Source organism: Oryx dammah, unplaced genomic scaffold (assembly GCF_014754425.2).
Source record: "Oryx dammah isolate SB20612 unplaced genomic scaffold, SCBI_Odam_1.1 HiC_scaffold_8, whole genome shotgun sequence".
Classification (NCBI taxonomy): Eukaryota; Metazoa; Chordata; class Mammalia; order Artiodactyla; family Bovidae; genus Oryx; species Oryx dammah.
The window spans coordinates 28345312-28413180 of record NW_024070192.1 but is presented as its reverse complement, the minus strand read 5'-3'; the positions used below and the strand labels follow the sequence as shown (position 1 = coordinate 28413180).

Below are 67869 nucleotides of genomic sequence, written 5' to 3'. Positions count from 1 at the left end.
CTGCATCTGGAAGTTTATATGGCAGGTGCACAGCTGGATCTCAGTGGACTCTGATGCACTGGAAGGCCAGGGTCTTAACCACTGGACTGCCAGGGAAGTCCCACGCTTCAGCTTTTGATGTGGTCCACTTACCTTTTTTTTTTTTTTCTTTTGTCGCTTGTGCTTTTGGTCGTATATCTAAGAAACCATTGCCTAACATGAGGACATGAAGATTTACTCCTGTGTTTTCCTGTAATATGAAAGGCAAATATGACTTAGATGGTAAAGAATCTGCCTGCAATGTGGGAGACCCAGGTTGGCTCTCTGGGTCGGGAAGATCCCCTGGAGAAGGGAATGGCAATCTACTCCAGTATTCTTGCCTGGTAAATTCCATGGACAGAGGAGTCTGGTATGCTACAGCCCATGGGGTCCCAAAGAGTTGGACATGACTGAACAACTAACACTTTCTTGTAGCTTTAGCTCTTACATTTAGGTGGATGATACATTTTGAGTTAATTTTTGCATATGGTGTGGGGCAAGGGTCCAAGTTCATCCTTTTGCATGTAGATATTCCATTTTGCAGTGCTATTTGTTGGAAAGACCATTCTCTCCTCGCTGAATTGTCTTGGCAGCCTTGTCAAAAGTCAGTTGGCTATATGTGTAACAGTTTATCTCTGGACTCAGCTCTGTTCCATTGATCTATGCGTGCATGCTAACTTGCTTCAGTTCTTTCTGAATCTTTGTGGTCCCATGGACTGTAGCCCACCAGGCTCCTCTGTCCATGGGATTCTCCAGACAAGAATACTGGAGTGGGTGCCATTTCCTTCTCCAGGGGATCTTCCTGACCCAGAGACGGAACCCATGTCTCTTATGTCTCCTGCATTAGCAGGTGGATTCTTTACCACTAGTGCCACCGGGGAAGCCCCTCCACTGATCTGAATGTTTGTTTTATGTCAGCACCACAATCTTCTTTTTTTGGCTGCACCATGCAGCATGTTGGATCTGGTTCCCTGATCAGGAATCAAACCTGTGCCCCCTGCAATGGAAGCTCAGAGTCTTAACCACTGGACCCCCCAGGGAAGTCCCAGCAGCATCACCATCTTGCAGCTTTGTCATAGTTTTGAAATTGATTCTCTACCTTTGTTATTCTTTTTCAAGATTGTTCTGTCCCTTGCATTTACATAGAAACTTTAAAGTCAGTTTTTCTTATTCCTGCAAAAAAAAAAAAAAATCTGGGATTTTAACAGGAATTGTATTGACTCTGTAAATCAATTTGGAGAGTACTGTCACGTTAATGTTACATCTTCTGATCCATGACCTGTGATTTCATTTATTTAGATCTTTAATTTTTTTTTTAACAAAGTGTGGCAGTTTTCAGTGTATAACTCTTACACTTCTTTTGTTGAATTTACATTTACTTCTCCTCTTCAATGCTGCTGTACAGGGAACTGATCCTGCTGGTTGGCATCTTCCCAGCTGTTCCTCCCTGGCACCGTTCCTCTTTCTATCTAGTTACTTGGAACCAGATCCCCAGGTTGGTTGGAACCAGCTGTGTACTGAGAACCAGAACGTTCAGAAAGAGGGCAGGAGGGCTCCACCACGAGGAACAGGCACGGATATGTCACTTCCCATTGGGGTTGCTTTGGCTGCATATCTCTTCCAGGGAGACGGCTTGGACTGGGTAAGTCAACCTGGGCTTTGGTGGGTCCAAAGGCTGGTTCCACCACCTGTGAGTGATGAGAACTTGGACCAACGTTCTTCGAGCCTCCTTTCCCTCTTTATAAAATGGGGGGGAGGTGGTGACACCTTCCTGTAGAATTGTCATCAGAGGCCCCAGGTGTCCAGTCACAGCACAAAGTGACTGCTGCCTGAGTGGTGGCCGTGATGACCACAGGCAGCTCGAGTTTGTGATGTGTCCCTGGAATAATGCCTCACATCACGCCTGCCATTACCTAACAACTTCACGTTTGCCTCTAAAGACCTTGTGCTCATCCCTTAGAACAGTTTCTCAGGTTTTATGCCCTCAGCCTAGCTTCTGGACCACTTGAAACATGTGAACTGAATTCTGTGCCTCGGACCAATGTAAAATCTCTTTCTTATTCACATCATTACCATCAATCTTCCCAGGAGTTCCAAAATATAGTTACATACATACATACATAGTTTACAGAATATAGTTTTGTAAATGCATATATATGTCTGTAACATATAGCAGGTATTAAACAATAAATAATATGATTTCCTTATAGCAACTTCTTAAAAGAATAAACACAGAGATCAAAGGGAACTCTTCCCAGTCACTGGTGAGTCAGTGGTTCTCCACCTTTACCTGGATGCCTCAGAATCCCTTGGAGGCCTCAGAATCACTGGGAGGCCTTTTTTAGTTCAGTCACTCAGTCGTGTCCGACTCTTTGCAACCCCATGAACTGCAACCCACCAGACTTTCCTGTCCATCACCAATTCCCGGAGCTTGCTCAAACTCATGTCCATCGAGTCGGTGATGCCATCCAACCATCTCATCCTCTGTCCCTTCTCCTGCCTTCAGTCTTTCCCAGCATCAGGGTCTTTTCCAATGAGTCAGTTCTTCACATCAGATGGCCAAAGGATTGGAGTTTCAGCTTCAGCATTTGTCCTTCCAATGAATATTCAGGACTGATTTCCTTTAGGATTAACTGGATGGATCTCCTTGCAGTCTCAGGGACTCTCCAAAGTCTTCTCCAACGCCACAGTTCAAAAGCATCATTTCTTCAGTGCTCAGCTTTCTTCATGGTCCAATTCTCACATCCATACATGACTACTGGAAAAACCATAGCTTTGACTATATATACAGACCTTTGTTGGCAAAGTAATGTCTCTGCTTTTTAATATGCTGTCTAGGTTGGTCATAGCTTTCCTTCCAAGCAGCAAGTGTCTTTTAATTTCATGGCTGCAGTTACCATCTGCAGTGATTTTGGAGCCCAAGAAAATAATGTCTGTCATTGTTTCCATTGTTTCCCCATCTATTTCCCATGATGGGACCAGATGCCATGATCTTCATTTTTTGAATGTTGAGTTTTAAGCCAGCTTTTTCACTCTCCTCTTTTACTTTCATCAAGAGGCTCTTCAGTTCCTCTTTGCTTTCTGTCATAACGTTGGTGTCATCTGCCTATCTGAGGTTATTGATATTTCTCCCAGTAATCTTGATTCCACTTTTGCTTCATCCAGTCCAGCATTTCTCATGATGTACTCTGCATATAAGTTAAATAAGCAGGGTGACAATATACAGCCTTGATGTACTCCTTTCCCAGTTTGGAACCAGTCTGAGTTGTTCCATGTCCGGTTCTAACTGTTGCTTCTTGACCTGCATACAGATTTCTCAGGAGGCAGGTGGTGGTCTGGTATTCCCATCTTTTGAAGAATTTTCCACAGTTTGTGGTGATCCTCACAGTCAAAGGCTTTGGTGTAGTCAATAAAGCCAGGTCAGTCAGTCAGTTCAGTTGCTCAGTCATGTCCAACTCTTTGTGACCCCGTGGACTGCAGCACACCAGGCTTCCCTGTCTATTACCAACTCTTGGAGCTTGCTCAGACTCATGTCCATTGAGTCAGTGATGCTATCCAACCATCCCATCCTCTGTTGTTCCCTTCAATAAAGCAGAAGTAGATGTTTTTCTGGAATTCTCTTGCTTTTTCTATGATCCAATGAATGTTGGAAATTTGGGAGGCCTTGTAGCATCACCAGTGGCTGGGCCTCAGCCAGAGCTTCTGATCTTGTTGAGCAAGGGGGCCTGAGAATCTGCACCCCCGACAGTTTCAATTCTTTTGTTAATAGCACCTTATTAATAACTGCGATGACACATGACTTTGTTCATGCCTCTGTGTGCCTGCTTTTGCTGTTCCAAGCCTCCCTGCCGTTCCTTCCCTAAATACCCCCCATTCAGTTCAGACTCTGTTTCCCCACTCACCCACTGCGGGACCTTCATCAGAAGCCCTGCGGCATCTTATGCATCTTGCAGCCATTGCTGCTGCTGCTAAGTCACTTCCGTTGTGTCCAACTCTGTGCAACCACATCGCAGCCCACCAGGCTCCTCTGTCCCTGGGATCCTACAGGCAAGAATACTGGAGTGGGTTGCCATTTCCTTCTCCAATGCATGAAAATGAAAAGTGAAAGTGAAGTTGCTCAGTCATGTCCGACTCTTAGCGACCTCATGGACTGTAGCCTACCAGGCTCCTCCATCCACGGGATTCTCCAGGCAAGAATACTGGAGTGGTTTGCCATTTCCTTCTCCACTTGCAGCCACTACAGATTTCATATTACTTTGAAACACTCTCTGTTCACTTCATCACATCACTCACTTATTGAGCATTTACTCATGCCAGACAGTGTTCTAGGTGCTACGGACTCAGCAGTGAACAAAGCAAATTCTAGGTGGTGGCCAACAGATGGCAAACAGAATAAGTAGACAAATGGCCTGTCAGAGGCTGATATACCTTCTGGAGAAGTACAGCGTGGAGGAAGAGGACGAAGTGCGGTGACGAGGTTTGGTGGGCGGCGATACAGGGAGGGGGATTCCAGGTGGAGGGAGGGGGCAGGACGATCAATCCAGGAGGGAGGTAGGGACACCCAGACATGGCAAGGCTGGAGGGTGAGGGTGGCAGGCAGTGCCTGTGGGAGGCCCAGAGCCCGAGGTGTGTGCAGGGGAGGTGTGGGCAGTGTTCAGATGCATTTTCCACACCTGCCTCCAACCCCCACCCCACCTCTGAGCAGACACCCAGCAAACACCTGTAATTAGGAAAAGGGGCTTCCCGAGCTCTCCCTGCCCAAGCATCTCTGGCCCCCAGGTGACCACACTCGGGAGATTCCTGGCCATTGGTACCAGTTTGTGATCCTCTTCTCTGCTGTTCAACGGGAGGGCAGACCCACATACAGTGGGGCCTACTATAGACAGTCCTGGCCTGTGGGTCCCCAGGCTTGGCAATCTCGCATCCATGGGGCATCTTCAGGGAGATGCGTGCACAATCACCATGACTGTACCCTGTCCCCCGCCCCCTGCTCTTATGTAACCAGGGCGGTGGGGAGAACGGCAGCTGGCACCTGCACTTGGGAAATCTGGAAGCTGTCAGGTCAGGCTAAATCAACCCGCAGCCCCTGGGCAAACAGAGGCTCCTTTGGAAGGCTGGACCAGGCCCCACCCAAGCCTTGCGGACACATTCTTGCATTTCTGAACCGGACAAAATCAGACAGCCCAGTCCTAATCCCCCAAACTGGGAGCAGATTACAATGCCCCACGTTTGAAAGCTGTTTTGTTCTTGTTACGCAAACTTCCTGGGGAGGGACTCCCAGGACCAGGAGAAGGGTCCTTAAATGCACCACCTCTAAGCTGACACCCATTCCTGGAGCTCCATCCCTGGGAGAGCCTGTGTCGAAGGTAACCCTCTTCCCTTCCCTTCTCCTCCTAGAGACCTCTAGCTTCAGCTTAGCGGGGAGTGGTCCACCCCTGCAGCTGGTCCTCCCACCCCCAGGAGCATCTTCTGAATATCTAAGCTGTGTGCCGAAGGTCTGAAGCTCACGTCTGGCAGCTCCAGGGAGGTGGGGCGCCCTGGGGCCCTCGGAGCAGGGGGACCTGGGGACACTGGGTGAGGAGGCTTGATTCAGTCACCCGGAGGCAGAAGAGTCCCGTAGAGAGAGCATTTAATGTCTCTCAGCTTCACTTTCCTCATCGGTAATGTGGACTATAGGGGCTCCTTCTTCGTGGGCACTCCTTCAGAGTGAGGATATCTGAGAGGCTCAAAGGGGATGCTGACCCCTGCGGACACGGTGGCTCAGGCGAAGCCATGGTATATATATACCATGTATAATAATACATGCACATATACCATACATATTGTGTGTATGTGGTGCAGTGCTAAGTCGCTTTAGTCATGTCCGACTCTGTGACCCTATGGACTGTAGCCCACCAGGCTCCTCTGTCCATGGGATTCTCCAGGCAAGAATACTGGAGTGGGTTGCCATGTCCTTCTCCAGGGGATCTTTCCTACTTAGGGATCAAAACTGCATCTCTTATATCTCCTGCATTGGCAGGCGGGTTCTTTACCACGAGGGCCACCTGGGAAGCCCCATATAATGTCATTTTTTTTTAAGTGGAAATAGCCTTACTGTGTTTTTTCTGCTGTCAGAGATCACATTGTGTCTGCAAGTGGGTGGACACCTCTGGGAGGATAACAGGAACTACTGGGGAAGAGGAAGGAGGGACACTTAACTTTTCTCTGTGTCCTTTCTGTATCTTTTACATTTCCTACCACGAGCATGTATTACCTATTCAAAAAGTGAACAAACGTGCAGGATCTTAGGTCCCCAACCAGAGATCAAAACTGCACCCCCTGCAGTCCTGCAGTGGAAGCTCGGCACCCTAACCATTGGACAGCCAGGGAATTCCCCCCAAATTAACAAACGTTTTTTGAATATGCAAATTCGCTGCAGAAAAGTGAAGCCCTTCAGAAAAATGCAAGCAAAGATCACCTCTAATCCACCACCCCCTACCCCCCACCCCACCACCAGAAGATCACCACGCCAGGGCCTGCCCCACAGGCTCTTTCAAGTGCACACATGCCTGGCGTATCTGATGTCTGTAGCCTGTTCTGTTTCTTACTCCTCATGCCCGGGACAAGGCCGACAGTTTAAAGACCCAGCCAGCCTGGGTCTGTCTGGGGAGAAGCCACCAGTGTTTTTGAGAATGAGGCTCAGTCAGAAAGGTGGGGCGTGTGTCCTGATGCTGGGTTTCCTTTACTCAGTGTGGGTATGGAGTCACCACCAGGGTCCTTTAATCTGATCTGGAGACTGGGCTGGTTGGGTGTGCCTGGAGAGCACTTGGAGGGTTTGCCTGGGAGTGTCAAAAGCTCTGCACGTATATAAAGGTGGGTGTGGGGCTTGAGAGATGCCAAGAAGGGCCTGCCCCCAGCACACTGCCAAGACCCCACGGTGAGCAAGTGTAGACAACCTTAGGACTCCAGGTCACCACTGCCCGGTCCCCAGCGTGAGGGTCCGTCATCTGCTGGTGGGCAGGGGTAGCCTGCCAACCAGGACAGTCCGGACTGTGGGGTTAGGGAGCTGAAAAGGCAAAAGGATGCATTTCCCAGTGACCCCAGGGAGATCTTCATCCTATAAAATCAGCAGCAAGGGTGGGTGTTGCCCTGGGGATCCCAGGTCTCAGTGCCCAGCGGCAGGAGGGCACTCTCCTCCACGCTGCAAGGAGCTCTCCATTCCCAGGTACCATGAGCGCAATCAGCGAGGTGGTGCAGCGGGCCAGAGCCGCCTTCAACTCGGGTCGGACGCGCCCGCTCCAGTTTCGCGTCCAGCAGCTGGAGGGGCTGCGGCGCCTGATCCGCGAGCGAGAGAAGGACCTCGTGGGCGCGCTGGCTGCGGACCTCCACAAGGTGCGCCTTCCGGACCACCGGAGTCGCGGACTGCGTGCGCCCAGCACATCCGCTGCGCGCGAGGGCTGGGGCAGAGTGCTCCACTCCTTAACAGAAAAGCCACTTAGTGCCCCAAACACTCTGCGCGCCTCTGGGATGGGACGCGCCCTCTTCTCCCTGCGCCCCAGGTCCATGCGCCCTGTACAGGGCCAGAAGTTCTTTTCCACGATCTATTATCCCCACTCCTGGCTTCACTCCCTTCTCCACCCAGCCCAGCGCACGAGGCCACCACTTTAACCATCTCCTGCTAACACGACACCCTTTCTGGCCTCTCTTTCCTCCATCTCTCAGCCCACGCGGAGCCCCGGGTTCTCCACACCAAGACACAGCCCAGTCCGGCCGCTCTGCTGGGGTCTGCCCACCCTCCCTCCCCATCCTTTCCTCTTTCTGAGCAAATCAGACCCCTCCAGATTCTCAGCCCCTTCCCCTCACTGCCCCCAAGTCACCTGGACCTGCTTCCACCCTCCCGTCTTGCCTCGGAGGGGAGAAGAGAGGCTGGAGTCTACAAACCTCTGCTTCCTGGCCCTTTGCTACTGTATTATTATTATTTTTTTAATCTCTCAAGATTTCTAACCTTAAGACAAAAAGCAAAGGCAAGAAAATCCAAGTGGTTGACCTCACAACTTCCATCTTGCTCTGCAAAGTCAGTTCTAGAGAGAGCTGTTTATTACACCTTCTGTACCCCCTTTCTCCCCACCCTGCACACTGGCATCCTCCCCACCCCATGCCTTGCCATGGGCTGCCCAGTCCCTCCTCCCCTGGCTTGAGGGTCTCCTGGATTTCCTCCTGACTCTTTCGTCGCATCTTTCTTGTAGCCACTTTCTCAAGGTGGTCTTCTTAGGGCTCTGTCCTGGGTTCAAGTCTTGTTTTCATCTATAAGCCTTCCTGGACACCCTTCAGCTCTGTTCCCCTGGACTCACTTGTTGTTTAGTCGCTAAGTCATGTTAGACTCTTTGGGACCCACATGCACTGTAGTCCTCTAAACTCCCCTTCCATGAGATTTCCCAGAAAAGCATAGCAGAGTGGGTTGCCATTTCCTTCTCCAGGGGATCTTCCCGACCCAGGGATCGAGCCCGTGTCTCCTGCATTGGCAGGCAGAATCTTTACCATTGAGACACCAGGGAAGCACTCCCTGTCTCACTAGGGACCCTCAAATCAGGTCTGAGGTCCCCTTGGGCACCTTGAACTCAACATGTCCAACCTGCCTGAGCCCCCAGCACTTGCAGAAAGGGGTCCTCACAGCTCACCACCCAAAGGTTAATCCTCAGTCCCACCCCCTGTGCCTTCTTGGTGGGTGCTCTGGGCTGGGGATTCTGCAGTGAATGGCTCCCTTGCAGCTGAACAAGTCAAGTTCCAAATGGACCCACCTGGAGCATAAGGTCCTGTCTTGCTCCCATTTTGAAGATCTGGAGACTGAGTGTAGGAAGCTCACTTGGGGTCACAGAGCTGGGAAGCAGGACCACCACGGGCCCTGGGGCCTCTGCTCAGAGGCCCCACTGCACGGCCCTCACCCTGGAGTGAGACTCACTGAGCCCTCTCTCTAGAACGAATGGACCGCCTACTACGAGGAGATTGTGTATGTCCTGGAAGAGATCGACTACATGATCAGGAAACTCCCTGAGTGGGCTGCTGATGAGCCTGTGGAGAAGACCCCCCACACCCAGCAGGATGAGGCCTATATCCACTCGGAGCCCCTGGGGGTGGTCCTCATCATTGGCACCTGGAACTATCCCTTCAACCTGACCATCCAGCCCATGGTGGGCGCCATCGCTGCAGGTATTGTGGGCCCTGCTCCAGGTCGGGGAGCCAGGAGGGATCCCCATCCTCCACTGCAGAGGAAGGGGTCTGGGGTGCTGAGGACTGGGCAAAGATGGGGCCTGTGGTCAAGGAGAGGTTTGATGGAGCTAGTTCTCTTGGGAGGCTGCAAGGACCAGAGTATTCAGCCAGGCCTCTGAATGCCCAAGGCCCAGCCAGTTTCGGATGTCCATGCAGCCCTGCCTCCTGCCATGTGTCCTGGGTCCCTTGGAGGACAGAGTGCGGGGTGGCCCTGGTGCAGTCTCGACTCTCTGTGCTCTGCAGGGAATGCGGTGGTCCTGAAGCCATCAGAGCTGAGTGAGAACACGGCAAGCCTGCTGGCCGCCATCCTCCCCCAATACCTGGACCAGGTGATGGGCTCCCCCAACATACTGAGAACTGAGGCCCGGCCAGGTCTTTGGGGTGGGGAAATAGTGAATTCTTGCAGCCACGGGCCGAGCCACGGGTGGGGTGAGGACAGCTCGGTGAGGAGAATGGACCCCCAAGCCAGGAGAGGTTGTCTGCTCAGTGGTGGCTGCCCGGGCGGGTGGGGAGGAGGCTATGGCCATGTCTGAGCCTCGCCTCCATCCTCGCTCGGCAGGATCTATACCCTGTGATCAACGGGGGTGTTGCTGAGACCACGGAGGTGCTCAAGGAGAGATTTGACCACATCCTGTACACCGGGAGCACGGGGGTGGGCAGGGTCGTCATGATGGCTGCAGCCAAGCACCTGACCCCCGTCACACTGGAGCTGGGGGGCAAGAACCCCTGCTATGTGGACAAGGACTGCGACCTGGACATTGCCTGCAGGTGAGAGGCTGCCCCCAACCTAGGCAGACAGCAGGGCACCCCAAGTGACACCGACGTGGCCCTGTCCTTGGGCACCTGTGGTCCTGGCAGGAGCTGGGGTGGGGGTACCATGTTCACAGAGAGAGTTTGGGAAAGACTTCCTGCAGGGTTGGGGGTGTCGAGCCAGAGCCCTACCCCCCTTCACACCCTGCATGCCTGGCCTTCTGGGGCGTGGGGACACCTGGCTGTGCAGGTGACACCTGGCCGTGCAGGGCTCAACACTGTTGAAAGAGGGGTACAAAGGCCACCTACCCCAGACCCCCTGCCCCAGACATCCTCCTGCCAGTCAGTGATGAGGTCACTGCAGGCCCAGGGATCACGTCCAGGGTCATGAGTGTGCTCTGGCAGGAATCTGGAAGCCAGCAGGGCACCGAGGCGTGCCCCCCCCCAACCCATCCCCATGGACAGTTCACAGCTCAGCCCCTTACAGCCTGACCCTGGGCTAACCAGGCCAGAGGCTTGTTCCCAGGGAGCCCCCTCCCACCTCCCCATGGCTGGCAGAATGCCCTATAACCTGGGGTTCTCACAGACGCATCGCCTGGGGAAAGTTCATGAACAGTGGCCAGACCTGCGTGGCCCCCGACTACATCCTGTGTGACCCCTCTATCCAGAGCCAAATCGTGGAGAAGCTCAAAAAGTCCCTGAAAGTGAGTGCTGGCGCCAAGGGTGGGTGACGGGCTGCCAGGCAGTGAGATGGGCGTGGACTAAAGAAAAGACTGAATTTTTTTTCTGATCATGAAAGTAATCCACACTCACTGTAATTTGGAAAAGATTAAAAAGCACAGAGAAGGAAAAGCGCTCTACCTGGAATCCCGCCCTCTAGAGGCAGCCGCTGCTCATGTGGCGTGTCCCCTCCGTCCTCTGTGCTGTGGACGCATGTTTGAGCCCAATGTGATGTCCAGACGCCGTGCATGTATTTCTTTCAAACTACAGCACTTCATGCCCTGGGGAAGGCGGTGGGCAGCAGGGGTGTGGCAGCCCTGTAGTTTTTAGTGGCACCGCTCCGCCAGGCTGTGCCCACACACTCCCAATTTGGAGTTGCTGTGGCCTTGCAGCCTGTGGCCACGACGAGGGTCCAGTCCTCACCTGGAGCCTGCCTCCTCCTCACAGGAATTCTACGGGGAGGACGCCAAGAAGTCCAGGGACTACGGGAGAATCATCAACTGCCAGCACTTCCAGAGGGTGATGGGCCTGCTGGAGGGCCAGAAGGTCGCCTATGGAGGCACTGGGGATGCGGCCACCCGCTACATCGGTGCGTGTGCCAGCCCTCCGGAAGGGCTGGTGGAAATGGGCACAGACCCTCGAGGGGCAGGCGAAGCCCTGTGGTGCATAAAATATACCCGCTTTCACCCATGGCCGGGGTTGACTCCAGGCCTCTCCATGGGCAGGAGCTGGATGCCACCTGGGAAGCCCCTCCTCAGACCATAGCCCCCCACCCCCAAAGCCTAAAGGAGCCCCACCTCCACTCCATCCCAGTAGCTTCAGCAGAGGGTACTAGCAGCAGAGGCCATGGGAGCCCCAGGTGTGCCAAGCGGGAGGGGCCTCCTGCCTGGGCTCAGGGGTCAGCAGATGGGAGCCCACTCGGCCCCCAGTTTGCCGGGAGGCAGAGGAGCTCCAGCAGGTCTCATGTGGCCTGAAGTGGGGCCCCCAGGGACCCCCATACTGGTTATGCCATTGTCCTCCCCATGACCCTCCAGGGTGGAGCCCAGCTGGAGGGCCTCCTCCTGCCCCTTGCGGAGCCCCGGGACCTCGTCTGTAAAGGGCTGGGAGAGAAGGCCACATGCCTGGGCGGGTCTGGGCGCCAGCTGACGCTGGCCTCTCCCTGCCTAGCCCCCACCATCCTTACGGACGTGGACCCCCAGTCCCCGGTGATGCAGGAGGAGGTCTTTGGGCCCATCCTGCCCATCGTGTGTGTGCGCAATCTGGAGGAGGCCATCCAGTTCATCACCCAGCGCGAGAAGCCCCTGGCACTCTATGTCTTCTCACCGAATGACAAGGTGGGCCAAGCACCCTCCCCAGGGTCCTGGGAACCCAGCTCAGCACCCCTGCAAATGCAGACTCAGGGAACAGATTCCAGCCCCTACTCCCTGCTGTGCAATGTTGGGCAAGTCCCCTAACCTTCCTGAGCCCCTTTCCCCTCATCTCTGAAGTCTGGACAGAGCACTGACTGAGATGCTGACCCACTTGGTGCTATTCTCAGTGTTGTGGGAACTACTGCTCTTCCATCTTGGCACAAATCCCCACGGGGAGAGTGGGGGCCCCAGCCTGGGACTCTGGAGGCGAGGGGAGCGGCCCCAGGCTGGGGCTCAGCCTCCACTAGCTCGAATCCTTGCAGCTCCTGGACTCACACAGGTAGGGAGGGCTGGGGTTCCTGGGTGGAGACTGAGGCCAGGGGGCTATTGCAGGTGATTAAGAAGATGATCGCAGAGACCTCCAGCGGCGGGGTGACAGCCAACGACGTTGTTGTCCACATCACCGTGCACTCGCTGCCCTACGGGGGTGTGGGTGAGTCTGGGGGCTGAGCTTGCCACCTGCTGCCCCACCCCGGGTGTCCCCATCCCTGGGCTGAGTCTCAGCTTCCCCCGGCTCCTCCTTTGCCGGTGCACCCAAAAGCCACACTGAACCTCGAGACTCTCACCTGGGCCCTGAGAGAGGCCACAGAGTCACTTAGTGGCCGGTCGGGGTGAGACTCTTCAGGCCCAGGGGCTGCAGGCCCCGTGGCAGACACCCCAGGTCAGGGATTGGCCCAGGCGGGATAGGGGATCGGCCTGGGCGGGCGGATGGGAGAAGGGGCACAGGAAGGGCATCAGAGTCTCGGGCCACACTGAGCCGGCGCCCCTGCAGGGGACAGCGGCATGGGGTCCTACCACGGCAGGAAGAGCTTCGAGACCTTCTCGCACCGCCGCTCCTGCCTGGTGAGGCCTCTGCTGAACGAAGAGACCCTCAGAGCCAGGTACCCGCCGAGCCCGGCCAAGGTGAGAGGTGGGAGGTGGGGATGGGGGTGGGGTGGGGGAGCCACCGGCCAGATAAGGGCCTCACTGCCCTTCGTTTCCCCCACAGATGCCCCGTCACTGAAGCGGTGCCCTGGCCTCACTGTGCTGCACCCTCGGAGGGCTCCCCTGACGGCCCCCACTCCTCGCCCCCCACCCGGCTTCCAGTGCTCAGAGTCCTCCCCTGGCGCCCCCCTGCTCGAGTGCATCCTTCCCACCCAGCCCTTCCCCCGCGCTACATTAAACATAGAGCAATAAAGCTTCAGACCAGCCCCGGACTGCGTGTCTGCACCCCGCCCCTGCCCTCTCCAGTCCCACCCCACTGTCAGCTGAGGAGCAGCAAAGTTCTCCTCAGAGCTTCCCTTTAGCCCCAGGGCCCTGGAACTTGGGGATGTCTGCTCCATTTCAGGGAGAGGGGGCACCAAGGAGGCCGGGGCAGGGGTCCCTGGGTGAGACCTGTGGTGGATGGCCCACACGACCCCCTGGGTGACTCCAGTGTGCTGCCTCTGGGGTGGGAGGATGGGGAGCTGGGGCAGTACTGGGACCCCGCGCAGCAGTTTCTGGGCCGGGGTCTGGCCTGAAGGGCTTGAGGACCCGGGTCAGGTTCCAGTGAAGACCGTGGGAAGCAGGGCGTCGGTCAGTCCGGTGGGTGAGGGGACGGGGTGGGGTGGGGGGAGACTGGCCGACCCTGGCCACTGGCTGTCACCTCGTCCGCTCCAGGAGGGCAGGGGAGAGGACGAGGTCACTGGATCTTCTGTGTGTGCCTGTTACTTATTTTGCAAATATCCAAATAATTGACTGAAAACAAAAGCAAAGTCTTCCCCACACCACTTCCCTGAGTCACTGCCCTGTCCCCACTCTCCTCCCCTCCGCCCCCACCGGGCTGAGCCATCGCCTGCTCTCTACCCAAAAACACTTCGTCCCCATGGCAGCCCCCTGCCAGGACACCCCTCCTTCCAGCACTCTCCCCCTCACTCTGGGCTCCTAGGACACCACACTTCAGTGCCCCCACCTCCCCAGCTTCTCCTCCCAAATTAAAGTCTCCGGGCCCCTGGCCCTAAGCTCCAGACTCCCACATCCAGTAAGATTTAAGCCGAATTAACAAAGAGACAGCATCCTGCTCAAAAGAGGTCCCTTGACCTCCCAGAAGAGCCACCCCCAGGCCAGAGGAGGAGAAAGGAGGAAGGCTCGGCTGGACCCACCCCTCCCGGCCACCACCAGCAGCTCTGTGCACCCTCCACAGAGGAGGAAGCCCAGACTTGGAAGCGGTGTAGCCTGGTCTCCCGTTGCCATTCACAGGGTCTGCGTCTCCATGTCTCCTCCCTGACACCATGGAAGTGTCACTTGCAGGGATGTGTCCTCAAAACCCTTGCCTGAGACGGTGTTGAGAGAGCTGGAAACACGCAGCTTGGAGAGGAGATGGTTCAGGGTCTCCAAACAACTGATCTGCATCGTTCTCTGTGCTCTGGGAAAAGTCACTGTTGCCTCCTTCCTCCCTCCTCCTCCTCTTCCCACTCACCACCTCTGTTACAAGACTAACAGTCTAACCTGTTGTATTGTGATGTTCTAAACCTGACCAACAGGACTAACCTGGACTAACCCTATTTCCTAACTAGATTTAAACTCAATAGAAAACAATGAAAAAAACCGTAATCTCACTATCATGATCCCCTCTACTGTTTTTTTTTTCCTGGATTAAGGAATGCGCTGAAAAAATATTTGCACGATTGATTCAGCCTTTCCAAACAATTGCCATTGTGCAAAACGTAAATGACCAAGACCCATCCCAACTCACAGGTCACCAGTGAGAGGGGCTGACGTTCTGGGTGGCTCCTCACAACCCCATCACACTGGACAGAGGGCACGGAGGGCACCTTGACGTCCTGGTTCTTAGTTGGGCAGCTGAAACCTTCGCAAAGTACCCTTTGGCTCCACTGTTTGGTGCTTCTAGTATTTAGACTCTCAGACAGAAAACAAGCAAGCAGTCTGCTGTGGTCACAGTCTCTTCTTTTGCTGTTGTTATGAAACAGAGGGGAGATTTCCTCCACTCATTTTTTGCTTCAGCAAAATTTTTAAAATTATTTCTTACTTTTTTGGCCATGCCTCACTGCCTGTGGGATCTTAATTCTTGGACCAGGGATCAAACCCATGGCCCCTGCATTGGAAGGACAGAGTCTTAACCACAAGAGAGAGAGAAAGAAAAAAAAAAAAACAGCAGTTTTTTGAGTGGACAGTCCTGGGTGCTGGGGACATTGTGAAAAAAACACAGGGTCTGTGCTTCTCAGGAGGTTTGTTTGATTGGGGTGACTTAGGAAGGGGTTGATAGGGGTAACTTAGGTGATGCTGCAGGAACAGTCTGACCTCAGAGTGGCCGTGGTGAGTGCCACGGGAGGCTGGTGGGGCTCTGTTCCCGGAACATCCCCCCACCCCTGCTAACGGCGGTCTCCTGTTCAGAGCAGGCCTTGGGGGCTCACGGAGGCGGGGGGGCAGATGCAGAGGCCCACACCGAGTCTCCTCCACTCACATCCCGTCTCACAGCACCCCTGTCCCAGCAGAAGGAGGAGCATCCCTGTTGTTGTTCAGTCACGTCTGATCCTTTGTGACCCCAAGGACTGTAGCTCGCCAGGCTCCTCTGTCCATGGGGTTTCCCTGGCCAGAATACTGGAGTCAGTTGCCATTACCATCTCCAGGGGATCTTCTCCACCCAGGGACTGAACCAAAGTCTCCTGCATTGGCAGGCAGATTCCTTACCACTGAGCCATGGAGGAAGCCCAGGAGCATCGATACTGGGCAGCAAGTGTCTGCCACTTGTACGGACCAGACAATAAGCACAGGGATAAACAGACACCTGGAAAAACACCTGGAAGGTGGGTGGGGCCTCACAGATGATGGAGAATCTGCCCGCAGGCAGGGAGAACCATTCAGGAGCTGAGGGAAGGTAGGCCAGCATCCCTGGTCAGGGCCCCAAGAGCTCCCCTGCCCCCAGTGCCTCCTTGCCCAGCCCCCAGCCACCCCTCTCCCTGCACACATCGTTATCAAGGATCCAAAGCCTTTGATTCTGTGTTCTGGAGTGGAAACTGAGCTTTAATACGTTACATGTATGTATGTATTCATATATATATGTATATAGAAAGAACTTACAAAGTTATAAATATACACACAAAATTTTAAAGTATATATATATTTTAAAGTTCTCTAGAAGAGTCTCATATTCTGCCAGGGTTGAGCTCCCCCTGGCAGAAGCCAGTACTGAAATGTATTTTTCCAGCCAGTGACTGGGTAAGGATGGGCATGCCACCCAGTGTGGGCAGTGGGATGTGAAGGGAAGTCAACTGGAGTTAGATTCTGGGACAGAGTCCTCCCTGAGGAAAACAGAAGCACTAGAAGGGATGAGGGTCTGAGAAGGTGATGTGTCTGGATGGGACACCTGGAACAGTGCAGCCATCTCGTGACCATGAGGACAGCGGACAGCTCCCTGAGCTCAGTAGACCTGCTAAGAACAGGCAGTTGGAAGATGGAAGCAACTTGGCTCGAAGATGTTATTGAACTGCTGGCCCTGTTCTGTCTTTGGAGTCTTTGTTATCCATGATGATAAAATATCTCAAAAAAATTTTTTGAAGTGTGTTTTCTCAGCTATTTGTATTTTAAATCATCTTATCAGATGGGCAGACTCGCCCTGCCTCCCCCCATCCCATCCCTACCCATCCTCCGGCTGGTGTCCTTCTCTCCTCTTCCCCTTGGTCTCTCGGTATCCCAGCATCTTCCCAGCAGGACTGCTTGTTCTCTCTGGCAAGTCCTTCCTCCCTGGCTCCCTCCCTAATCCTGAAGCAGCTGCTGGCTGGCCTCTAGGTGCTAAACTCCCATGCACACCAGCTCTTTCTTCCAGCCACTGCTGCCCACATGCCCTGAGTTCTGAACCAATGGGAGAGGCCAAGGGGGCATCTGGAGGAGGACTCCTTGGTCTACTCCAGGACCATATCAGGCATGTCAGAACAGAAAACGGAATCCTCTGTAGGTATTTTCAATACTTGTTCAGTTGGTAAGTCGTGTCTGACTCTGCAACCCTGTGGACTGCAGCATACCAGGCTCCTCCGTCCTTCACTATCTCCCAGAGTTTGCTCAAACTCATGTTCATTTTAGTCAATGATGCCATCGAACCATCTCATCCTCTGTCATCCCCTTCTCCTTTTGTCTTAAATCTTAACCAGCCATAAGAGTATTTTCCAATGAATCAGCTCTTTGAATCAGGTGGCCAAAGTATTAGAGCTTCAGCTTCAGTCCTTCCAATGAATATTCAGGGATGATTTCCTTTAATTTTGACTGGTTTGATCTCACAAGCCTTGAGACACAGCCAAAAAGTAAATAAAAAAAAATAAATACATACTTACCTAAAGGGAATTAGGTCTCTACAGAAACACAGGAAAGTCTGGAGGAGCAGACACTGGGCAAGGCGTCCAGGAACAGCTCCCAGGACACATGAGAAGGGCTCACCGGGAGAGTTACCCTCTGCCTGGGGAATCAGAGCCTCCTCTGAATTCACTGCTGTGGGCACCATGGCCTTGCTCATCAAACCCAGGAGCCAATCTGTGTGTAAGGACAGAACTCAGTCCTCACCCAGAGCCCAGGCTGCAAGGGAGTCTGGGAAAGCTGGGGTTTAGCAACACTAAAAGCTTCCAGCAGGAAGGGTAGTCGATGCTGAGGGCCAGTTGAGCTATTGCAAATCCCCAGACCTGCTTCTTGATCTCCGTGAATACATGCTAAGTCACTTCCGTTGTGTCCAACTCTGCAACCCCATGGACTGCCAGGCTCCTCTGTCCATGGGATTCTCCAGACAAGAATAGTGGAGTAGGTTGCCATGCCCTCCTCCAGGGGATCTTCCCGACCAAGCGACTGAACCTGTGTCTCTTACATCTCCTGCACTGGCAGGCAGATTCTTTACCAGTAGCGCCACCTAGGAAGCTCTTCTAGATCTACTGCTGCTGCTGCTGCTAAGTTGCTTCAGTCGTGTCCGACTCTGTGCGACCCCAGAGACGGCAGCCCAGCAGGCTCCCCCGTCCCTGGGATGCTCCAGGCAAGAACACTGGAGTGGGTTGCCATTTCCTTCTCCAATGCGTGAGAGTGAAAAGTGAAAGTGAAGTAGCTCAGTCGTGTCCGACTCTTCGAGACCCCATGGACTGCAGCCTACCAGGTTCCTCCGTCCATGGGATTCTCCAGGCAAGAGTACTGGAGTGGGATGCCATAGTCTTGATCTACAGTGGGTACTAATTTCAGTGTTTACATCTGGCATTAGTGTGAGGATGGAATGGGAGAACTCGGGGGAAGCTCTTGGTTTGGAGCTGCACCAGGGCCTGGTTGGTGCTCATTACCACTGCTGAGACCTCTGCCTGTAGCAAACCTCACTCTGAAATGGGCTTTGAGTTCACTCCTCTGTGGAGAGTTCACTTTAGAAAGTTTAGAACAAAGGGTTTTGATAGGGTGGCCCAACAATGGGCTCCTTCCTCACCAGCCACTCGGGACACGCTGCCCTTGGGGCTCTGGTCGGCTGCTCAGCCATGCCAGCCATTGTTGACTTTCCAGCCAGGAATATTATATAAGCTGCATATTTATTTTGTTTATCAGAAATTCTGAAAATACCAACTGGGTGTGGGCTAAGCTGCTTAATTCCTAAAGGCAACAGAGATGGTTCCTGCAAGTGAGGTGGCCACATCCAAAGCCAGTGCCCAGGCTCAGAGCCAGGCCCAGCAGACAGAGAGCTGGCAGAGCTGCTCCTTCTGGGAAGATCCAGGAGGAGGCAGCAGGGGAAGCCACATGCTTTCGGGTGCAGGTCTGACCACTCTCACAGCAGGGCCAAGCCCGTAGCCTTAGGGTCCCCGCCTGGCACTCAAGTTCTCTACCAAGAGGACAGCCTCCACCAGCCAGATCCTCACTCCAGGCTGCTTTCAACTCCACTGCAGGCTTTTAGCAACGAGGATGGGGGTTGGTGGGAAGATGTTCTCAGCTCTCTGGTTTGACCCAAGTTTTTGAGTCAAAAACTTGCGTTTGTTGGGGAGAGAGAGAGACAGACAGACAGACAGACATATGCGGAGAAACCACACACCCTTTGTTCCCTCACACGACCACGAGGCCCTGGGGGCGCCGTGCTTCCCTAATGACTGCCGTGGCACCCTGGGAACACTGCCTAGCCCTGGTTCCAGAGCACCAGACTCACAGAACATCTTTCCTTTGAACCAGGGCCAGACATGAGCTCATGAGTCCTTGTGTGACCTTCTGGGAAATCAGTGTTCAGACTGGCAGCTGTTTTGCTGGAGAAAGATGACAGTGCTCTGTTCTCTGAAGCCCGTGTGCCTGGTAGGAATTTACAAGGTCGGTGGCTGGTAGAAATTTGAGTGACCCGTCCTCTCTCCCGGGAAGACAGAGGGCAGGAGCAGAGGGGCCTAAGCCCAGCCAGACACCCCGGCAGGAGGAGCATCTCCACCCCGAGGTCTTTTTCAGAGAGCAGGCCAGCAGTTGCCAGGCAGACAGATAAACATTTTCTTCCTCTTTTTCCCCCCAAACTGTGCTCACTGTGACACAGGTGGGAGAGGCAGCTGCAGAGCACAGGTGCAGTGTCTCCTCTACCCACGCCATGGCAGACATCCAGGGTTGATGCCAGCACAGGTCTGCTGGGCACTCTGCAAGATGACATCCACGTAGAGCTGGAGGGCTGGAGAAGAGCGCATTGCCACCCAGATTGATACAGACCAGCCCCACATTCTGGCCCCACCACTTCATTTGGGCAGTCTATTTCCCTGAGCTTCAGTTCTCTCATTTGTAAAGGGAGATAAGCATACACCTGAAAAGGTTGGGACTAGATGAAATATGACGTCATGGCTAAAGCTGCCGGTCCAGTCAACACCTCTACACTCACTCCTATGCTCAACACACATCTGCAGGAAATCTGCACAAAGGAAAATGCTGTGAGGCAAGCTCATTTTCTCTTGAATCTTTTTCTCCTCCTTTTCGTTCTTGTCCATCTTCAAACAGATCTGTTATGCAACAAAACTGTTATGCAGACTATCTAACCTACTTAAGGAAAGAAACCCAAGGGCTTTTGCAGTGTTCATTAGCCTCTTATAAGTTAGTCTCATCTGGTCCATTCTTTTAGACCATCAGGAATCAAGGACCAGAGTTAAGGAAGAAAAAGAAAACAGACTCTAACCCCTATTAAATGCCTATGTTGTTCCAGGCACTTCCATATTTGTTAGCTCATTTACTTGCATCAGTACTTTCTGTGAAGTTAAAAAAATTTTTTTTTCACTTTTAATTGTGGTAAAATATACATAACCTAAAATTAAACATCTTAAACATTTTAAAGTGCATATATAGGAATTCCTGGGTGGTCCACTGGTTAGGTGGAGAAGGCGATGGCACCCCACTCCAGTACTCTTGCCTGGAAAATCCCATGGACAGAGGAGCCTGGTAGGCTGCAGTCCATGGGGTCGCGAAGAGTCAGACACGACTGAGCGACTTCCCTTTCACTTTCCACTTTCATGCACTGGAGAAGGAAATGGCAACCCACTCCAGTGTTCTTGCCTAGAGAATCCCAGGGACAGGGGAGCCTGGTGGGCTACCGTCTATGGGGTCACACAGAGTCGGACACGACTGAAGCGACCTAGCAGCTAGCAGTAGCAGCCACTGGTTAGGACTCCATGCTTCCACTGCAGGGGCACAGGTTCAATCCCTGATTACAGAAATAAGGATGCACAGCATGGCCAAGAAAAACCTCCATGTGAAAAAAAAATGTAAAGTGTATCAGCTCAGTGCTGTTAAGCACATTCACATTGTCCTGCAACCAGTCCCCAGAAGTCTTTCCAACTTGCAAGACTAAAGCTCTACACTCACCAAACAGCTCCCCCTCTCCCTTCCCTGAGCCCTTGGCAAGCAACATTTTGCTGTCTATGAACTTGATGGTTCCAGGGACCTCGTATAAGCACGAGGGTATTGCATCAGTGTTTGTCTTTTGGTGACTGGCTTATTTCACCTAAAATGATGCCCTCTGTGTTGGTATTGTTGATGTGTGGCATCCGTCAGCACTTCCTTACTTTTTAAGGATGAATAATAATAGTCCATTGACTGAACAGATAACAGTCTGTTTTTCTATTTCCTCAATGGACACGGGTTGCTTCCACCTTTTAGTTACTTGTTTTTGACTGGTTGTCCTTAGGCTTTTGTTTTTGTAAGTTATTTCTTGTTTAGCTTTTGACCACATTGGTTCTTCATTCCTGTGGGAGGACTTTCTCTAGCTAGGGGCTCAGGCTTCTCATTGCAGTGGTATCTCTTTTTGCAGAACACAAGCTCTAGGGCGCACAGGGCTCAGTAGTTGTGGCTCACGAGTTTAGTTGCTCCACAGCATGTGGGATCTTCTCAGACCAGGGATCAAACCACTGTCCCTTGCACTGGCAGGCGGATTCTTATGCCACTGGACCACCAGGGCATTCCCTGTGCTTAGGTTTTGACCTCCTCACCTAGAAGCATTTACAGACTTAGGTGTCAGTTTGCTTGTAGACCTCCTTGTTTAATTAATTTGACGCTCCCCTTGAGCAAACAGTTGGGCTCAGCAAACCACCTCATGTGCAGGTGTGACAGAAAGTGTCGAGAGGGGGTGTCCTCTTTGCTCCCTGGCTGGGTATGATATGATGGGTCTGGGAGCATCCTTGGCCCTTCACACCAGCACGTCTGCCTCTCTAACAAGACCCACATGAAGGACGGGAAGGCCAGGGTTTGCTCAGTGGGGGTCACTACAAAGAGGATGCTGGGGTTGGGGAGAGAACTGCAGGTTCAGAGGTCATGGGGTTGCAAGGGACTGACCTCCATTCATCATCTCAAGTTGACCGTGAGGATGGGAGGCAGGGGCATCATCTGGTAGTGGGAAGGAACGGCCAGGCCATAAAATGACCAGAGGTGGGAAAGACACTGAAAAAGCCAAACCAGTGAAAAGAAATGAATGATACTCTGGCCCTTTCCCTCAGGGCACACAGGGTCTCCCATCTCTGCCCCTCTGCCCACCACTGCCCGTCTCCTTCCCTCCCACGCAGCTGCCTCTGCTGCCAGGCCCCCAGCCCTGGGTTTAGCTGGACTCCCTCCAGTCTTGCCCGGGGCCTGGCCGAGTCCCCACAGACCTGAGCCTCCAGCCCCGCCTTCTCTCGGACCGGCTCCACGCCCACACCCCCGAAGTCCCGGGAGAGAATCTGATTGGCCCAGCCCGGCCAAGGTGGCCAATAAACCTGGGTGGAGAGCCAGTCACGTGGCACAAGGACAGGCATGGTGGGCGGAGTCCCAGGGCCGGGTGTGTGTTGTACCCTGTGCTGCCCCCCGTGCTGCCCGTGCTCACTCCACAAGGATCCAGGGGCACCCAGGCGTTAGTAATCCCCGCTCGCTGTGCACCACGCTGTTCTGACTTGAGTCTCCTTCTCAGTCGAGGCCCTTCTTCCCCACTGGGCCACCTGCAGCCTGGGCTCAGCTTCCCGCTTGCTCTCCCACGTGGGTCCCTGGCGGGCCCTGGAGACGGTGACGTTCTTGGCTGCCTTGACCTCGGTAAAGCCCGTTGTTTGGGGCCAGCCGCTCCAAACCTGCCGACCGCAGTGGCCCGAGCTCGAGGTTCGCACTCAGAGGGCTGCCTGCGGCTGGGCGCCCAGTCCCTCAGCCCAGCCCCCTGGATGGTACAGACCCCGACTGTCGAGGCAGAGGAGTTCCTGCGGCTCTCTACCGGTAAGCAGCTGCCTCCTGACCATTCGGCCCCAGGATAAGGCCTCCTGAGCCGGGCTGTCCCATCCCAGCAGGCGCATCCTAAAGCCTCCAGTTCAGGAGGAGAAATGGCATCCAGGGTGGGGAGGCAGTGGCAGGTTCCTGAGCCCTGACAGCCGTGGCAGTTTCTGGAGACAGCCGGGGTTAGTGGTAGGGATCAGCAGTAGGCCCAGCTCAGGAGGCCCCTGCCACAGGGGACAGGCCTCGGAGAGGGGGTGCCGTGGGGACTTGTATCTGTTAATACAAGAAGTAACTGTTGAGCTTGGTGCCTCTGAAGCTCTTCATCTTTGTCGGGGGAAATAGTTGGGGGTCGGCTAGGGCCGTAGTGTGCTGGGTGAGGTGGTGGAGGTGTCCAGGCCCATGTTGTGGACCCCAGCTGCTCTGGAGAAATCACCTGGGCAGGTGTCAAAGGACAACTGGCCAAAGAATCCTCTGGTGCTAAAACCAAGAGGATGGTTCTCCTCCGTGGGGCACAGTGGCTGAACACCATCCCAGGCTCAGAGGAGGAGAGTAAAACTGTTTCCTCAGTGGACTGCTGGTTACTCAGGTGCCTTTAATTTAAGAAGATTTATAGAGCCTTAGGCTTATGTGTGCTCGTCTGTATAAATGTTATACTTCAGTAAGAAGTTAAAGAAAAAGGGAAAAGAAGTTGCTGCCTGGGCCTTAATTAGGTCGAACATCTGTGGTGAGACCTGGGTAGTGGTGTTTTTGGAAAAAGCTTCCCGGGTGATTCTAAAATGCAGTCATGGGTTAGAACTGCTGGTTTAACTCTGAATTTGGTGTCTCCAGTACATTCTGGTAAACTTCTCCCCAGGCAGAAATTTAACTCGGAAGGTCCCCTAGGAGGGTCTCCGGTCACTGTTAAGGCTTGGCCAGTGGGGTGTGTCCCCCCGACCCTTGCAAACCTTGGTGTTCATCAAGACCCGAGCCCAGACATTCCAGTGAAGTCTGGCTGGAGCAGGGAAGGGCAGGGGTGTGGAGGGAAGAAATGTCAGGAGGGGCAGAGAGGGAAGAGGCCACCCGAATCTAGGAGGTGGGGTTAGGGGGCGGTCGGAGTGGCCTCAGGCATTCAGATGTCAGTCTTGCTCAGCCATCCGTCCTTTGCCCTGAAGATGTGTGTGAAGCTGAGGGACCAGGCCAGAGTCTCTCACTCCCCAGAGGAGAGCTGGGGGTTTGGCGGTCACATGGCAGGGAGGAGGGAATCAGAGAGAGGGACTCTGGCCCCTGACTTGGGGTTGCAGGGCGCAGGGCAGCCCTAGGGCAAATAAAATAGCTTCAGGCCTGGTGAGGTGTAACCAAGCGAGGAGAGGCTTGCAGGGGCTGGCCCTGGCTGTGCCTGGCAGGTCACTGGGTCATCAGTTCCCGGAGGGCGGGGCTCATAGGCCAGACGAACCCCCAGGGGGACTGTCTTCCTGCTGCTGCAGGAGTTGCAACCAGAGTCAGGGTCCCCTTGCGATGGCTCTGTGCTGGTGCTGGCTACAGCTGGTCTGTGGTGAGAGGGACTCTTGAGCCCGCCCCTCCCCCCCGCTGAGATGGCTAGGCCAATTCATCCAGGTCACTGGCTTCTGGCTTGCTTCCATATGTGCTTCCTCACTGAGCCCTTCTGGGCACACTCCAGCACCTCATGGCACAATGAGGCTGCAGGGCGCCGGAACTGGCTCCAGCGGAGGCATCCTCTCTTTAGTTGGATGCCTTCCCAACCCCAGGGTGTGTTGGGGGCTGGCAGTGACTCTCCACTCTTTCCCTTCACCACCCCCACCAGTCCTGGGACCTGAGAGCTTTGGGTCCTTTTTCTCTGTGAGGGTCCTGGGCAGGTCTGAGCTCCTCCCTGCTCTGCCCTTGCTCAGGGTGCGGCGTGGGTGTTGGGCCGGAGGGGAGAGGATGGAGATAGGACCGTGGAGGAGCCGGGTCCCCAGGGTGCAGGGTTTCCAGCTCCTCCCACTAGGAGGTGGATGCTGCTTCCTTTCTCGAGCTTGGGCCAGGTGACCTTGGACCTTCCCGCTGCCATCCTGGAATGTTCCCTTGTCAGGCCAGCTCCTAACCATGAGATGCCAGGCTGCCCAGAGAGGCCCCGTGACAGAAGATGGAGCCCCAGGGAAGCACCTGCTGACTGCAGGCACCCACGGCAGACAATCCCACTTGGGTGAGCCTCGGGGCAAATACAGATAGTTATTCTGTTGCTCAGTCATGTCTGACTCTTTGAGACCCCATGGACTGTAGCACCCCCCAGTACCTCTGTCCTTGGGGTTCTCCGGGCAAGAATACTGGAGTAGGTTGCCCCTTCCTTCTCCAGGGGACACAGAGACACAGGTGCGATAAAAACACCAGCCCGATGCTCCCAGCAGCCCACGTGATATAAATGGTGGCTGATTAAAGACACTTGAGTTTGGGGTACACAGGTGACACCATTGTTATCTGTTCAGCATCTCATCCTTTTGAAGAACCAACCTGACCCTCCAAGTGGTCTCCAGCACCCCCTATCCAACCCCCCCACCTCCTGTTGCCAGGTTGACTCTGCCCCAGTCTTCCAGAGATCTGGCTCTGAGGGTGAAAGTGTTCAGAGCTTAATCATCTCATGGACTTGCCCTTAAAAACCCAGATTTTCTCATTCTAGTCACTCAGCTTCTTTCCAGATCACCTGCCAACGCTGACCCCCTCCACACTCTCTCTCCCCCTCCTGTTTCCACCCAAGAACCATGATTGACAAACGTTGCCAGGAGGGAGGAAGTGGTGAGGCATGCTCCCAGAGCCAGGCAATTGCGGGGCAGGTTCTCACTTGAGAAGGGAGAGAGTCCCAAAGTCCTGGGGTCTGTGGCCCCGTCCCTAATAATTGAATCACTGCTCCTCTCTTCTGTGGGGGGTCTGAGACCAAGGACACAGGGCAGAGGCTGCACAGCCACCCCTGATAGTGGGGGCCGTGGAGAGGGGTGTCCTGACCTGGCCAGGGGACCCCACGTGGGACTGGGTGACCACTCTGCTCCGAGACTCTGTGCCAGTTCACACAGGCTGCAATCCTGGAAAACCAAACCTGGGCCCAAGCCCGCAGGTACTGAACGTGGTGCTGGCTGCATTTGCAGTCACCCCAACAGTAGTGGGGTCTTCATAGAAAAAGGCTGCAAGTGGAGTTTTGAAAGTCAGCACCTGGGCGGCCCCCACCCTGGGGGGAGCAGTCCCCACACGGGTGGAAGGACAGGGATTCCCATACCCCACCCCGCCCACCTCACCTCACTTCCTTGCTCCTGTGAGCAGCAGGGGGCAGAGAGCCTGGAGGGGGACATGGAGGCAGTTGTGAGTTTTCATCATACAAATTCTGGGGGATGTTTGCAGATCCTCAGCCAAGGACCTACTCCCTGGACAGTGGGCTGACCCTGACCTGCTTAGTACCCTGGGGAGCACCAGGGAAACCCAGAACCCTGTGGGCTAGACCACTGAATGCCCTCCATCTGTGGGGCAGGGAACCTCTTGTCAGAACTGACCCCAGACCCCTATCCCCCAACCCCCCTTGGGACCCTGGCTTTGCCACCTGAGTGTGTCTCTCTTTTCACCTGGACAGAGAGTCCTTGGCCCCCTCAGCCCTGTCTCACACCTGCACTTCCTGGGCCTTTGCTGCCAACCCCCTGGAATGGGGTCAGCACGGTGACTCCGGGTGCCCAGACCTCTGTCCTGTCCATGGCTAGTGGGTCGGGCCACAGGGCTGGCGTGCACAGGGGGCAGGGCTGGTCCCATGGGTGGCAGTGGCCCCTCCTCCGCCCCTTACTCATTAGCCAGGCTGTACGGTTACCCTGGCTGGCTGGATGAGGCTGGCTGAGAAGGTGCTCAGGCGTGCAGGGTGGCTGGGTGGCCTGCGCTTGGAATGGACAGCCCCCAGGACACGGTCCCCCCAGGCCGAAGGAGCCGCTGCCCTGCCCTCCGCAGGCTGGTCCCCGTTGGCTTTGGAGCTGAGGCACGGACACTGTTCGTCCTTTCTGGACCCCTGGTAAGAAGGTGGGGGTGAGGCGCTGACGAGGCGGGGGGCAGGGGCTGCTTGAGGCCTTCCCCAGAAATCACCCACAGTGATGGTGTCCAGGTGGCACCAGGGGCCACCACCCAGAGCCTGGCGGGGTCTGACCTCTCTCAGCGGCTGGCAGCCCCCTCCCCCCACCATCAGAGGGACCAGGTGTGTCCTCCTTCAGGAACCCACAGGGAGGCTGGCTGAAAGGCCCAAGAGGCTGAGGGGAGCCCAGGGGTGCCTGCACGGGCATTTGCACTGGAAGAGGGGCCTCTGCCCATTTATTTTCAAAGGGAAAATGGCCCCAGGTACATTTTTTTCTGACCATAAAGACTACTAAATATGTGCTCCTTGTAAGAGTTTGGATAACAGTAAAAGAAGACACTCCTTTCCAATCCCACCACGTGGACAGAGGCTTCCTCGGGTTTTGATGTCTTTAACTCCACTCCTCTGTGTTTGTATGCAGCCTGACAAGATGGTTATAGTAACATCACCAGCTGTGCCCACTCCAGCACCCCCCACTGGGGAACCAGAGCTCAGGGGTTGATGCTGTTGCCCCATGGGGTGGGGGCAGGACCCGGGCCTTCTGCCACCCAGCCTCAGCCACACTCTTGCTCCTCCGCTGTGGGCGACTCGCCCTGTGGCCCAGAGGGGCTTCTTGAGGGTCAGGGCCTGGAGAGCCTCTTGCCGGGAGCTGGGCTGTGAGCAGGGCCCTCGACCTTGGCCCCGGCCTTCAGTTCCTCTTCCAGATGCTGAACTTCATGGTCTACGTTGTGAGCACGGTGTTCTGTGGACACCTGGGCACGGTGGAGCTGGCGGCAGTGACCCTCTCGGTGGCCGTGAGTACAGCCAGGACCTTCTCCCCTGGGCTCCAGAGCACAGCTGGACCTCCGGCCTCACCCGAGCACACCCCATGCACAGGCCCGGCCACGGGGAGTCTCCCGCTGCTGGGCAGTCCCCGGCTGCAGGGTCCCCCCTCGGTCTCCTCCTGAAAGCCTGCGTTCTCTCCTGTGTGTGGCTCCAGTTTGTCAATGTCTGTGGAGTTTCCATCGGGTTTGGCTTGTCCTCGGCCTGTGACACCTTGATGTCCCAGGTAGGTGGGCTTCTGGGCAGGGCCGGAACCAGTCCCACAGCTGCTGCAGAAAGGGTAGGGCTGGGCACCCACCCGAGGCCCCCCAGTGGCCCCTGCATCTGGGAACCTGTCAGGCAGGCCTTTGGGGGGCAGCCATCCTTGTACACCCACCCCCAGGGACCGCATGCTCTAGGGACCAGACCCTCTCCTTGCCAGGGTGGCCAGGCGAGAGAGCTCTAGAATGAAAGACAGTCCTCCAACCTTGAATCCTCTGACTTTGACCTTGAATCCTCTGGCCCTGTGTACTGACGGCACACAGAGAGGGCCTGCTGTCCTTGGGGGGCCCACCACCCAGAGGGGCTCAGCTCCGGGAGCCTGGGGCTCACGGTGGGCCTGGGTCCTGCTCACTCCCCAGGGAGACTCGCATGCGCTGGTGCTTCAGGGATGGTGGGGGGTGGGCAGTGCCTCCCCCAACAGGAGTCGTGGGAGTACTGGGCACTGTGGGTGGACAGGGGCTGGAATTCTGCAAATGGCCACTGCAGTCACTCTGAGCCGCTGAGCCCCTCAGAGCAAGCCCCGGGTGGGGATTGGGGAATGGTGGAGGGCTGCCCAGTGCACCCGCGCTCCCCCCAGCCGGCCAGCAGAGGGCAGGCGCGGGGCGGGCGTTACCCCTGTGTTCCAGAGCTTCGGCAGCCCCAACAAGAAGCACGTGGGCGTCATCCTGCAGCGGGGCGTGCTGGTGCTGCTGCTCTGCTGTCTACCCTGCTGGGCGCTCTTCCTCAACACCCAGCTCATCTTGCTGCTCTGCAGGCAGGACCCGGCCGTGTCCAGGTGCGCTGGGCGGGGCAGGGCCATGTCACCCTGGGAGGCCCAGCCCAGCCGGTGCTGCTCTCTCTGGGTCTCCAGCCTTCTCATGGGGGCTTGGTCTGGGGACTCTCCCCCACAGCATGCTGCTCGAGCTGTGGCCAGCAGGGGGCAGACCACAGCCCATTTTAATTGAGAAAAGGCATTTGTATGGGATTTGTTTGCATCTGGTCCCAGCGTGGGCCCGAGCCCCGCAGAGGCTTCAGTAGCAGTGACATGTGCACACCCCACACCACAAACAGTGGGAACAGGACCAAACCCCATTTCTGAGGAATTACACACTGTGTGGTTAACGTAGGGTGTGTTTCCTCATCGGAATAGCTCCCTCGTTTCCTGTTATGTGCACTTCGTGTAGTTAATTCTTAATGTGATGGATCTTGTTTTCCCCCTTGCAAACCGCACATCACCCTGAACTGAAGTTCCCCAGCCCTGAGACCCTGTGTTTGGGTCCTTTGGTTCTTGGGCCCCGCCTCCTGGCACCCCACCCCCACCGAGGTTCCAGATGCCTCTGGGGGTCTTGTTTTCGAGGTAAAGTCTGCCAAACCTTTCCCCACACCCAGGGCATAGGCCGCTCAGCTCAGAGCCTGGTTCTTTCTCCTGCAGGCTGGCCCAGGAGTATGTGCAGGTCTACATCCCAGGCCTGCCGGTGAGTTGTCTTATGGAGCTTGGATCCTGACCCCCCACCAGCCAGGCGCCCCTCAGCCCTCATGCTAGTGGCCAGAGGGGCCGGAGAAAACTTCACAGTGTGGTCGGTGTTTGGTGCAGACTGAACTTTTAAAAAGTAGCACAACACCTTTTTCTGGTTAGAAAACCATTTACAGGAGAGATTCTAGAAAGCCTGGGGAAGAAAAATTTCAAAACTTCCATGATCCTACTACCCAGAGAAAAGACAGATTAATCTCTCTCTCCAGGGCGATTTCTCTTCATGAGTGTGTGTGTTATCAAACACAGAGACACACCTGTAGTGTGAGATGGGGCCAGTGTGTGCATGTTGTTTTGTAAGCCACCTTTTCCCTTTCAAATATATCATTAGTCAGTCTCTGCTGCTGCTGCTGCTAAGGCGCTTCAGTCATGTCCGACTCTGTGGGACCCCAGAGACGGCAGCCCACCAGGCTCCCCCGTCCCTGGGATTCTCCAGGCAAGAACACTGGAGTGGGTTGCCATTTCCTTCTCCAATGCATGAAAGTGAAAAGTGAAAGTTCAGTCACTCAGTTGTGTCCGACTCTTAGCGACCCCATGGACTGCAACCTACCAGGCTTCTCCATCCATGGCATTTTCCAGGCAAGAGTACTGGAGTGGGGTGCCATTGCCTTCTCTATATATGCTCAAATCACTGTCCACAATACCCATTTCAAAGGCCCCACAGTATCCCCCCCTTTGCCATAACTTATTAACCAGTTCCCATGTGTTGGATATTTAGGTTGTTTGCAGTGGTCACTCTTATAAATTAGGTTGTGATCAACATTCTTGTAGAAAAATCTTTGTGAATGTCTGTAATGATGCCTTATTAGAATTGGAGTTGCTCTGTCAGTGGCTTTTGATACTGGTTTGTATCATTTCTACCCTCAAGAACAATCTTCTCATCAGCACAGAGTATTATGAAAACATTTTCTCCAATTAGAAATAGGTTATTTTAACATGCACTTTATTGCAAATGAATTTGAGTGTTTTTTCATATCTTTGATCATTTGTTTTCCTTTTGTGAATTGCCCACATCCTTTGCTTATTTTAGTGGATTAATCTCTTCCTAATTATTTTAACTCTTATTAAATAATATCTCACTCTTTTGGCATATGTGTCACAAACGTTTTTCAGTTGCCTTCTAATTCTTTGATACTTTTTTCTTAAAGAATTTTTAATGTGTACATAACAGATCCATAAATCCCACCCTTTATGATGTCTGTCTTTGACGAGCTTAAGAACAGTCACCCCATCACAGGATTATAGAAGCCTTTATTTTATTTGAACTTTTTAATGGTTTCTACTTTTGTGTTTAGGACTGTAATCTTTCTAACATGTTTTCTAAGAGTCATTATTGAATGTTCTTTCTCTGTTAATTTATTGAATATTAAGTAAGCAGTCCATCCACACAGGTAAGTTTCTGAGATTTGAGCCCCACCCAGTGGTCCATGTGGAGAAAGCGATGGCACCCCACTCCAGTCCTCTTGCCTGGAAAATCCCATGGACGGAGGAGCCTGGTAGGCTGTAGTCCATGAGGTCACTAAGAGTCAGGCACGACTGAGCGACTTCACTTTCACTTTTCACTTCCATGCATTGGAGAAGGAAATGGCAACTCACTCCAGTGTTCTTACCTGGAGAATCCCAGGGACGGTGGAGCCTGGTGGGCTGCCGTCTATGGAGTCACAGAGTCGGACACGATTGAAACGACTTAGCCGCAGCAGTGGTCCACGTGTCCACTCGGGACTCGTGGCTGCACGGCGTGATTTGCTGTGGTTCAGTGGACATGTCACCATGTGGCAGGCTGTCTCAGGGGAGCCCACCTTTCTGTCTCTGCCCCACTCTATCCCCCCTTGCTCTGCCCCCTCTGTTTTTCCTCTCTGCCCCCCTCTGCCTTCCCTCTCTGCCCACCCGCCATCCTCCCTTGCTTTGCCCCCCTCTATCCTCCCAGCACCAGTGACGGAGCTCTTGATGGGCCTGGGAAGGGAGGGTTGGGGTGAGTTCAGGGTGCCCATAGGGGACACCAGGCCTGTCAGGGAGCCCCAGCCACACCCTCCCATCTGGAAGCCTAGTGCCATGACTTCTTTGGGGCTCCAGATTTCTCCTGTATCATGGAAACCACCTGAAATTCTGGTCTTTCTCCTCCAAACCTTTGGCTCTTTAGACCAAGTGAAGGTATCTTGTCCAACAGGGCCCCTGGGGCTGGGTCAGGGGAAACTTCCAAGTTATCACTATGGTAGCCACTTTATCAAATCAACAAAACCCCTCCCTCCCAGACAAAGATGCTGCCGAACGTAACTCCCTGTGGGATGAGAAGCATCACATGTCTTAGTCATGATGCTAACCCAACTCTTAGAACTCTTAAATGTGCCAAATGCTCTTTTGTTAGCACTTTTGCAGTATTAGCGTTGCGTATAAATGTATGTATAAATAGCAAGGATTCACACGCATAGTATTATCCCCTTTTTAGGTGAGGAAACTGAGGCAAGAGAGGTTAAGTGGCCTAAGGCCACACTGCTCACAGGAGGCACAGAGCCAGTACCTGAATCCAGCGGCACACTTGCTGACTGTGCAGTCCTGAAGAGAGGTGGAGGGCTGCAGGGAGGGTGGGCAGGGGCCACAGGCCTGGGCCAGGCTTTGACAGGGCAGGAAGCGCAGGGAAATGCCCCCAAGACGCACACACACGCAGGCCCCCTCTGTCCTCCATGGACTCCTCTGAGGTCTCCACCCTGCTCTGCAGAGGCAGCTGGTGGCCTCCACCCTCCCTATCCCTACTCCCTCTGCCCAAGGCCTCTCCACTCAGAGGGTTGTCTCTGGCAGCCAGAGACAAGTCCTAGGGTGGTCCTGACCTGTGGGCTCTGGTGGCCCTTCTGTGAACAGGCCTGGTTGGCGGCCAGGGGCCCAGTTCCTCTCATTCTTGCCAGAGCACTGGAGCTGCTCTCGGGTCCACCCTCCCTGCCCACTGGCCCCATCCTGGCACCACCCCTCAGGCAGGGCAGGGGCACAGGCCAGCAAGGTACATATCTGCGGGTTGGGACACACTCACCTCAGCAGTGTCTGTTCTTGTCCATGTGGAGGTGGTGTTTACTTTTGTCTGTGTGTGTGTTTATTTACACAGGCAAATTTTCTCTACGGCCTGCAGGCCAAGTACTTGCAGAATCAGGTACAGGGCCCTAGCTGGAGCTGCCCCTTACCCCACACTGCACTGTCCAGCAGGGGAGGAGTGCCTGGGGTCCCTATTCTGACCTCCACACGGGTCTGTGGGGAGCCACGTGTCCCCAGCCTGTGTCCCACCTGGTGTCGCGCCACTCAATGAAGCCAGTTTTCACCTATTTCAGGGCATCGTTTGGCCCCAAGTCTTCAGCGGCATCGTGGGCAACTGCGTCAATGGCCTGGCCAACTATGTCCTGGTTTCTGTGCTGGGCCAGGGGGTCAGGTGAGCAGGGGGCTGCAGGGCCTGGTTGGGGGGGTCAAGTGTTGGGGGTTCAGGTGAGTAAGGCATTCAGAGGCTGGTTGGGGGATCAGGTGGGCAGGGGCTGTGGCGGCCTGGTCCAGAGCCCTGCCTACCCCCCAAGGGGGCAGCCAGTCCCATCACAACAAGGATTGTGGAGGCTCACCCCACTGTTCAGCCATAGGGGGGTCGTGGGGAACTGGGGATGAGCCAGGCCTGTCCCCGCCTTGCCCCCAGGGCTGGAGTCGGCCTTTGCTCCAGCCCTGCCTTCCCTCCTCTGTCAGGGGCTCCGCATTCGCCAACACCATCTCCCAGTTCTCGCAGGCTGTCTTCCTCCTGTTCTACATCGTGCTGAAGAAGCTGCATCTGGAGACATGGGCAGGTGTGGAGGGGGGCCCCCCACCCATGGAGGGCATTGCTGAGGGGCGGGTAGGCCACCAGCACCAGCCCAAGGCCTTCACTTTGTGGGCAGGGTCCCAGCTGGAGCCTTTGGAGGAGCCCTGCCCCAGGCCTGCCCCCACATCCCTCAGGGCCCACCCCTTCCCCACCTCCTGTATCTGCATCCTCTCTCCACTTCTGTACCCGCCTCTTGGCCTCTGCACTCCACGCCTAGAGGCCGGTTTCCCAGTCCAGTGTGTCATGGGGCACAGCCCTGCTGGGGATGTGCTAGGAGCTTCCTGGCTCCTATTGGAGATTGAATGACAACTCGGATGGAATGCTGGGTGCCAGCAGCAGGCTGCACCCACATTGCTCAGATAAGTTTCATGACTCCTTGTTAACTCCAGTTTTATTTACATGGAGGAAGCTGGTGCTGAGAGAGTTTATCATTTACCGCAAATCACAGAAGTGGGCTCGAACCTGCTCCTAGGCCTAGGTGCTGAGCTTTTAGCCCCTGAAAGTTGGCTGTGTAGACCGTGGGTCTCTCTCTGGCCCCTATGGCTCTACAACCCTGCCTGCCTTGTGAAACCTCCCGGCACCTTGGTGTCGTGCCACCCTCCCAGCAGCCCTTCGGGGAGATGGGGCAGAGATAAGAGCTAAAATTTCATCCAAGGAGACGGGGCCCAGGAAGGGCCGGGCTGTCTGCCAGCCCAGGCTCCCACCCAGGGGTGCTGACTGAGGTGTTAGCTGGTGCCCTCCTCCCGCCCCCACCCTGCCTGGTGGCAAGTGCCTGGGCTTGCTGTGTGGAGCCAAAAGCTGTGGGCCCTGGTGGTGGGCGGGCTGGCTGGGCCGCAAGGCGGATGGGCTCAGGCAGCTGGCTTCTGCTCCTAGGCTGGTCCTGGGAGTGCCTGCAGGGCTGGGGTCCCTTCTTCCGCTTGGCCATCCCCAGCATGCTGATGCTGTGCATCGAGTGGTGGGCCTACGAGATCGGGAGCTTCCTCGTGGGTACGTGGGACGGCGGGATGTGGGGAGCCCCCTCCCCCGGACAGGTGGTTCACCCACCCGGCCTGGCTCCCTGCCAGACTGTGAGCTTCCAGCAGGCAGGCCTGGGCCCAGCACTGCCCAGTCTAGGCCTGGCATGGAGTAGACACCCGGGCATGATTTTCAGTCAGAGATGGAGTGAGATGAAACTGGTGCAACCGGCACATCTTGTGCTCATCAACTGACTCAGAACACCGTCCAAACCACCAGGGCTGGAATGGCCCCAAGAGACCTTCCAGTCTACCCCAGACCCCATTTATAGATGAGAAAATTGAGTCCTAAGAGTAAAAGAGGCTGTCCAGAGTCACCCCAACAGGGCCAAGAACTGAACTCAGGCTTCTTGACCTTGGTCCAGCTTTCTTCCCTCCCTCATCACGCCGTGTACACAGGAGAGGGACCCTGACCCTGGCACACCCAGGCAGGTGTCTCCTGGAAGGCTGAATGCCAAGTGGAAAGGTGGTTTTTGCTGTGTCTGACCTTGGAAGCTACTGGCCCCTTGGCCCCAAGAGCAAGGGGCACTTTGTCAGCCCAGGGCTGTTGGTCAGCTGGCTGGACATTCACTGTGTTCCCGTCCCACCTCTGCAGGCCTGCTCAGCGTGCTTGACCTCTCTGCCCAAGCGGTCATCTACGAGGTGGCCACTGTCATCTACATGGTGAGGCTCATGGGGGGCACTTTTTGTTCTGCCCCCAGCCCAACCCCCTGACGGCCTGGGGTGTCAGAGGGGGGAGGGGCAGCTGTCCCCCTAGGGGTCATTTCTGTCTCCTGAGGGACCCTCCAGACCTCCTGTGTCCACCAGACCCAGGCCCTAATAGGCACACGTGGCCCATAGCCACTCCAACGAGGGTGATACAGAACTCTCCATGTTGGAATTGTTTTGAATTGATTGGCATCATTTAAAATTGGGAGATTTCACATCACAATCTGGATTTTTGCATTTTTTTGAAAAACAGGACATTCCCTTTGGCAGTGGGCCCACGTTTTTGCACACCCCTAGTGGTGGGCCCTGGGAAACAGAGCCCTCTGGGGGCACTTCCTTGCCTCCGCTGGGGAAAGAACTCTCCACAGTTCCTTCCTCTTCAAGGACACATGGGGTGTCCCATGTCACTTGTGCAGCCTCTGCCAGCCTCCTGGGGTGCACACTCTGTGACCACAGCTTTACAAGGGAGTCGCAAAAACCTACCTGTACAAAACTGATTTGTAAGGTGATTCTTATGTTGCAAGTGGTGTCAGTCTTTTTCTCGCAGGGACCTTTTCTGACAGACTTATGTCTACACTCGCCTCTTTATGTCGTGTTTACTCATGAGGTTTTGGCTGTGTGTTGATTTTGGCTGCGTGTTGATTTTGGCTGCCTGTGGTGTCTGATGGCTCAGCCAGGGTGGGGCTTTGGCTGGCTTGCTTGGGGTACCCTCACCCATCCTGCCAGCTGCCAATCTCACGGCTGGTTACCAGCAGCCAGGAACACCCTGCTTTCCTCCCTCTTGGCCTGGGGTAGGAGGGGGGCTGACTGTACCTTCTTGTCTCTGAGTCCAGATCCCCATGGGGCTCAGCATCGCGGTCTGTGTCCGAGTGGGGACAGCCCTGGGAGCTGCAGACACCGTGCAAGCCAAGCGATCAGCCATCTCAGGCACCCTCTGCACAGGTGGGTGGGGTCAGGCCTAGGCCAGGGGAGGCCCTGAGAGCCACAGCTACCTTTCAAGCCTGTGGTACCTGTTACGTGGCCCAGAGCAGCAAGCCTGCTGTTCCCCTTCCGGCGCTTCCCCACCACTGGGGGTCTGGGCCGGCAGTTTCCATCACATAGTACAAAGCTGGGAAGGCCCTTCCTCACCAGGCTCCCAGCCCTCTAGCTCTTCCTGTGAGCTCGGCCTCCTGGAGTCCCCAGGAGCTTGGGGCTTGCTCATGGCGACCCTCAGAAAGGACCCCTCTGCATCCATCCTGTCTCTGCTTTCTGCAGCTGCCAGGCTCAGATCAGCTCTTCATGGAGAGCAGTGGTTCTCAGGCTTTAGACCGAGGTTGGGGGTGGGGTGGGGGAGCAGGGTGTCAAAACCCGAACATCCCCCCGCCCCCGGCAGTTTCTGACCCGGTCGGAGATGGGGGTCTGAGAATCTGCTTCCCTAGGCAGCTGCTGGTCCAGGGACCCCATCTTGAGAACCACAGGAGGAAGGGCATTTTGCATGTTGTCATCACAGGACCACAGATGAGGGTCTTCATCCAAGGGGACACGCGGCTGGGCTGGCTCAGGCTGAGGGGAGCCAGGCTCATCCCTTGGCTGGGTCAGCCTCACCACCTTCATCTCTTGCAGTCGGAACCTCCCTGGTTGTGGGCATCCTGTTGAGTCTCCTGAGAAACAAGCTGGGCCACATCTTCACCAATGATGAGTAGGTCTCGCCTCGAGTCAGGGGCCTTGGCTGCTACCTGTGCACAGACCAGGCACTGACTGAAGGGCAGGGCAGAGCTGCCGAGGCTCCTTGGGGGGGTTCGGATGTGTCCCCCACACACAGGGAGACTCAGGGACAGGAGCGGCCTGGCCTGGCCTGGCCTGGGGCCACCACCTAGGCTCGCAGAAAGTGGGGGCAGGGCGGAATAGACGGGACTCCAAGGCCAAGGTTGTGTTTCACGGTCCCCTGTCCCTGCAGGGAAGTCGTCGCCCTGGTCAACAAGGTCCTGCCGCTGTACATCTTCTTCCAGCTGTTTGATGCCCTCTGTGTGAGTCCCGCTCCGACCCCCGTGTTCCCAACTCTTGCCCCTACCCCAGCAGCTCAGGGCTATGAGCTTGAGCTACCTGATTAGGGCTGACTCAGAGTAAGCGGCAACTCCTGTTGGATCTATTATTATTCAAAATAACGCATCCCCCTTTTCTCTCCTGCAGTTCCAATTTACTGAGATGCATACAGATTGGCAAAATACTGACAACTCTTCCAGTGCAGAATCATAAACCCTCTTCTTCCTTGTTCCCCAGGATCGGGTGCGGGGTGGGGAGCAGGGCACAGCTCTGACCCAGGCCCCACTTGGCCAGGAGCAGCCACACTGGTTTCCAGAATAGAGGCGCCCAGAGTACGGAGGGGTCCAACTTTCCGCTTGGATCACTGAAGAGCAGGTCCCATTGAGTGCAAGTCTGAATTCTGTGAATGTTTTAACAGCCTGGCATAGAGACAGCGAGCACCAAAGTCTCGTTTATTGAGCAGAATTTGAAGCCCTGGGTTGTCGTCTTCACACCTTGGGCAATCTTGCAGGAAGCTCCAAGTCTCTGCCTGGAGCATGGGCTTAAGAGAGTAGCAAGGGGCAGGAGGGAAGAACCCGCACAGAGTCATCATCAGCTCTTATAGAAAGGAAAGAAAGAACCGTTGGGAGAAAGTATATTCGTGGAGAGTTTTCCTCAGAGCCCTGTCAGTCTGGCTGGTTCCCCATAGATTCCAGGGCTGGCCTTCGAATCTAGCTGGGCACAGGCTTGTAGCACATTTCTGACCTCATTAGGACCGCTTGCTTTGGGCTGGGTTTTGTCATCAAATTCACAGCTTTAATTGCAAAACATTAAAAGAAACCCTCTTCTGGGCTCTGTTAGGCTTCTGCAAGGACACTATAGTTACTTTTCCTCTAGCTGCAAGGTGAGGCCACAGCTGAGAAACTCCTCCTGCAGGGTCAGGCCACAGAGGGCTCTGCATTCCTAAATGCTCCTAAGGTAGCACTGCCCACCAGGGAACCCACAGCAGGTTCACAGCTCACAACTGCCAGGGGTCTTGCCGTGTGCATTGCTGCATCTACTATCTTTACTCCCGGTTATATCTATCTATCTATCTGTCTATATATTTTTTCATTAAACATTTTTATTTTTTGGCTGCACCATGCGGGATGTGAGATCTTTGTTCTCTGACCAGAGATTGAATTGGTGCTGCCTGCAGTGGAAGCTCCGCTGCACTGCCAGAGAACTGCATTGGCAAACCACTGGATTGCCAGAGAATTCCTTGCTGCTGCTGCTAAGTTGCTTCAGTCGTGTCCGACTCTGTGCAACCCCAGAGACGGCAGCCCACCAGGCTCTCCCGTCCCTGGGATTCTCCAGGCAGAAACACTGGAGTGGGTTGCCATTTCCTTCTCCAATGCATGAACGTGAAAAGTGAAAGTGAAGTCGCTCAGTCGTGTCCGACTCTTAGCGACCTCATGGACTGCAGCCCACCAGGCTCCTCCGCCCATGGGATTTTCCAGGCAAGAGTACTGGAGTGGGGTGCCATTGCCTTCTCCGAGAGAACTCCTTAGATCTGTGTTATTCTTTTTTTTTTTTTTTATAATTTTATTTATTTACTTTTGGCTGTGCTGGGTCTTCGTTGCTTGCTCAGGTTTTTCTCTAGTTGTGGGAATGGGGGCTCCTCTCTAGTGGCGGTGCTCAGGCTTCCCTTGTAGTGGAGCACGGGCTCTTGGGTGCATAGGGCTCAGTCATTGTGGCTCTAGGGCACAAGGGTGATGGACGGGTTTAGTGTGGTGCACGGGTTTAGTTGCTCTGAAGCATGTGGGACCATCCCAGACAGGATCAAACCTGTGACTCCATTGACACGTGGATTCTTTACCACTGAAGCCACCAGGGAAGCCCTATATTATTCTTCAGTTTTCATGGACCTAGGTTTTTTTTTTTTAATATTTTTTATGCTTTTCTTGAGTTATAATTTACATACCATAAATTCACGCATTCTACCTACATAAGTCAAACCTTTAAGTAAGCGTCTACTTGTGGAACCAGCGCTGCAGTCTGGTGTTGGACTGTTTTCATCACCCCCACAGAATTCCTGGGGCCTGCTTTGAAGTCACTGCCTGCTCCCACGGGCAGCCCCAGGCAGTGCACTGACCCACTTTCTGTCTGTGCGTACTTGCCTTTTCTGATTACTTGATAGACATGCAATTACAGAGTATGTGGTCTTTCGTGCCTGGTTTTGTTCACTTCTTGAAATGTTTCTGAGGTTCACCCATGGCGTAGCATTTTTCAGGACCTCATTCCTTTTTGTGGCTGAATAATAGTCCACTCTGTGGCTGTAACATGTTTGTCTACCCATTCATCAGGTGATGGACATTTGGGTTGTTTTGAGTGTGGCCTGCTGTGACTAAGGCTGCTGGGAACATTCAAGTATGAGTCATTGTGTGGACGTATGTTTTCCTGCCTCTTAGTAGAGTCTTAAGGAGTTGAATTGTTAGATTGAAGCGTAAGTTTAACTTTGTAAGAAACCATTAAGCTGTTTTCCAAAACACCTGTATCATTTTACATTCCCACCAGCAATGTACCAGGATTCCACTTCCTCCCCTGTGTTGCTAATTCTTGGCATTATTGTTTGTCTTGAAATTGGAAAAAGTAGATTAAGAGTAGTTTTAGGTTTACCAAGAAAATGAGCAAATACAGAGTTCCCATAAGCCCCTCCCCTGGTTCCCCCTTTTATTTACATCATATATTAGTACAGGACATTTGTTTACTTGATGAAGAATATTGATACATTAAGTCCGCAGTTCATAGTTGGTGTGCATTCTATGGGTTTTGACAAATGTTTAAGGACAGGTACCCAACACTGGACGCAGACTACTATATAGGAAACAGGTGAACAACAAGGTCCTACTGTATAGCACAAGGAACTATATTCAGTATCCTGTAATAAACCATAATAGAAAAGAATATGAAAAAATATATATGTGTGTGTATAACTGATCACTTTACAGCAGAAACTATTTAATATTATTTCTCATGTTTATTAGAGCCATCCTCATGGGTCTGTACAGGTATCTCAATGTAGTTTTAATGTACATTTCTTTTGTTTTTTGTTGGCCATGCCACATGGCATGTGGGATCTTAGTTCCCCAACCAGGGATCAAACCGAGGCTCCGTGCAGTGTGGGCACAGAGCCCCAACCACTGGACCACCTGGGAGTCCCTGATGTGTTTCCTGAATGACTAACGCCGAGCCCCTTCCATCTGCGTGTCTGCTCGGGTGAAGTGTCTGCTCGTGTCTTTGTCCAGTGCAGACATCGGGATCTTGTTGTCTGAGCCTGCCAGGGCTGCCCTGACAAAGCACGAAAAGCCGAGCAACCTAACATACTAGAAATAGATTATCTCGAGGTTCTGGAGACCAGAGGTCCTAGATCCAAGGCACCAGGGGAGGATCTACTCCAGGCTCCGCTGAGCTTCTGGAACCCTCAGGAGCCCCTGAGCATGTAGAAGGCATTGTTTCCCCATGTCTATTTACATTGTCTTCCTCCTCTGCTTGTCTGTGTTCCAGTTTCTCCTTTTCACAGGGACACCCGTCTTCTTGGGGTAGGGTCCACCCTGATGGCCTCATCTCAACTTGGTCTTCTGCAGAGATGCCGTTTCCAATTAAGGTCATATTTGGAGGTCCTGGGGTCGGGACCTCAGCATCTTCGAGGGGGGGCACAAGCCAACCCATAGTAATTATCTTTTTATCCAGTTCAGTCGCTCAGTCGTGTCCGAGTCTTTGCGACCTCATGAATTGCAGCATGCCAGGCCTCCCTATCCATCACCAACTCCCGGAGTTCACCCAAACTCATGTCCATCAAGTCGGTGATGCCATCCAGCCATCTCATCCTCTGTCGTCCCCTTCTCCTCCTGCCCCCAATCCCTCCCAGCATCAGAGTCTTTTCCAATGAGTCAACTCTTCATATGAGGTGGCCAAAGTACTAATGTTCTTTTTTTCATTGTAGAATAGTTGATTTATAATGTGTTAATTTCTACTGTATAGCAAAGTGATTCAGTTATATGTATTGTTCAGTTGCTAATTCATGTCTGACTCTTTTCTACCACATGGATGGCAGCCATGCCTTTCTGCCCCTCACTATCTCCCGGAGTTTGCCCAAGTTCATGTCCATTGAGTTGGTGTACATTTTTTAAAATATTCTTTTCCATAGTGGTTTATCATAGCATATTGAATGCAGTTCCCTGTGCTCTATACTCAGACCTTGTTTATCCGTCCTATATGTAATGGTTTGCATCTGCTCACCCCAGACTCCCAGTCCACCCCTCCCCCTGTATCTGAAATGCGGCAGCCTTGTGTGACCCTGGGCAGGACCCTCCAGGAAGGGAGGGAGACGAGGACCCCTCCTAGCCCATGTTGCAGACTTAAACAAGGCTGTGGCCTGTAGATTCCTGAGGAAGCCCCAGTGCTAAGACCCACCATCGCCTCAGCATCACCAACCCCCAGCCCTTCCACCTTCTGCAGTGTCTCTACGCTGGGGTCCTGCGTGGGACCGGCAGGCAGGCCTTCGGGGCCGTGGTGAACGCTGTCATGTACTACGCCATCGGCCTCCCGCTGGGTGTCGTGCTGACCTTCCTGGTCGGGATGGGGATCATGGGTACGTGGTGTGGGGGGAGGGGGCAGGCCTAGTGATCCTCAGTGCCCTCACTCGCCCCCATGTCCTGCAGGCCTCTGGCTGGGCATGCTGGTCTGTGTCATGCTGGCCACCGCTGCCTTCGTCACTTACACGGCCCGGATGGACTGGAAGCGGGCTGCAGAGGAGGTGAGTGCTCTTCCCGTTACCAAGGAAACCATGCCAGACACCATCCTCAGCACCCCCCACCCCTACCCTGCTCAAACTCAAGCAGAGGGCTCCCGATGACCCCGAGGGCGAGCTGTGACCTTGGAAAAGGTACCGACAGCACCGTCTTCCGTCCTCTTGGGAGCACTTCTGAAACAGGCAGCCTGGCGTTTGCTTCTATGGCTCAGACCCTGAAACCCAGAGGGTGTGGTTCACCTTTGTGTGCGGATCCAGTCCTCCTGGCATCTGAGACAATGGATCAACCCATAACTAAAAGAGTGCCACTTAAAGCTCCCCAGACCATGGACATGGCAGGCCTGGCCTTACCGCACTTCAGGCATTGTGGTTTTTGCAGGTTGAGGGTCTGGTGCCACCCTACATTGAGCAAGGCAATCGGCAGGCACCATCTTCGCAACAGCATTTGTTTGCTTTGTGTCTCTGAGTCACACTTTGCTCATAATTCTCATATTTCAAATCTTCTATTATCATCTCATTTATGGTGAGGGGTGATCACTGAACTCTGATGTCACCATCGCAAAAATATGACCTGCTTAAGGCTCAGGTGATGGTATTTTCCAGCCAGGAAGTATTGTTTAACTGCGGTATGGACAAGGTGTCTTGCACACTTAGCAGACTTCAGTGTTGTGCAAACATTATTTTATGTGCACCAGGAACCCAGAAAAGCCCTCTGCCTGCATTATTCGCCTTATTGCAGTGGTCTGGCGCCCCCAAGGTGTGCCTGTGTGTGACCATGTGTATCCTGCTCAGCCTGCGGGGCTCAGCTGAGGCTGGGTGGATGGGCAGCTGGCAGGCTGACCTGGCGACTCTCTCGCCTTCAGGCGCAGAAACACGCAGGACTGCCGCCACTGGGGAGCACTGAGAGCATGGCCTTCGGAACTAGGCCCGGGCCTGAGAAAGTGGTCGTGTCTTCAGGTAACACTGCCCTGTGTGCTTGGGTGGCCAGGAACCGCGAGCACCCAGGCTGCCTCTCTTCCTCAATGTGACCGTGACATATGTTCTGACACCAGGAGGGGACACTGATGTCCCAGGAAGCAGGCCCTGTCTGTCCTGGTCTGGGAGGCTATGACCCTTGGTCCCATCATCAGACGAGGGCATGGGTTGGGCGCTTGGATCTCCTCCCTGTTGTCCTGCAGCTAGCTGCTAAATTAGGGGACGAGGTCTGAGCACCAGCCATCTGATCTCAGGGCGCATTGTCACCACCCAGCTCCAATGTGGGCAGGAGGCCTGCAGCCGAGGATTGCGCAGGTCAGCCTGGCTTGATAACCAGTGTGGGGGGCCCTTCCCACCCAGCCCTCCGCACCCTGTCAGACCGGAGTTCTGCTGCCCCGGCGCTGGCCTGAGCCCAGGGCTTTGTGTCCACAGACCATAGCCTGGTTACCCCCGCAGCCTCACCTCGCTCATCCTGGGCTGTGCCTTGCTTGGGGTGGGCATGGGGAGCCGGCACAGGCTTTGGGGGCTTCGGTGTTGCCAGAGAGCGGGGGAGGCAGTGTGACAGAGCATGTCACATGCTGAGGTCGCTGGTGGAGGATACGCACCCCCAGGTCATCTGACCCCATCTGATCTCAGCCTTGTCTGCACATCAGGTCTGCAGGATGCTGTCCCACGTGTTTCCAGCTGTGAGGCAGGGGGTCCATCCTGCGGCTCCACAGCCCCCCACCCAGGGCTGAGCTGGCTCCCGTTTGTCTTGCAGTGGCCACAGGCAGCTCCCCTGGCGTGATCCTGACCACCTACTCGAGGCCCGGGGGCCACCTGGACCTCCTCAGGACTCCGGAAGCAGTCCACGCCCTACCCGCCCCCGCCGGCTGGCTGTCAGCCAAGCAGCTGGCTCTCCGCCGGGGGGCTGCTTTGGGGGTGGCAGTGGGCTCGTTGATAGCGGGGCTCGTCCTGAGGGTCCTCACCGCCAGGCCCTAGTGAGACAGCTTGAGACGAAAAGGAAGCTGAGAGCGGCTGCCCACCCCAAATTCAGTGCAGGGGGACGCCCCTGACCGCTCCTCAGGGACATTCACAGGACTTCGCTGGTGATCCAGTGGTTGAGAATCTGCCTGTCCACCAAGCAGTTTTCCCCTCCTCCCCACCAACCCCACCCCCCACCAACCCCCACCAGTTGGGGAGCTGGGATCCCAGGTGCTGCAGTGTGGCCAGAAAATAAACAGATTTTCAGCCGGTGCTGCATGTCACATGGCGGGTCTGAGTAGCGGTTAAATTGCCTCCTGTCACCTGGACTGCTCTTGATCAGTGCTCAGCCGACCAGAAGATGAGACTCCTGGGGTTGGTCCCGTTATTCAATAAACGGCTTCAGGTTGGAGATTTCAAATCAAAACGAAATAGAAAACGCCACTGTCACATTAAAAAGTAGGCAGAGTCTGCCACCTAGGTCTGTTCACAAAGCCTTTGTGAAGCTCTGGGGGGGAGTCAGTGGGCCCCGTGCACGTGGTCCACCTTGCTGAGACCCCTGTCTGCTTCCTGCTCTGGAGCCTCCTGCAGGTCCAGGAAGCTGGTCACCTTTCCCCCAGTCCTCAGGGCATCAGCATTTTCACTTGAGAAATGCCTTTCTCGTAGTAGCCACAGGATATAACTAAGGGCAGTCAGTAAAGAGTCTGCTTACAATGCAGGAGGCCTGGGTTTGATCCCTGAGTTGGAAAGATCCCCCGGAGAAGGAAATGGCAACCCACTCCAGTGTTCTTGTCTGGAGCATTCCATGGTCAGAGGAGACTGGTGGGTTACAGTCCCTGGGGTAGCAAAGAGTCGGACACGACCAACACTTTGACAGACAGTGAAGCCTAGATCACTGGGCCAGGGACGCTCAGGACAGAATTGGGGGCTAACCCAGTCCCAGGGTGCTTTGAGGCCTGGGACTGGGGACATGTTCGGGCTCCAGGCTGCACATGGGGCTCTGGGGGCTCAGCCTGGCTTTCAACATCAGTCCCTTTAATGTAGGTAGTTAGATCCACAGACACAGTGGATGCACTAATCAAGGTCACTAGGGAAAAGGATGCAGCGTGCAAATGCTTGACTCCATAGAGAGGTAGGAGCCAGTGTCATCTGTGACCTGAAGACTCAGTGAGCTTCCGCACCCAGACAGAATGAACAGGTATGGAACAGAAAGGCCGTGCTGTGTCCTAGGGTTGTTTAAGTGAAAGGAAGGTGTTAAGTGCCAAGCGTCTGACTCTGCGATCCCATGGACCAGAGCCCGCCAGGCTCCTCTGTCCATGGGATTTTCCAGGCAAGAATCCTGGAGTGAGTTGTCATACCCTCTTCTAGGGGATCTTCCAAACCCAGGGATCAAACTGGGGTCTCCTGCATCGCAGGCAGCTTTCCTTACCACCTGAGCCATCAGCCTGCAAGGCACTGAGGAAAGAGGACTGCAAGTCTGGGAAACAGCGTATCTGCACAAGCCCCTGCTAGACGGACTGACGCAGAGCCAGTTTCTGTGCAAAGGCTTAGGGGACTGGGGTCTCCTGAATGTGCTTACAGACGTGTTATACTTGTTTTAGGTCAGCAATGGGTAAAGATACAGTTAGAAAGAAACCTATTTACTATATATAGATGGTTTTTAAAAACAACACACAAGTGGCAAAGTAAAACTTGAGAAAATCTAGGCTGAGAAATTGAGAAAGAATTTAAGTGGATCAACACTACTTTTGATAAAGGTAAAAAGTGGATTTCTAGTTGGAGAAAACTTATGTTTAAACAATTGTCTTCATCAGGGCCTATCTGAAAACTAACGTTATTAAAATTCATGCCAATTTCATCAAATATAATGTATCTACTTTGAAGCAGAATATACCAGTAGACAAGCAAATAATTTTAATTAGAAAGTAAAATGCACAATATACCAAATGAAAACTCCATTGTCTGAGATATTTTATGGCTGATTATTCTGAGAAAGCCCCAGTGTAAGCAGGTATGTCCTAAGCCAGCCTAGTGATTGGTTGGTGATCCCCATGTTCTGTAATGAAGGCGTAACGCTCTGCAGTCAGCCAAAGCAGGTTCATTCAATGGTGGATCACAGGTGCTGTGAAGTGAGGTACATTCTCTCATTGAGTGTGGGGGCAGGGAGGACCCCCAGGGCTCTTCTTGAGACTTTCTGTTTAGCTGAAGTGCTGGGTCTGGTCCCAACTGTGCTTGGGAGGTCCCCTTCAGTGGACTGGCTGCTGTCCTGGTCATGGAGAGCCCTCTTCCAGATGCCCCTCACCAGCCCCTGGGGCTCACAGGCTGAAAGTCGTGAACGCCCAAGACCTCTTGTCCAGGACAGAAACTCTTCCCCACGTTAAGTTCTGGACAGAATCTGTACAGCAGTGCCCCTCGCAGGTTTCCAAAAGTGAAAGTCGATCAGTTGTGTCCGACTCTTTGTGACCCCATGGACTATAAAGACCATGGAATTCTCCAGGCCAGAATTCTGGAGTGGGTAGCCATTCCCTTCTCCAGGGGATCTTCCCAACCCAGGTCTCCCACATTGCAGGCGGATTCTTTACCAGCTGAGCCACAAGGGAGGCCAAGGGGATGCTTACTCGCCTCATGGTACAGAAGCACGAAACTTGAAGATTCATCCCTCAAGAGCCACTGACTTGCCATGTGCAGCCTCTGATCAAGGGTGGGTATCGTCTGAGTACCATGACGACAGCAGTGAAACAGGCCAGTGGCTTTGTAAGACGCACAAAGTCTACGAATGACAGATGATTCTTGCACCAAACTAGCAGCTGCCTTCCAGGAGCCCAAGGATTTACCATGTGTGGACATCACAAGCCGAGCTCAGGACAGGACAGAGAGTGGTGAGAAAGGAGGGCTGCCTCCTGGAGCTGTCTTCTGGTCCCAGGATCAGGGACCGGGACCCACCCCCACACCCCAGTTCTAGTGCTCCAAACCCCGAGGACTCTGGGAGATCTCGCCTCACCTCTCTAGACTGAGACCTGGAAACATGTGCAGGGCAGTCTCTGGAAGGCTTCAGGGGGTGCTGCCTGAAGGTGGGGGTGGGGGTGGCAAGCCCCATGTCCCTGGTAAAGAGTCACTGAGCAGGTCTGGGAATGTGGGCTCACCCAGTGCGCTCCCTGTCCCTGTCCAGAGCTCTAGGGACGCAAGTTCTCCGAGTGAGCGTGCTCAGTCCTAGGGGGCTGGGGTGGGGAGGCAAGTGGGGGACTTTGGCTGAAGCAGTGAGTTTTATTAATGGTGAATGGCGAGGATGGTGCGTTTGCATATCTTCTTAAAACGTTCTGGTACGATTTAAAAATGATTGGTTGGTTAGCCACTGAGCAGAATAATAATTCAGCAGAGACGATGAGGAGGTGGCTAGGGTCCATCAGTAGTATCCGCCCTGTGCGGGGGAGGGGGGGGAAGGGATCCAGGTTACAGCCAGTTTATGACCCCTCAGCCCTGCAACATGGGCCCAGGGTCAGAACCCCGACCAGCACCTCCCATCCTGGAAATCTCTCCTCCAGTGACAGCAGGGCCCACAGGTGCCTAAGGACGACAGGTCATGCTCTCCCTCCCAAACGACAACAGGATGGTGGTATTGGAGGCGGTACTCTGTCCGACATGGAGGAGACACGACAACGAGCAAAGACGTAAGTTGTAAGAAGGAAGTGGACTGTCCACGTGAACTCTGAAAACTGGTGAGCAATTCTGCTTCTCAAATTCCAGAGACTGAGTAATTTCATCAACACCCACTGAGGCTTAAAGAAGCACAGCCACAGAGTTCAAACGATGCATTTAACCCTCAAGATCCTGATGACATCGATTGATTTTAGCCTTTTATTTTCCTCAGCTTTTAAAAACCCCTGCAATGCCTTCCGTAGCTTAGGCTAACCTTTACTGGAACCCTGTGTAAAAAGGATGTGGAAAATGCCCCCACCCTGAGATTCTAATGTGCTCCCCTTAGACTAATAACTGTGGCTTTCCGTTTCCCATTTTAAAATGCTCCAAATGCATTCTAATCCTAGTAATTATTAGAATCTGAATTATTAGAATCAATCAGAGCTACGAAGTGCAAAAAAGCAATTTCAGAAAAATGTTTGCAGTGATCACCAACAAATATTCCTCAAGAAAATGGCCAATTTAGGCACAGAATCCTTTGCTGAAAATAAAAGATGATTTTATAAAAAGGGTATAAGCGTAGAGAAGCAGCAAAGAGAGAAGAGCCCCCAAATCTTTACCCAGTCTCACACAGGATCCAAAACAACTGGAACACCTCGGTTCCCAGTGAGGACAGCAAGAGGCGGGGCTGCCCGTACCCTGAAGGCTCAGAAGAGGCCTCACCCAAAGCCATAATTAAATCAATCTCCAGGCCCAGCTAAATAGACATTTTTACAACACTGATGCATCTCTAGAGCCTACCAGACAAAGGCTTGCCTGCCAAACCCTTTTGGGAACTTTGTGCGGCGCTGCCAGCCCATCTGGCAGGGGGCACTGCCCCCTAAGAGGGGGCATGCCTGTGGGGATCAGTTTGCTTGCACCTCCGGATTCTCCACCAGGCTGAGCGACTCCATCGCAAACAAGGAGGTACTGGTCAGGCTGGGGACCCACGACTTGGGAAAGGACAGGCAGACAGGGACCGGAGACCAAACAGGGCCACCGGCCTTAGCAAGGGGCAGAAGAGCAGCACGGCGGCCCACAGCAATCTCTCATTCACCAGGTCTGCCACGTAAGTGCTGAAGTTAAACTTTAAGAAAAACAACTCAAAAACGAAACAAAAAGTGACTTTGAGCTTTTTATGAGATGCTGCTCAGACTCTGAAGCTAGATCTGAGTGGCTCCATGGGCACATCCTTGGGGCCGCTGAGCGCATGTGGCTTTGGCTTTCTGGGAGCGATGGCTGCTTCGTCCCGACCCTCTAGAGTCCGGCCCTGGACTGAACCGTGGCTGTCAGGTTTAACACTCTGCTGCTTCAGGCTAAAGTCCAAAGTGCCTGGAGACAAATAAATTGCACATTTTCTGGTAACACATGAGCCTCTGAGTGTAGAAAAACATGTGATCGGAAGAGCGCACACCCCACGCTGGCCGGAGTTACAGAAAGGAAGAGACGGCCCTACCTCCTCTCAACACAGAGTGGGTTCTGAGACCGGCTCACGGGATGGCATGTCTGTGAACTGCCAGAAAAAGCAACAGGGCCTTTGTCCTCAGCACAGCCTGGTACCTCTGAGGAAACCCAAATGAATTCAGATGCAGCTGGTGTCTCCAGCTCTACCAACACCCTCTCAACACAAACCAAACACGGACACGAACGCAGCTGTTCCCGTTAAATCTGGCTTTGCCCCGGGAAGCTGCCTGGCACTGGCTCTCCTAGCACGGCCACGTCTGCGATGACCAATCACCAGAGACACACGCTGTGGTCAGCCTCATGGCCAAGCTGCCTCCACCAGCAGCCTGCCACCAGAGGACTGTCCTCCACCTCCACACGCCGGGTCCATGCACGTCCAGGAACAAGCTGGCCCCAAGGCACCAACAGTGAGAGGATCAAGGGTTAGGCAGCTCAGCTTCTGCAAGCGAGCTCTCCAGGGCTTTAACCTCAGACCAGAGGCAGCACGTGGCTCCTGTGAGGACAGGCCTGTGGACTGGACAGTCTCTGCCGCTGGAGCCCAGAAGCAGCCAGAGATGCTCAGAGAATCAGGGGCTGCCCGCAGGCCATAGCTCCCTAGCCCTTAGTTTTAGGCTGAATGTTAACAGGATGAGACAGCACTGATTTAATAAGATCGGAGGCGCTCCCAAGACAGAGCCACCCCAGGCAGCCACTGGGGACCCACCTTGATGAGCACGGCGGCCAGGACGCCCAGAAGAGTGAGCAGCAGGAGGCCGAGTCTCCCTTTGTTGAACCGCTTCAACAAGAAAAATTTCGCCCAGTCCACCTTCGACTGGCTGTTGGGAGGGTACCGGAGTTGGTTCGCGCCTTCCCGCTTGAGAGTTTTTAATAAACAGGGACGTTGATGGGAAAAAGTATCGAAACTGTGTTTTCCGTGATACGCGCCCATCCCGCTGGACCCTGAAGTCAAGGGCAGATGAGACAAGCCGCTGTAGGTAATGGAGCTCCTCCTGCGCACAGGCAGGCCCCCTGCCCACCAGCCTGGCAGCAGGGGGCCTTGTTCCAGGAGGTCCTGGGCACCCTGCCCATCGGCATGGGGGGAGCGCCTTGTTCCAGGTCCTCCCAGTGGCACCCGCACAGTGGACCCGGCCCAGGACATGCTCAGGGTGCTCTTGGGACAAGCTCACTCTACCACAACCCCACTTCTGAGAGGGAACAGGGCAGGTAGGGCCTTAGTGTGGCCCTGAGGGTCTGACTCTGGGAGCCCGGGACTGAGCTGCGCTTCCTCCAGGCTCTCGGGAGGTCACGTGGTGGTGCTAACAAGCTGGTGGACACCTCTGCCCTCTCAGAGCTGTGCTCCGGGCCTGTGCTCATTTGTCTGCTCGGTCACGTAAGCCAGGCAGACACGTGTGTGGCTAGGGTAACCAGGGCCCAGGGCATGATTTGGGTGAAGCTGAAGCTGCAGGGAGATTCTGTGAGATCTATCAAAAGGTGTGCCTTTTAAAGAAAAAGCCTAAATTACAAAATAGTAAGTGTTTATGTCTGGGAGGTCATTGCATTTTCCCTCACAACTTTCCACAGTATTCTGTTTTTGTGCCTTTTCCCTAAAAATGCAAGTGGACATCCAGGTCCTCGGCTGCTGTCTGCCCTGCCCATGGCCCCATCCCCTGCCTGTCCACGGGCCCATCCCTCACCTGCCCATGGCCTGTCCCTCACCACCTCATTCATAAAGGACAGAGGGCAAGCCTCAGTTCACCTGAGACCTGATTCTTAGCCCAAGACATGCCCTGCATCTGATGAAGAACTGCAAACCAGGGAAGCAGCAAACTGTAAACCATTACAGACTGGGAAGCAGCCCTGAGGGCGGAGGGTGGGGACGGGCCAGAAGGAGACTCTGGGCAGCAGCTGGGAGGGGCCTCACCCACGCCTCCAAAGGGCAAAGAGCTGAGCATGAAGTGCATGATGACGTCATTGCCTGTGACACCGCCGCTGGACGTCCCGTCGATCATCCGCTTGATGAGCTGAGGGCAAGAGCAGAGGCCCCGGGTCAGCTGCGGCTGGCCCAGGACACACGTCCTCCTCGAGGTCAGACCCCATGAGTCAGCACAGTAGAGGTCAGCTCTCAGCTGCACGTTGAGTCCTCCGGGGAAGCAAAGCAGAAGTGGTTGAACACCCGTCAAACCAGTGTTCGACCCTTGAACCCGCAGCCAGGGCCTCTCTTATCAGGGACCATTCAGGATCTATTCCAGGTCTTAAGAACTGTTACTGTTTCTTCTTTCCGGTCTACTTTACAGCCTGTGATTTACAGATATTTCATTTCTATGAGACGCAAAAAACATTCAAATGTCCTACTTTTGAAGGAGATCGCTGGTTGGCTCACCTAGGACCCAAATGGGCAGTGACGCTTGACTGATAAACGTTGCCTCCCTGGTGCCGACCAGCCCAGTCCTCCGTACCGAAGGTCATCACTGACCACGGGACAGAGCCTGACCTGCCACCCTCCGCCCAGGCCACAGACCTCAGCTTCCGCTCTGTCCTCCACTGCCTGTGATCATTTCAGCTGTAGACTATTGTGTGCTGCTAACCTGACCCTTGCTGAGCCCTGCACACCCGGTCTCCCTAGATGGTGGACAGAGATCAGCCCCTCAACAGTTTGGCCAGCTCTGGAAGTGGCCCCATGACCACCTGCACGGCCGGGCAGAGGCTCCACAGGGGATACCTACTCTGGGGATTCCTCGGCCTGACCTGGCTGCACATTCTCCTCCGAGTTTTCCCTTTTCCTCAGAGGCTCCTGGCCTACTGGCCCACCTTGAGGCTACTGTCCCTTAGCAGCCAGTCACCTTGGAGGTGTGGATGGAGAGGCTCTAGAGTGGTGGCAGGGCTGCCAGGCCTGGGGTGACAAGGCGTGGGTGGCCAGCCTGACTAGGACTGTGAAACTGCTCCAACCACAAGGTTGCATCACTGGAAAAACCCAAGTCCATAGTTTCCCAGCAGCTCCCTCGGCAGTGCCAGAGACCTGCCCCAGTCCACTCCACGGCCCCGCCTGCCTCAGGAGAGCTGCTAACACTGGCGCCTGGAAGTCTCCCAATTAGACGGGAGGTGTTTGTGAGTCAACAGACTTGTGACAGTCACTCCGAAGATGGAGCTCTGACCCCAGGGAGTGAGGGGAAGGTCACAGTGATAACCCCAGGGCCTCATTACCTAAGAAAGAGACGGCCAGCTCTGAGAACAGCTTCCCTGGGGACTCAGGCGTAATAATCCCCGTCGGCTTTAGAGCAGAGAAGGTTCAACATACGACAGCACGCCATGTGCTGTGAAGATTACCTTACTGTTGTGAGAAAACACGTAGAAAGCCAGGGGCTTTTCGCGTTCATTTATGAACTGTATGGCTTCATCTGCATTCTTCACAGGCACTATTGGAAGAATTGGTCCAAAAATTTCTTCCTGCATCACCTTGGTGTCAGGATCCACATCAGTGAGTATTGTTGGGGCTGAAAAAGAAAACCAAAGGTGAAAAGGCTGCAGCTGAGCCAGAAACATCCAACTCTCACTGCACGCTGCGCTCAGGGCTCCCCCGCCCAGCCAAGTGTCTCCTCATGAGACAAGCCCCAAGTGCATGGGTGAACTGTGCAAATACTCAATGTCTCCAGGCATGTGCATCAGGGATCCTTGTGCCAGCAAGGGGGTAGGCAGGCTGGAGTAAATCCTGTGTTTACCTAACCGTGTTTAGCACTGCACACCTGTGTCCTTCCCTGGACAGGCCTTCTTGGGAGCACAGATGGTCTGGTCCCTCCAAGGACCAGACCAGCACCACTTCTTAACTCAAGTGCGTTCCTGCCCTGATCTCTCTGACCTTGACTACAACTGAGTGAGGTTAGAGAATGTCATAAAGTGGTAGCATCCCCTGGGCCTTGGCTCAGGCTCTGCCTGCCCTGGACACATGGGAGGACACAGGAAGAGATGACGTGGACTCTGAGGACACAGACCAGGTGAGTCCCCTTACCTATGTAGCGTGTGGCCTCATCCGTCTCCCCACCAAAAGCTATCTTCTGTCCTTCCAGCAGACTCTGTATCCTCTTAAAATGACGAAGATTGACGATCCTCTCGTAGTCGGGAGATTCTTTTACATTTTCTCCATAAAATTCCTGTGTCAAACAACAGTATCTAGTCATCACCAAAGACCCACATTTTAATTTAATAATTATAAAATTCACTTATGTCCCCAGATCTGGCTTTACACCCTCACAGAATCCCACGCCCCGCCCCCCCAGCCCCCGAGGACTTCGACAGTAGTGAGGTTAAGCTCCCTGTGAGGCTGAGGGCAGGAGTTTACACACACACGTCTCCCATTTCCCAGTTTCTAGGGTTAGCGTGGGTCCTTCCTGGGGTGGACGCAGAGTGGGTACTACAAGTTGTGCCCCGTATCAGGGCCCCATGTGCATCCCTGTCGACTCTGGCTGCTCCGCTCCCTCGAGGAGCTGAGTGGTGGCCTGCAGAGCCTGGAGCAAGGCCTGTGCAGCCCTTCGCAGAAAGAGTCTGCCGAACTTTGTGCTGCTACCTCCTGGCCTGGAGCCTCCACCAGCCACAGACAGTTGGGAAACCACTCAGAAGATCAAAGCACAGTCTGGGTAAACCAACCTCAATGGCTCACAGTCAGCCCCATAGGCGTGCTTCATCTCCCCTGACCACTGTCCACTCCCCCCATCAACCCTAAGCTGGCTGGTAAGAACATCCCAGGCAGCCTGTGGAAACACAGGGTCTCGGGTCCCCACACAGGCCAGTGGAGTGGCTGTCGGTGCCGGCTGCACCTGAGTGTCACCTGGAGACCCCAGACCTCCTGTGGATGGGAGGACAGGAAACTTCTCCTAAATCAAGCCTAGTGACTCTCAGGCGACAAGCAGGGTGGTGAGAGGAGAAACGCCTCCAGGAAGACAGGACTGTCACTCCCAGGAAACCTGGCTTGTCACTATGCACCTCCAGCACAACTTCTCCAGCCGCAGTGTCTCCCTGGAGTCTGGCCAAGGCCCCTCTCATGCTGTCTTTGTCCGGGCCCGCCACAGTCCCACCACTACATCCACATCAAGACCCTCGGCCCCTCACTGCACACACTGTCTCTCCTGATTGTCCATGAGCCACCTCTCAGGGCTCAGTCAGCAGCCAGGGAGTGAACCATGGTTGTTCCAGCAACTTCTTCACCCAGGACATGACCCAGTGCCATCACTCCTTCCTCCAGTCTAAGTCCTTCGTTTCTCCTGGCTCATCTGGGGCCTTCCTTGATCCCGGCCCTAGACTGCCACTTGAAACACCCTCAAAGATTGAGGGCTGCGTTAAGCGTAGTTAATTCACTCACTCCTCGAAATAGCTGGCTTTGCTAAACTGCCTACACACTTAAGATCAGATGACCTTGACGGGCAGTGGCCACACGTCAGGGGTCCTCAACTGCGCTGCAGAAGCCTGACAGTCTTCTCCCCAGACCATAGAATCACAGCTGAACTGTTTTTTCTAAAGTCTGTGCTGCACCTAAGGAGTTATCATCAACAAATCAGCTGGACAGTTTCTGGTGTGCATACCACCAGCCTCACCTTGCTCTCAGCAAATGTTCTCCAAAAATGTTTTCTCATTAGCCAGGAAGTTCAGTCACAGTTGCTACTGGAATGTTCAAGGTGGGAGGGGATGGGGAGCTGCTGCCCACAAACAGCCAACCTCACCCTGCACCCTGAGGCAGCCAGAGCAACCAGAGGTGGTAAACACGCACCTTCACCGCCTCCTGCACCTTCCGTACGATCAGGTCCTGGAGGGATGGCTCACAGAGCACGTAGTCAGGGGCAATGCAGGTCTGACCGCAGTTCATGAACTTGCCCCAGGCGATGCGTCTGGGAAAAGCACCAGCAGCTGCATTCAGTCCCCACACCTGCCACCCATGCTGTGCTGTTTACTAACAATGCTCACAAACGTACTCATGAATCTTGACTGAACAATGTTTTAATGACCCATCTCTGTAGCACTTTCAGTTGATGCAGAATATTCTAAGGAGCAGGGAAGGCTTTGTGCCTACTCATCAACAACAGTGCTTTAAATGCAGAGACGGCCCTGCCTGCAGCAGGAAAGGACAGAGTACGGTTTCCTGACACCCCCTCCCTCCTCCAACTCCAGCTAGGAGGACATCTGGGAGGACGGGGTTCCCTGGCTCTGGGAAGCTGTGCCTGAGCTCTGACAGAAATCCACGCACTGGGGTCTCCTGTTCGGGCAGACAGACACCTACAGAGCCCACCCAACCCCAGCCAATGCCCCCACCCCCTCTCCACCGCCTCTCTGAGGGGAGGGGAGCCATGCCGCTCTAGCACTGTCAACGGTGGGTCTGAGCACTTGCTGTGAGCCAAACTGATTCAGCACAGACACCTCCAAACCTTCCACTTTCTAGTTCTCAGATGCAAGATGCTCTTCTCAGTTAAAAGATGAGCAGTATCGGTTATCAATAAACGAACTTAGGAGATCAGCACAGGAAGTCTAAAGACTTTGGATTATCTACTGTACTTTCTGGATCAGCTACCAGTGGGACAGAAAGATTTCCTGCCTGATCTATTATGTTAAGAACAGAAAGAACTTGTTTTTCATTCCTAAGGACGGCCGTGTGATGTCAAGGCTTCGTATTCACCACTTCCAGCCGTGGCACTAAGAGGGAGTGTGTGAAAGTTCTACGCTACCCCTTGGCCCCAACCCAGGAGGACATCAACCCCCAAGACTCAGCAAGTCTCTTGGAGCCAAGAGGCACAGGGGACACGCCAGCAGGCTCTCAGCTGAGCTGGGAAAATCCAGGAAACCAGAGAGCCAGTCTCACCGGCAGGCGACATCCAAGTCACAGTCTCGGTCCACGTAGCATGGGCTCTTTCCTCCCAGTTCAAGGGTCACAGGGGTCAGATGCTTGGCAGCAGCCTGCATGACGATTTTTCCAACAGCGGTGTTTCCCGTGTAGAGAATGTGGTCAAATCGCTGCTTCAGAAGCTCCGTGGTCTCCTCGACACCACCATTGACGACGGCGTATAGATCCTGAAGGAAAGAGACAGACGCGAATATCACTGACTTCATCCTGTCGTCCAATGTAAACACCTAACTGTCCATAAAACCAGGAAAAGGTGGAGACCGGCCCTGGTAAGGATGGGTGGGAGAGTCCGATGGCACCTGAGAATCTCGACCTGCGGCAGAACTGGCCAGAGAGACCAGCATTTCTACCTCAGCCTCACAAGGCCACAAAGGAGAAGAGGGATCCCACCCGGGACACGCAGAGCCGGGGGCAGGGTGAAGGGAGGGTGGCAGGGACGCAGCTGCTGTGGGTGAGCACAGGACAGGCCCTGGGCACGTCCACCTGGACGTCCTTCCTGAACTCAGCTCAGCGCAGGGGCTTAGACCACAGAGAGACTGAGGGACATCTGAGTCTGAACATGTGTGAAACCCAGTGAGGGTCCCCAAGTCGGGCCAGCTGCTCCCTACCCCATTGCCACCAGCTCCTATGCCTGCTGGCTGGGGGCCTCATAGCTGCCTCCCTGACAGTCCCTGAGGACCCCCTCCCCACAGAGCTAAACGGAATCACAACATTCTCTGCCTTGCACCAGACCCCTGATGGTTTTTTCTACACAGCTTCTGACATTCTTCACTGCCAGGGCTTTAACCCAGAGTGAGGGGCCAGCTCCGGGTCAGCAGGCCGTTTCTTTCTGTGGTTTTCAGGCCACAAACTTGTCCATTTAAGCCTGGACATGCTCTCAAGCAACTGAACCTCGCTAGGAGCACCTGGCTCAGCTCCTGCCCCTCGTCAAACAACCCACTACGTGGATACACCTAAGATCGCGGCAGATCCCACAACGGGTCAACTCAGAACACCACACAGCAGGGGATGCTCTCTGAGCAGCAGAGGTGCTGATAAGGCCGAGGGCCTGAACAGACTGTAACCACAGCAGCTGAACGATTCCAGTTTGTCTTGGACGTCACTTCTCTTGTCACTTCTCAGTTGCGGGAGGCTTAGGGAAATGGGGCATGGAGGCCCGACCACCAAACAAGCGGCGGCGGGAAGAGCGGGTACCTGTTCCCCATGACCAACAGACAGACAGGCATGCCAAGGAGGGGCACTCTCACCTGGTCCAAGTACTGAGGGAGGAGCTTAGCCAAGAGCTTGGCTGTATTCTCACTTACTTCGGAAGGCTTGATAATCGCAGCATTTCCTAAACAGAGCAGAAAGCAGGACAGCATTGTCAAGTACCTGAGTGACTAAGAGCTGCCCAGACGGCGCTAACGTGCGGAGCACGGGCTAAGCGTCACTCCGTCGTCTGTGCTCGGCCTTGTTCACCACGGGCCTGAGAGTCACCCCACTGCCTCCTTCCTATAGGCTAACGCCTCCATTCTCACCCTCCAGGTCCCATCAGCCTCCCTATGCGGCCTCCAGCATTCCCACATTGCTCTCACTCCCACTCTTGGGTTTTCCTGTCTGCCCTGGGGTTACTACACAAATATGAGCCTTGTCAACATGAAGCTGTTGATCTGGATCCTGGAGAACTGAGAAATTAATCCCTTCGCACTTGCTGTGGGCCACGGAGCCTGACTCCCACAGCTCTTATCTGAATGCAGAATCTAGTCAGACAGAATCCAATTGATTCATCCAGAGCCAGAGGTGGTGACTGAAACCACCTGGGAACATGGATGTCTGACTCTTGACCCAATCTGTGGACTCATGTGTGCCTCTCCACCCTCATGGGTTCCCTCTCCAGGGCTCCAGAAAGCAGTGGCCACACAAACCTCTGAAGCCCACTAAACAAGAATAATGCTATGACTTTTCAATACACTGCTGGCTTACACTAAGGCAAGCCACCACAGCAAATGCATTTAAGTAGGCACCCTCCTTAATGTGCAACAATGACACGAGGACACAAGCTGACCCCAGACCTGCAGCGATGGCTCCTATCAGGGGCTGGATGGTGAGGACAAAGGGGTAGTTCCAAGCTCCGATAATCAGTACGACCCCCAGGGGCTCTGGCTGGATATAGGCCTCGTCTAGCATGGTGAGCAGGTTCCTCTGAGCTGGTTTAGCAGCAGCCCATTCCGGAAGCTTCTCCAGCATGAGATCAATTTCTCCAAGCACAGAAATGACTTCTTGACTGTATGAGTTGAATTCGCTCTGTCACAAGAGGATACAGTTAACTTTCATGGGTATGACATACTCAAGCAAGGGAATCCCCTGGTGGTCCAGTGGTTAGGACTCTGCTCTTCCACTGCAGAGGGCATGGGTTCAATCCCTGGCCCAGGAACTAAGATCCCACAAACCATACAGCAATGTACTAAGAAACCAAAGTGCTGGACTAGGCATACCTTTCAGATGTGCTGGTTTGCTGTGTAGATTTCTCTGTGCCCTTCAAGCCCACAGTGCATACCTGCTAAGTCACTTTAGTTGTCTCCGACTCTGCAGTCGTCCAGGTTCCTCTATCCATGGGATTCTCCAGGCAAGAATACTGGAGTGGGTTGCCATGCCCTGCTCCAGGGGAACCTTCCTGACCCAGGGATAGATCTTGCCTCTCTTATGTCAACTGCACTGGCAGGCAGGTTCTTTACCACTGCTGCTGCTAAGTCGCTTAGGTCGTGTCCAACTCTGTGCGACCCCATAGCGGCAGCCCACCAGGTTCCCTCGTCCCTGGGATTCTCCAGGGAAGAACACTGGAGTGGGGTGCCATGCCCTGCTCCAGGGGAATCTTCCTGACCCAGGGATAGAACTTGCCTCTCTTATGTCAACTGCACCGGCAGGCAGGTTCTTTACCACTAGTGCCACCTAAAGCCCATAGTATGCACTCATTAACTCCCTAATATAGTCAGTCTCTCTAAATCCATTTTTACTGATCCAAGACATTTAAACCCAGGCTTAAATGGTCCTTAATTAATAATAGTGTGCCCTAATCTCACTTTACAAGCCACAGTAATTATGCTTTCACCCACATCTTAATATTTCACCCTTAATACACTACCTTATACCAGTCTTCCCTGGTGGCTCAGATGGTAAAGCATCTGCCTGCAATGCAGGAGACCCGGGTTCGATCCCTGGGTTGGGAAGATCTCCTGGAGAAGGAAATGGCAACCCACTCCAGTACTCTTGCCTGGAGAATCCCATGGACGGAGGAGCCTGGTAGTCTACAGTCCATGGGGTCGCAAACAGTCAGACACGACTGAGCGACTTCACTTCACTTCACTTACAACTGTAGTTTCACTTTGGGCATGTTTTGTTTCTGGACCAAATTTAACACCCTCAAGGGCAAGGAATTTACTGTACTTCTTTCATTTTTTTTTTTTTAAAGTCATGTCTGACTCTTTGCGACCCCGTGGACTATATTGTCCATGGAATTCTCTAGGCCAGAATACTGGAGTGGCTAGCCTTTCCCTTCTCCAGGGGATCTTCCCAACCCAGGAATCGAACACAGGTCTCCCACACTGCAGGTGGATTCTTTACCAGCTGAGCCACAAAGGAAGCCCTGTACTTCTTTCATAATCCTTAAGATACACACTCAGAAATGCTGGTAGAGGGAACGATTCAGACATCTTGCTTCAGACAACTTAAATCCACCTTCTGTGACATGGTGCTTCTCCACGGTAAGTAAATGTTATAGTTCTGTTGTTACTACTGGTGGTGGTGGTGGTGTTCAGTCACTAAGTCATTTCTGACTCTTGTGACCCCACGGTCCATGGGATTTCCCAGGTAAGAATCCTGGAGTGGGTTGCCATTTCCTTCTCCAGGGGACCTTCCCAACTCAGGGATCGGATCTTGATCTTCTGCACTGCAGGTGGATTCCTTACCACTGAGCCACCAGGGAAGTCCACACTTCTTATGTTTCTACTCCTCAAAATAATCTTTAGGGGGAAGTGAGGGATGGAGCCTCGCAAAGCCAGAGCAAGGCCTTACTCTAGCTTTGCCACCCCTAGAATAAAGCGGGGGGGGGGCGGGGAAGAGTAGTAACAACAGTATTATAGAACACAGGGGACTGTATTTAAACCCTAAACACTCTCCCCAAACCTTGCTACTGAAAGCAGGGTTCCAGAAAAAGGCAGCGTTGTATCATCCGGGGGCTTGTTACAAACTCGGGCTCTCAGAGTGCCCCCAAACCTCACCCGACCCACGGAAGCATCGTCTGCCTTTAACAGGTCCCGGTTAACTCGCAGGTGCACAGATCTGAAACCTAAAGTCGTGGTGGAAAATCCGAGCGCGACCAGCACCCACAAAGTTGAAAGACAGTAATCCGGCCCGCAAATTGCTCGAATGACCTAATCCCGGGAGAGGGGATAAGGGTGGGGTCAGGTCCGGGCGCACCTTGCTCAGGTCCGCACCGATGGCCGCCAGGATGTCCTTCTCGCGCTCCTGCACCATCGCGCGCAGGGCCTCGAGCTGCCGCCGCCGGAACGTCAAGGGACGAGAGCGGCCGGAGCCGAAAGCAGCGCGAACCCGCTGGACCTCGCGCTCCATGGCCGGTCCTGCGGGGACAGGGGAGATCGGGCGCCGTAGGCGGCGGGCGGGCAGGACGCGGGGCCGCGGGGCGGTGCCGCCCCATCCCCGCCCTCCACCCGGTCCCGGGCCCACGGCTCCCGGCCCACGCCGCACCTCAGTCCCCGACGCGCGGACTCAGCCGACGCCAACTGCCCGGCCAACGCCCAGCCAGCAGCGCTCAGCCCCGAGTCGCGCGCCGATTGGCCGGCGCGGCCCACGTGACCCCCGCAGGCTGGACACTGTGCGGGCCCCGCCCCCAGCCTTAGGCGGGCGAGCGGGGGAGGACAACGCGTGGGAGCTGGGGCTGGAGGGGGACCTCGGCTGCGCCTGCGCCTGCGCCTGGGGCGCGCGGTTCAGACCGCGCAGACCTGGCCCCGCGCCAAGCGGCTCGGGAGGCAGCGCTTGGCCGCCCGCACCGCTCCTTCCGGGCACCGAGTCTCTTGGACTCGTCACGCAAGTCAGTACCCTGCGGCATCTCTTCTTCCTTTACCTGCCGATCTCCGCCGCTTCCACCCTCCGGTCGCTGTCCCCTCCCTCCCCCACCCCAGGTCCCTGTCCCCTTCCCCCACCCCAGGTCCCTGTCCCTCTCCGCCTTCTCCTCCACCCCGAGTCCCTGTCCCCCTTTCCCTCCCCCACTCCCATCCTGAGTCTCTGTCTCCCTTCGCCTCCCCAAGCCCCTGACCCCTTTCCCCTAGAGGGCCCGGGCTCCGGCTCCCCCTGCACCCACGGTGACAGAGCCCGCTGCCGGTGGGTGCTCACCTCACTCTCCTCACCTGTGCTGGTTGGAGGAACCTTCTGGCTCCTTCCTGACTTCACTGGGACTTTAATCTGCCTGTCACGTGATTGCTTATCATTTCCCTGTGCTTTGACTCCTCAGGCAGAGAACCTGTTACCCGGAGGTGAAGGACTCTGCCTCAGGATGGGGAAGTCTGCCCCTTTCCCGGGATGCGTCGCTGATGCTTCCCCAGAGATGCGCTTCCCTCCCGGCCGCGGGGTCTCCCATGAAACCTTCAAGGGCCCTGTCCGTGTCTCCTGTTTGATGAGTGCTCTTCTGACAATATACAAAACTGTTCGGAAAACCGAGCTTCTGCACAGCGCTTTCCTCCATGTGTGTATTGCCCACCTGGGCTACAGCCCTCGGGTTTGGTCAGGAAAAAAAACCTCTCTTCTAGTTTTATGAGAAAACTCCTTGGAAAAGACCTCGATGCTGGGAAAGATTGAGGGCAGGAGGAGAAGGGGACAACAGACAATGAGATGGTTGGATGGCATCACCTTCTCAATGGACATGAGTCTGAGCAAACTCTTGGAGATAGTGAAGGACAGAGAAGCCCGGTGTGCTGCAGTCCATGGGCTCGCAGAGTCAGACATGACTTAGCAACTGAGCGACAACAACGCAGTCTTCTGAGAGAGGTTGTTTACTGATCACTTGCCTCCACACTCAGCTGCAGCTGATCACTGCCATCTCCAGGAGGCTGGCTTCACTTGTTTGCCTGTTTGTGTTCTGCTTGTAGTTTGGCTTTGCTTGTTTGTGTTCTTCTGGTTTTCCTTTCTTTCCCTCACAGAGTCCTTTGGGTCTTTCTTTGCCAGATCTCTTCTTCCAGGCCTCTTGAAGTTCTGGTGCCTGAGGACTCAGTCCCCGGGCGTCTTCTCTTTCCTCAGTCACGACCTCATCTAATCTTGTGGACAGTGCTGGAGAAGGTTTTCAATTCCATCTGGTCCCACCCTTTTCTTTGAACTCCAGTAGGCATGTTCAACTCCATCCGTTTCATACTGGCGTTCATAATAGGCAGGTTAAAGGTGACCATGGATAGAATTGCTCGTTTATTTTAATCTACCAAATACACTGCAGAGCTCCTCCAGTGTCCCCAGTCTCAGTAAAGGGTACCATCCTTTATCCTTTTTATTCAGACCAAACTCCTTAGATTATCCTGATTCTTTGGCCTAGCTTGTTGATCCGAGCACTTCTGCCTTAGTTTAAGCCATGATAATTCTTACCTGCACCTTATGGAACCTCCCACTGGGTTCCCTGCTTCTGCTGCTGACTTTGGGAAATTGTCATTTTTTGTCCTCCACTTGCCCTTATGTAACCTGCCCCACAGACTCCCAGCATGTCAGAACTGTACTTTGCCAGGTTCCCACAGCTGCTGGCTTCCAGTGGGTTCTGCCTCTGGAGGCACAAGCAAGAGTGAGCAGGGTGAGGAAGAAAGCAACTTTCTGCTTCTGGGTTCTGCAGTGTGGTGGTTGCCGGCCATTCCTGTAGTGGAAGTGGAGCAAGGATGGTTCCTCCCTTGGCCAAGGGGGCTATGTCTAGTAGACGCAGGGTGACAGTGACAGCCTGTCCGGGTTCCTTCCAGCCAGGGGTATTCTAAGCAGACCCTTTCTAAGTTAAAGAGGGAAGGTGTGATTTGCCTCGAGACGCCTCAGCGGAAAAGGGCCTCATCTCGCCTGGAGGGGAGAACCTCCTGGATTTTCTCGAGTTGCGGCGGGACCTTCTCAAGTTACGACAGGGACCTCTGGGACCCTCCCTTGTGGCCTCAGGAAAGGCCAGTCTCCATGCGAGTTCCGAGTCCAGATGCTGGTGCAGCCCCCCGGGTTCCTTCCAGCCAGGGGTATTCTAAGCAGCTTCCCATCTGTCCTGTAGTCTTACTGTTTATAGATTCCCTCCGCCTGCCGTAGGTTGAGTGGTTTCTCTTTTCATATCTGAATTCTGACTTTGCTGCAGCATTTCTCCACCCAGCTGTCAGTCATCAACACCCTTGATCCTGTTCCCTGCTCAAAGCTTTCCATCGGCTTCCTGTGACATTTGGAGTAAAATCCAAAACCCACACCGTGTTCAGCAGCCCCGTGTGTCCTGCCTGCAGCCTCTTCTCCAGCCTTGTTCCAAGTGATCCTCCCACTGAGTGGAGTGCTTGCCTCGTTGCTCACAGAACGGGAAGCACATCCCCACTCAGGGGCTTTGCTCCTGGCTCTATCCTCAGCCTGGAGTGCTCAGCTCACCTAACTCCATCTTTGGTTAAACGTAACATCCTTAAAGAAAACTTCTCTTAAAAAAGAAAAGAAAAAAAAAGCTGTAGTCTCCAGTGTCTAAGCCAACTCCATCCCTGAGGGTTGCCTGTGCCTGGCAGGCTTACAGTCTCAGGTCAGTGAAGGATCCTCCTGCTGTCCCAGGGCAGGGCATTCCCGGGAGACCGTCCCAAAGGAGACAGAGGAAAGCCAAGAAGCATTTAAAATGCTAAATCTATTTTCTTAATTTTATTTTTGGAGTATAGTCACTTTAGAATGTTGTGTTAGTTTCTGCTGTACAACAGAGTGAATCAGCCATGTGTATACATAGTGAAAATCCTCTTTGGATTTTTTTCCGTCAGCAAAGACAGTCAGTTCAGTTCAGTCACTCAGTCGTGTCTTACTCCTTGTGACCCCATGGACTGCAGCATGCCAGGCTTCCCTGTCCTTCAGCATTTCCTGGAGCTTACTCAGATTCATGTCCTTTGAGTCAGTGATGCCACCCAAGCATCTCATCCTCTGTCATCCCCTTCTCCTCCTGCCTTCAATCTTTCCCAGCATCAGGGTCTTTTCCAAAGAATCAGTTCTTTGCATCATGTGGCCAAAGGATAGGAGCTTCAGCATCAGTCCTCCCAATGAATATTCAGGACTGATTTCCTTTAGGATTGACTAATTGGATCTCCTTGCAATCTAAGGGACTCTCAAGAGTCTTCTTCAACACCACAGTTCACAAGCATCAATCCTTTGGTGCTCAGCTTTCTTTATAGTCTAACTCTCACATCCATACGTGACTACTGTAAAAAAAAAAAAACCCATAGCTTTGACTAGACAGACCTTTGTTGGCAAAGTAATGTTTCTGCTTTTTAATATGCTGTCTAGGTTGGTCAAAGCTTTTCTTCTAAGCAGCAAGCGTCTTTTAATTTCATGGCTACAGTCACCATCTGCAGTGATTTTGGAGCCCAAGAAAATAAAGTCTCTCCCTGTTTCCATTGTTTTCCCATCTATTTGCCATGAAGTGATGGGACCAGATGCCATGATCTTTGTTATTTTTTGAATGTTGAGTTTTAAGCCAGGTTTTTCACTCTTCTCTTTCTCTTTCATCAGGAGGCTCTTTAGTTCCTCTTCACTTTTTGCCATGAGGGTGGTGGTGTCATCTGCATATCTAAGGTTGTTGATATTTCTCCCAGCAGTCTTGATTCCAGCTTGTCCTTCATCCAGCCTGGCATTTCTCATGATGTACTCTGCATACAAGTTAAATAAAGTTGACAATATACAGCCTTGACAGGAGAAGGCAATGGCATCCCACTCCAGTACTCTTGCCTCGAAAATCCCATGGATGGAGGAGCCTGGTAGGCTGCAGTCCATGGGGTCGCTAAGAGTGGGACACGACTGAGCGACTTCACTTTCACTTTTCACTTTCATGCATTGGAGAAGGAAATGGCAACCCACTCCAGTGTTCTTGCCTGGAGAATCCCAGGGACGAGGGAGCCTGGTGGGCTGCCGTCTGTGGGGTTGCACAGAGCCAGACACGACTGAGGCAACTTAGCAGCAGCAGCAGCAGCAGCAGCCTTGACATACTCCTTTTGCGGTTGGGAACCAGTCTGTTTCCATGTCCAGTTCTAACTGTTGCTTCTTGATCTGCATACAGATTTCTTAGGAGACAGGTAAGGTGGCCTAGTATTCCCATCTCTTGAAGAATTTTCCACAGTTTGTTGTGATCCACGCAGTTAAAGGCTTTGGCGTAGTCAATAAGGCAGAAGTAGATGTTTTCCTGGAACTCTTGCCTTTTCTACTATCCAACGGATGTTGGAATTTGATCTCTGGTCCTTCTGCCTTTTCTAAATCCAGCTTGAACATCTGCAGGTTCTCAGTTCATGTATTGCTGAAGCCTCACTTGGAAAATTTTGAGCATTACTTTGCTAGCATTTGAGATGAGTGGAATTGTGCAGTAATTTGATCGTTCTGTGGTGTTGCCAGCAAAGACAAGTGCTAACATAGGCCTTTAGTGACAGGACAGCTGTGTCAGACAAAGTTTCAAAGTGTGGGCAGAACCTGATTCTAGAACTGTGGCAATGTTTACATTGGCTCAGAGTTCACCACAGATCACCCTTTTTGATCTGACATGGGTTGACATTTTAAACTTTGAGCCAATATAAATGTTACATAAGGGACTAAACTGGCCTATGAGTCTCACCACAGTTTTTTAAACATAAACAATGAGCAGAATACCAATGTGAAAATAGAACACGAACCAGTGTCAGCTAAGGTAAGTTAACCCCTGAGTAGCCAAGGGCTGCTTCTCCTGCTGAGGGTTAGACCTTTAAGAAGAATCTGTTGTGATTCTAATATTAGGCAGCATCACTGAGGTTTGACTCCTCGCCCACTCTTGAACATTTTTTTTTTTTTTAATTAACTAAAGGGTCTGTTGCCCCTGTCCCTTTAGGAGAACCCTCTCTGCCAGCTCCTGAGGAGGTCTTGCATATTGCCTTATGTATTTTCTTGTATTAAGGATTATATTTTTATTGGATATGACATAAATACAAGAGTTCATGAATGATAAACATACACAGTGAATTATGACAAATTTAACCCACCTATTTAACTGCTACCTGGAATGTTACCAGCACCCCTTTATGTCCATATCTGGTCACTGGTACAGAATTTCCAGGTGAAAGCAAATATGTGTGTAACTGTAGTTGTCAACTTTCCAGTGTGCTCTTGCCTGTTCATAGTCCGCGCGCGTGTGTGTGACAGTCTGCTAGCTCCACAGCCTCATCAGCGCTTGACAGTGTCACTTAAAGGAAGTTAACTATTCTGATGGCTGTTTCTCGGTGTGACTTATTTTTAAATTTAATTGGCTGTGCCAGGTCTCAGTTGCAGCACACAGCATCTTCATCTTCATTGTGGCACGTGGAATCTTTCGTTATGGCATGTGGGATCTAGTTCCCTGACCAGAGATAGAACCTGGGCCCCCTGCATTGGGAGCTCAGTCTTACCCACTGCTGGACTACAAGTGGGGGCAGCTTATAAAGGCAAAAAGCAGAAAGTTGCTTAAGCTGTTTGTCACGAGTTAGGTTTGGTGCTGGCAAAAAATAAGGGTGCTAGTTAAGTAGGGGTTGATTGGGGTTCAAATGGTTGCCTAGTTACAAGGGGGGGACCTTGAGACCTTAAGGCTGCAGCTGGCAGAGATTGTTTTGAGAACAGCTGTTGGTGTCCTTGAGCTTGATACAGTGCAGAAAATTCATGTTATCGGTAATGCAGGATTATGTCTGAAACCACATCCACAAAGGCCATCAGCTCCACGCCTGAACCATGGGTACTCCTTCTTGACTTATAAATGATCTTAAACATGCCATCAAGACATACATCAGTGTACACATAAAGAAGCATCTTCTAAAAAATCATGTTCAGAAAGTATCCATGGAGCCTGCTTTATTGAATGTTCCAACGAGAATGGTTGAGGATTTTCCCAGATGACTCTTCTGTGCCCATGGAGATGGTCCTATGATTGTTCTCGTTAGATCTGCTCTGATGATAAATGACATTACTTGGTTTTCTCATATAGAACAGTCTTGACTGTTATGTGCTACTTTCCTTGGGAGCTGCCAGACTCTGCTAATATTTTATGTAAGAATTTTGCAGTGGCAGTTATAAGGAAGATTTGTCTATAGCTGTATTTTGTGTGTAATCTTTCTAAGCATTGACATTAATAGCATTAATGTTACACTGATAACATTAAGAGAATTGAAATTATTTCCTTTTTGAATGCCCTGAAACAGTTTACAAGGTGTAGGTGTGATCTGTATTATAAAGGTTTGGTGGAATTCTGTGAAATCTCATGCCTGGTGCTTTGGAAGAGTTTATTGTTAGAGCTTTCACAATTTGTTTCTGAAATTAGTGTGTTTAGACTTTCTTTTTTGGGGTCAGTTTGGCAAATTACATTTTCAGAAATTTATTATATCAAGATCCTAAATGTATAGAATTGTGCAAAACAGTCTGTCACACGCTTTGGGGTACGTTGTTCGGTGTGTGTTCTGCCTATGTACCCCATCCCTGCAGTCTCTGTGGATTTCCTCAGTAACAGTGAACTGTATTTTCTGCAGAAATAGTCTGATTTGCGCACTGGCCACATGCTATAGCATGTGTTCAGGCAGCCCCTCTGGTTCTGTGTCAACCAGTCTGTTTTTACCATGTAAACAGTGTTGAACCTGTCCCCAAGGCTCTGTGAAAGTTTAATCTTGCAGCTCTTGTAGAACCTTCTGTGTCCACACAAAGAGAGGGGCTTAGCTTCTTACCCTGACTTTTTGGAAATGTCCTTTGACAGTTAATGAGTAACTGTGCTCAGTGTTGTGTCTGTTTTGATGAATGGTTGATGCTGGGGCCTGTGGGCTGTTTGATCAGTGTGAAGCAGGACTTTGTCATTCTCATTTTGGGACACAGAACTGCCAAATAATTTGGTCTCATCTCCACCAAGCACTGTCTTCGACACCCTGG

General features: G+C 53.6%; 4 protein-coding genes and 1 non-coding gene across 9 annotated transcripts; 4 read left to right on the top strand and 1 right to left on the bottom strand.

Annotated features, from left to right (window-relative positions):
* Positions 1–7227: 7227 nt before the first annotated feature.
* On the top strand, positions 7228–13333 carry ALDH3A1 (aldehyde dehydrogenase 3 family member A1). Its single transcript, XM_040245869.1, has 10 exons — positions 7228–7389; positions 8973–9204; positions 9508–9593; positions 9824–10032; positions 10601–10718; positions 11182–11323; positions 11902–12068; positions 12477–12576; positions 12916–13046; positions 13132–13333. Exons 1-10 carry the CDS (start codon positions 7228–7230, stop codon positions 13144–13146), a joined length of 1362 nt encoding a protein of 453 aa, XP_040101803.1. The 3' UTR covers positions 13147–13333.
* A 13304-nt stretch (positions 13334–26637) lies between these two features.
* SLC47A2 (solute carrier family 47 member 2) lies at positions 26638–44031 on the top strand. Of its 2 annotated transcripts, XM_040245862.1 has the most exons (17): positions 26640–26820; positions 27570–27671; positions 27857–27925; positions 28587–28735; positions 29372–29414; positions 32565–32609; positions 32785–32882; positions 33182–33279; positions 34167–34280; positions 34902–34969; positions 35848–35956; positions 36617–36692; positions 36951–37020; positions 41516–41648; positions 41719–41813; positions 42671–42764; positions 43543–44031. In XM_040245862.1, exons 1-17 carry the CDS (start codon positions 26698–26700, stop codon positions 43761–43763), a joined length of 1707 nt encoding a protein of 568 aa, XP_040101796.1. In that variant the 5' UTR covers positions 26640–26697; the 3' UTR covers positions 43764–44031. The 2 variants fall into 2 exon arrangements, with proteins under 2 accessions (XP_040101797.1, XP_040101796.1); XM_040245863.1 differs by lacking the exon at positions 41516–41648 and having other exon boundaries at positions 26638–26820.
* A 1611-nt stretch (positions 44032–45642) lies between these two features.
* On the bottom strand, positions 45643–61150 carry ALDH3A2 (aldehyde dehydrogenase 3 family member A2). Of its 4 annotated transcripts, none has more exons than XM_040245865.1 (12): positions 61132–61150; positions 60199–60359; positions 57795–58026; positions 56991–57076; positions 55702–55910; positions 54619–54736; positions 52867–53008; positions 52188–52354; positions 50785–50884; positions 49588–49823; positions 48877–48982; positions 45643–47163 (listed from the first exon to the last, which is right to left on the bottom strand). In XM_040245865.1, the coding sequence occupies exons 2-11, from the start codon at positions 60349–60351 to the stop codon at positions 48911–48913; spliced, it is 1515 nt and encodes a 504-aa protein (XP_040101799.1). In that variant the 5' UTR covers positions 60352–60359; positions 61132–61150; the 3' UTR covers positions 45643–47163; positions 48877–48910. The 4 variants fall into 4 exon arrangements, with proteins under 4 accessions (XP_040101799.1, XP_040101798.1, XP_040101802.1 ...); XM_040245864.1 differs by lacking the exon at positions 61132–61150 and adding an exon at positions 60487–60563; XM_040245868.1 differs by lacking the exons at positions 48877–48982; positions 61132–61150 and adding an exon at positions 60487–60563.
* On the top strand, positions 58878–58949 carry TRNAC-GCA. Its single transcript has one exon. It is a non-coding gene; the product is annotated as a tRNA-Cys (tRNA).
* LOC120866632 (basic proline-rich protein-like) lies at positions 60350–61275 on the top strand. The gene is made up of 3 exons (XM_040244431.1): positions 60350–60829; positions 61068–61119; positions 61250–61275. Exons 1-3 carry the CDS (start codon positions 60350–60352, stop codon positions 61273–61275), a joined length of 558 nt encoding a protein of 185 aa, XP_040100365.1.
* Positions 61276–67869: the final 6594 nt, after the last annotated feature.

What these genes read in the sequence shown, in the direction of transcription:
- ALDH3A2 (XM_040245865.1), bottom strand. Translation starts at nt 60,351, where the DNA reads ATGGAGCGCGAGGTCCAGCGGGTTCGCGCTGCTTTCGGCTCCGGCCGC. An exon ending in TCCCTCAGTACTTGGACCAG is followed by an intron (nt 55,911 to 56,990) that starts GTGAGAGTGCCC and finishes TCTTTCCTTCAG; the next exon opens with GATCTATACGCCGTCGTCAA. An exon ending in GACTTGGATGTCGCCTGCCG is followed by an intron (nt 54,737 to 55,701) that starts GTGAGACTGGCT and finishes TGCTTTTCCCAG; the next exon opens with ACGCATCGCCTGGGGCAAGT.
- ALDH3A1 (XM_040245869.1), top strand. Translation starts at nt 7,228, where the DNA reads ATGAGCGCAATCAGCGAGGTGGTGCAGCGGGCCAGAGCCGCCTTCAAC. An exon ending in TGGCTGCGGACCTCCACAAG is followed by an intron (nt 7,390 to 8,972) that starts GTGCGCCTTCCG and finishes CCCTCTCTCTAG; the next exon opens with AACGAATGGACCGCCTACTA. An exon ending in TCTTCTCACCGAATGACAAG is followed by an intron (nt 12,069 to 12,476) that starts GTGGGCCAAGCA and finishes GGGCTATTGCAG; the next exon opens with GTGATTAAGAAGATGATCGC.
- LOC120866632 (XM_040244431.1), top strand. Translation starts at nt 60,350, where the DNA reads ATGGCCGGTCCTGCGGGGACAGGGGAGATCGGGCGCCGTAGGCGGCGG. An exon ending in CTCTTGGACTCGTCACGCAA is followed by an intron (nt 60,830 to 61,067) that starts GTCAGTACCCTG and finishes CCTTTCCCCTAG; the next exon opens with AGGGCCCGGGCTCCGGCTCC. An exon ending in GGTGACAGAGCCCGCTGCCG is followed by an intron (nt 61,120 to 61,249) that starts GTGGGTGCTCAC and finishes TTGACTCCTCAG; the next exon opens with GCAGAGAACCTGTTACCCGG.
- SLC47A2 (XM_040245862.1), top strand. Translation starts at nt 26,698, where the DNA reads ATGGACAGCCCCCAGGACACGGTCCCCCCAGGCCGAAGGAGCCGCTGC. An exon ending in CCAAGTACTTGCAGAATCAG is followed by an intron (nt 32,610 to 32,784) that starts GTACAGGGCCCT and finishes CACCTATTTCAG; the next exon opens with GGCATCGTTTGGCCCCAAGT. An exon ending in GGTCGGGATGGGGATCATGG is followed by an intron (nt 41,649 to 41,718) that starts GTACGTGGTGTG and finishes CATGTCCTGCAG; the next exon opens with GCCTCTGGCTGGGCATGCTG.